At 39.0% G+C, this 60948-nt stretch overlaps 1 protein-coding gene, 1 non-coding gene and 3 pseudogenes across 2 annotated transcripts; 2 read left to right on the top strand and 3 right to left on the bottom strand.

The window, feature by feature from the left end:
- Positions 1 to 761: 761 nt before the first annotated feature.
- Positions 762 to 30419, bottom strand: THEM4 (thioesterase superfamily member 4). The gene is made up of 6 exons (XM_037825962.1): positions 30058 to 30419; positions 16018 to 16204; positions 11053 to 11212; positions 10333 to 10443; positions 6893 to 7017; positions 762 to 3578 (listed from the first exon to the last, which is right to left on the bottom strand). Exons 1-6 carry the CDS (start codon positions 30130 to 30132, stop codon positions 3523 to 3525), a joined length of 714 nt encoding a protein of 237 aa, XP_037681890.1. The 5' UTR covers positions 30133 to 30419; the 3' UTR covers positions 762 to 3522.
- LOC119528314 lies at positions 4864 to 4960 on the bottom strand (annotated as a pseudogene).
- Positions 18564 to 18671, bottom strand: LOC119528302. The gene has a single exon (XR_005215615.1). It is a non-coding gene; the product is annotated as a U6 spliceosomal RNA (small nuclear RNA).
- Positions 30420 to 44023: 13604 nt separating the features above from the next.
- Positions 44024 to 46274, top strand: LOC119513022 (annotated as a pseudogene).
- Positions 46275 to 49867: 3593 nt separating this feature from the next.
- LOC119528305 lies at positions 49868 to 49984 on the top strand (annotated as a pseudogene).
- The last annotated feature ends 10964 nt before the right edge of the window (positions 49985 to 60948 follow it).

The following is a 60948-nucleotide window of genomic DNA, read 5'->3' as shown; positions in this document are numbered from 1 at the left end:
ATCAGTTATCTATTGCTACCATGATTTCAAGTTTTAGCAGCTTAAAATAGCATTTATTATCTCACACCATTTCTGAGAGTCAAGAATCTTGGAGTTTCTTGACTGGGTAGTTCTGGCTCCAGGTCTCTCAAGAGGTTGCAGTCAGGCTGTTGGCAGGGGCTGCTGTCTCTGAAGACTTGACTGGGCCTGGAGGCTTCCTCGCTATGTGGGCCTTTCCACAGGGCTGCTCTCGATGTGAGTCCCCTACCCAGAGCAAAGTGTTGAGAAAGAGATAGCGAGAGCAAGCAAAAGAGAATGAACAACCAAGAGGGAAGTCACAGTCATTTTATAACCTAATATTGGAAATGACATCCTATCACTTCTGCTGTGTAGCCCATACTCAAAGGGATGGGATAAGCTCCACTCATTAAGGGAAGAGTTATCAAAAATTTTGTGGGCATGTCTTTAAAACCTCCCCATACTCTAACTCAGGGATGAGCAAACTACTTGCAGATAAGCCACCTGTTTTTATAAAGTTTTACTGGAATACAGCCATGCCCATTCCTTTACCTATTGTCTGTATCTGCTATGCTATGACAAAATTGTGTAGTTGTGACAGAAATTGTATGGTCTGTAAGGCTAAATTTTTTACCATCTGACCCTTTAAGATAAAATTTGCTTACCCCTGCTCCAACTGACTGATTACATTATAGAATTGAGAGACAGAGTTGTGTAAAGATGTAAACAACGACAACTACAAACAACAAACACAGTTGTTCCTATTCCTCATTTCCTTTCCTTCAGGGAAAGGGCTTAAGTTTTATTAAGAGTTTAAGGTTTGACGTCAGTGGGGAGACTTTTGTGTTTGATATTAGCTAATTAGACAATTAGATAAGAGTCATGTCATTTTACTGAAGGTTTTTGAGTTAAAGATGTGTGGGATGAGTTTGAAAAAGTTCTGCTAGAAACGGGCACAGAGGCAGGGAATGGATGTGGCGTAGGAAGAACCTGGCAGAGAAGGCAGGAATGGAAGAAAATGAAACTTTTTTAAGGTCTCTTGCTTGGGCAATTTTAATTTCTTCTAAGCAATAAAATAAACAAGACCTACAAAATAAATACTTATCACAAATCCAAGATTCATGTAATTTTTCAGCTCACTTAATTTTAAATCCACAATTAAGATGAGGAATAAACAAATTCTATAATTCTGAACAGGTCATAGTAATGCCAGACCAAGAATACTATCAAAATAAATTTTATTTACCTTTCTGAAACAAAATTTGTAACTTTTAGTGGTTTAAATTTGAAAGAGAGCCTTGCTGCCTTCACCATAGAGAATATTGTATATTTGGCACTGAGAAATATATTTTGGCTGGGGTTCCATGATGGCTGGTTATTGGGCAGAACAATAATTTGGCCTCACAATTCCATGGGACAGAGGGAAGATCAAAGGTCCCAAGAAGGTAATGGGATTGGGAACAAAGGAACATGTAGGACTTAAGCTTCTTACTAGAGAACAAAAGGTTTTTCTTAGTTTCCTTAAACGTTTCATTTTATCTTCCTTTAGAGAAAAAATACCTGATCTTATTTTACATTATTTTTTATTCCTCCAACAATGTATTTCTGTACCATGGCTATCTTTCTATTGTGCTTCTCAGACATTTATAAACCTGAGGGTAGGAACAAAAACTCCTAATCATTGACTAAATAGTTCAAAGATATTTTGACACTGACCAGCATCAGCTTCTAACCTTCACTCAAAATGTTATTTGCCACGCATTGTACAGAGGGGGAAATGGGCAATGAGGAATGGCTCCATTGGGTTATAGCCTGCCAGTGATGGGGTAGAGCTGGTGATAATTCTGATCACACCTCCCTCCTTCTTTCTGACCACCTACCTTTTTCTAATCTTACCTGTTTATCAAAATACAACCTGATGAAGGCAAGGAAGACAAAAGGCTTGGCCAAGCCTAGGAATACAGTCTGCTGCAAAGCAGGGAAACCATCTTCCATTCACTGGCTATGGGAAAACTGTGTTAACAGCTACTGAGCTTTACCTTAGTTGATCTTGTGCAGAAAGTCCCACTCATACGTTGCAATGTACCTTGGGCATAATCAAATCAGTATGAGAATTGAGATATGAGCATACTTAAAAGAAAGAAAAATTGGTCATTTAGCAATCTTTCAGTTAGGTTCTTTTGCTTCGGGTGAAGGCCTGGTGCATTTAGCAGTTTTGCAAACCTGTTCAGATAAATGATGAAAGTACCTTTTCTGTCTGAACTTCCTTTTACTAGTTAAATGAAACTGGACAGCAGAGCTGGCTCATTTCTTTTGCATCATGTTTTTTTTTTTACATGCCTAGTTTCCATGAAAAGCAAGCTGTGAGATAAAGCTGTCATAAGAATTTGCTGTCTCTGCAGTTTCACGATTAGTTGGAGAGAAGACTAGGAAGTAAGAGTGACTTGCCAGAAAGGGTGACTGCAGAGCTGTGAGCCCAGCCACCTCCAGGGCACTTTTCCAAGCTCTGTTTTCAGAGAGAAGGAGCTGCCATCCTCACCTCTGCGGTACACTTTCTGTTGGGGCCTTGCTTGCAGCTCAGGGACTACATATAGGTGGGCACTAGAGACAGAGCTTCCAGGACTTGGGTCTTCTTTGGGCTTGGCCATCACAGGGTCAGTCTGCTCTAGCTCTGGAGGACTCCCAGCTGATCTTTTGGTTGTGGAAAGATAACTGGGTAAGCCACGACAAAGGCTATCCTTAACTTATTAGTTCAAGCCAGAGAAAACTGTCAACATTTGATCTTTCTGACCTTCAAAAAATGGTGACTTCATGAGTCAACCTAAACTTCCAATAAGGGAAAAGAAAGGCAAGAAACTGAAGCCCAAACAATCTGTTTTCTGCATTTGGGAGCAGAATGCATTTTCCAGAACATTGGTCTACCAATTCATTGTTAGTCTTGTCTAAAGCTCCTTCCAGTGATGATAAGTTGTTGCTATGTTAAAAATGGTCAGTGATTTAATCCCTAGAGTCTGAGGCAACAGATTTGAGATATTCATTCATTTAGGAATTAGTTGTGTTTCCTAATCTAGCCAAAAAGATCTTTTTGTACAGATACAACAAAACAAGCTATATAGCTTATAATGCACACACACACATACACATGCACCCGTATATTTATTCCTTCCTTTGTTTTCAAGCATTTCCAAGTTTGTAGTAACAGTTTCACTATGAACTTTTTATCCAGTCTGCAATGGAGCAGATCTCAGGCTGGTGCAACCCTAATGAGTCCACTGAACTCTCAGGAGAACCATGCACTCATCCTAAGGAGATACAAAGAGTTGCTGATACTTTCACAGAGAGGGTTTCTGTGTTAAAAAGAAGGTGGAGACTGAGCTCCAGGAGCTGTATTCAGAAGACTGTCCAGGAAGGTCAGCATTAGTAGGCTTCTTCCTATGGGGGACTCAGCTGTGGGTGAGCAGAGCAGGAGTGGGGACAACAGCTTCTCGTGGAGGAGGGAGAGCCTTAAGTGGAATGGTGTGGAATTCAACAGCAGCTCTTTTGTGTCAAATTCTTATCAGGATCCAACTTTACAAATAAGCCTAAACAAACAAAATAATAGAAAATTATTTTAATGCAACTGACTTCAATCTGATGGGACTACTCAAAGTAGACAAACATGTAAAAAGAAAGGCCTATAGATTCATACTGTATCTTCAATCTGTGTGTCTGCTCACTCTCATTTTTCAGCCCAATTAAGAAATCAATTTTGACTCTCACAATACTGTATTACCTCCCCCTGGTTAATCAAGTCCTGTATCCACTTGGCCATTTCATGATTCATTACCACTTCCATTAGAGATGGCAGGGAAGTGAAAGGAGGTAAAATTACAGTTGGACCATTTGATGCCTTTATGATATTGAAAGGTTTAAAGTGAGACAGGGGGTATAAACCACAGCCTGGAATGGAGTTCTTATACTGACTGTGGATTCAAATTCTTCAGTGGTTGCCTTCCTGCTCATTTTATCCATCATTCCTGCAAACAGCTGATACTTAGGAGAAAAACGAATTTCTTAAGTAAGACAAAAAGCACTAACCATAAAGGAAAAAAAAATGCAACTACATTAATATTAAAAACTGTTCATCAAAAAGATTCCTTAAAGAAAATTAAAAAAAGACTTCTTTGACACACGGAGAGGAGATATGTGCAACTTATATATCTAACAAAAGGACTGGTTTAATATAAAAAATGTAAAGATACAACAAAATCAGTAAGAAAATCATTGCCAACAAATAGAAAAAGAGGCTGAACACACAGAAATTTCAACAGAATGGGAAACATGTATGGTCAATACACATAGGAAGGAATGCTCATGCCCACAGGTGATCATGGAAATGCAAACCAAGATCACATGTACATACATTTTTGTAACCATTTGAACAGAATCTCATATATTGCTGATGAGAGTGTAATTTAGTATAGCTATAGAAAACAATTTGGTCTTCCCCTGTAAAGCTGAACTCTCAGAAATACAGAACCTAGAAATGTCCTCCATTCCAGAAATTCCATTCCTAAACAATACTAAGCTCTTGCACTTGTGCACCAGCAGGAGACATGAACAAGAATCTTCATAGCAGCTCCATTCCTAATAGCCAGAGGCCCCATGAGAGGAGAAAAATCCATTGTGGTATAGCCACACAATGGAATATTACACAGCAGTAAAAATGAGTGAACTACATAGCTAAAACATGGATGAACCTCAGTAATGCAGAGCTGAGGGAGAAAAATCAAGTCCCAGCAAACCACATATAGCACAATATCTTTTCTATAATTTCAAAAACAAGCACAACTAAACAATATATTCTTAAGGTATCTCTATTATTTTTAAAATATGGAACACTATGAATTTGTGTGTCTTCCTTGTGCAGAGGCCATGCTAATCGTCATTCCAATTTTAGTATATATGCTGCTGGAGCAAGCACAGGTATCTATATATTTTTGGCAAGACTAAAAATTAAAATTAAAAAAATAAAAAGGTACAAGGGAATGAAAAACACAAAATTCTGGATCCTAGTAATCTCTGGGGGAAAAGCAGGAGGATCAGATGAATATCAGTAAGTAGGCAGATGATAAAATATTAAGATTCTGGTTCTTGCTTGGAGGTAGGTTCCAGAGCATTTGTTTATTATTAAATTAAAAAATACTTTAGTTTATGAATAAATAAAAGGCAACCATTAATACATCAAGGATTATGATTAAATCCAAATACGCATCTGAGGTCCATTAAAATAACAAAGAATAAAAACAAACAAAAATATGGATATCTAATGTCAAGGGCTCCTCACCTACAAGGCCCTATGAGCGCTGGGAGCTGTGAAATGCTCCAGGTGGGGAGGGGAAGTCAAGAATCAGGAAGCATTTCTATGTACATATTTCTGGTAAATTGCCTATAGATATCGCAGAAGGAAGGGACCTGAATCTCTAAGACAGCAGTAATATGCTGAGAATTCTTTTCTCATTTTAAATATTTACTTTTTTTTAACCCAATTTTGCATTCTTGTTCTTAAAATGGGGCTTCTTAAATTGTATAAACGTTAGGAGTATACAGAAGAATCTCCCTCCCTCCCGACCCAGTCCCCTTTCCAGAAGCAACCAGTGTCAACGTGTGGGACTTTGCTGAGACAGTTTATGTGCACACAACTATATATACATATACATATACACATACACATACACATACACACACACATATATATGTAGCCCCATCATTTTTTATTTTGAAATAATTTTAAGCTTACAGAAAAATTGCAAGAATATTACAAAAAATGATCCCTCTTTGAACTACTGGAAAGTAAACTGCCAAAATGTGTACAAAATGACAAAAGTTGTTCACTACAGCACTGTTTGCAAGAGCAAAAGATTGGGAAAACATAAATGTCCATTTCTCCCAATTCCAATCCAATACCATAGGGTTCATTCTAGTTTCCTCTTTCCATATCTATAACTCCATTCTCTGACAGTGAAGAGAATAATGGCCCCCATTATCCACAATATATCTACTTATTTATCAGTCCTCCTGTATATAACCAACCTCCCATCACTGCTGTCATTCCATGCAGATGCCAGCCTTGCCCTTGGATGTGGATATGGTCACCTTCCTTACCCTACCTGGACTCCAACATCATGTGATTTGAATGGCCATGCAACTAGTCCTGCTCAGGCTCTGATACCCCACAATGGGCCCCTCCCCTGTGTAGACGTCTTCCTCACTCTGTGCTGGGCTGGGCAGCCACCCCTCTCTTGTGGCCTCCCCTTCATCCCTGAGCCTACCATGCCTGACCCCACCTAATGGCTTTGGGAATAAATTATTCAGGAAGCAAGGGGTGAGAGGAAAAGAAGAAGGAAAGGGGAAGAGAATGGGAAGGACATCTCCACTTTTTCTACATGAATGAAACACTATATTCACAATCCTCCACCTAGCATTTTTCATTTAACATATATTAGAGATCACTCCATATCATATGCAAACAGTTTTTTAAATATTCCATTTTACAGATCAATGGTAGTTTTTAACCAGTCTCCTATTGATGTCTATGTTTCCCCAAACTTTTGTTATTGCAAATAACATTGCAATCAGTAATACAATTGCTAGAATCTTAGGGTAACCTTATGTGTTGTCTACTTTGCAGATGTTAATACCCTGTGGGATTTAGTCCTTGAAATGAGTCAAAGGGTAAGTGACTTTGTACTTTTGCTAGATATTGGCAAATATCCCTCTACCAGCAATGCGTAAGGATGCCTTTAACTTGTTCTTTACATGACAGGGAGTTAAACATTTCTGGGCATGTGTGGGTTATAAAAACCAAAGCACAAAATAAATAAAGAAATAAATAGAGATAATGGTAGCTTCTTACCTGTTCCCTCTGAGTATAGGGTCTTCTCATCAATACTTTGAACATTACAGGAAACAAAAACTTTCCTTCCCTCAAGTTTATCAAGCTGGCTATTTATCACAACAACAGAAGAAAGGGGGATAGGTCTGTAGAAGAAAAAACAGGGAAAATACCAGTTTTTATCAGATTCTTATAAATTGAGAGATGATCAAGTGCATGACAAGGGGTGGAAATACATGATACCTGGTATCAATGAGTGTTGTCTGCCTTGGATAAAACATTCCTTAAGGACACGGACCCCGAAAGCCTCTCATATCTTCTTTCTCCCAAGTATCGCTCTTGGATGGCTCCTGGACATATGGGACCCAGAGAGCCTTTTGGGTTAGGTTCAAGGAGAGCATCAGGGATTCCAGCTCTGTGATGGCAGAGGCTGTCCCAGCTGGAGACCCAGAGCAAACTCTGAACAGCGCTGAAATCCTTCAAAGTGAAAACGGCTATGTATGGTCTCAGTCAGCTTCTCTTACTCTCTGTCACAATAAAAATTTCTCATCCAGTCTCCTTTAGAGTAACTGTTATTAGAAAGACATCTAATAACAACAAATTGATGGCAACAGGAATAAAGGTGCTAAGCCAGTGCTGTCCAACAGAACTTTCTATGATGATAGAAATGCTCCATATCTGAACTGTCCAATATGGTAGCCAAATGAGGTTGATGTGAATGACAATCTGAATCTTTAAATTTATTTAATTTTCAAGATGAAATTTCAGTTGGCAGAAAGATAAAGTAGAGCAAGGAGACATGTTTCATGTCCCAACAGCACTACCATGCAGATGAAGAAACTATTCCAGGTGGAAAGGAAGCGATCATTTTGATTAACCCTTCTGCCCATTTTTTTTCACTCCTATGATCTTTTTTTTTTTATTTTATTTTGAAATAAATTCAAAGTTACAGGAACAGTTGCAAAAACAATACAAATCCCATACACAGCATACTCTGACCCCCCTCCTGATACCCTGATCCACCAACTTTAACTTCAGGGCTATTTCCTCACGTCTCCCCAAAGTGTGTGAGGTGCAGGTGAGCTGACCATGTGAATAAGAAACATTTATGCACATTCAGTGGCTTTGTAATCATAGACAAATGCTATTTGGGGGTTCATAGTCCTATATACTCTCCATATGAATCCCCACTAATCCATCCCCAAATAGGCAGAGAACCGTGAGGAAGCCTAACATTTCCAGAAAATGCAAGGACTGTACCCTTAACATGAAGGACTGATTACAGAAAATAACCAGGTAGAAAGAAGGCCCATCAGTGTACTGCAAGACAATGGCCCAGCCAAATGTCCCTGGCTGGGCCATTGTCTTCATGTCCAGTCTCCTGGGAGATGGAGTCTCAAGATGACTCTGCCAATTAAATGCAATGCATTTAATTGTAAGTAAGCATGTGACTAAAACAAGATGGACTTGGATACAAAAAAGAGAAAGCACCAGGTTGTAAGAAAAGGTGGAGGTTTGGAAAGTTCTTCTGATGCAGTAAGGAAAACTTGAGGGACTTGGTCTCATGAATTCAGGCTTGTTTCTGAATCACTTTTGAAGGAAAAGTCCTGTCCCATGAAGAATCACCAGGCTGACTGCCCAGAACCTACAAACTCAGCTGATCTGAGATGGTTCCTTTTGGGTTTGACACAATTAGTAGAACTCTAGGTAAACATAAAAATGAATATTCTGTTTGGAAATAGATTGTGGTGATGAATGTATAACTGTATGATAGTGCTGTGAACAGCTGATTGTACACCATGGATGATCGTATGGTATGTGAATATATTTCAATAAAACTGAATTTAATTTAAAAAAAAAAGAATATTCTTCAAACTTCAGGAAAATATAAAATGTGTTGACATCGTGAAGAAATTAATTGAACCCAATATGAAAAAATTTTAATAGGTTAGTTGTAGGTAAAACAATAAGTTTTCTAAGTATTGAGAAGATTTTGTGTCTGAGTTTATGTAGGAGAAGCTGACATATTAGCCTAGGTTTATTTATTGAAATATTTAGTACATTTGATTATGTTTTTAATCAATCCTTCAGCAGTTAAAAGAATTTACATTATATAATTTATAAGTTTTGATATATTGATGTGTTTGTGGTTGTGAGTTCCCTACCCTGAATTTTATTTGAGTAACAAGTAATTAATTAAGGGGCCACATTTACCAATCTCCCTTATTACTAATGAGATTAAATAGACGTGTTGTATAGTACTACCAGGAAGTCTCCTTAAAAGAGACAGGACAGCCTTTCCTCAATCTGGTTGCTAGGACATGTGATGGCTCTTGCTGACACTCTGAACTGTGAAAAGGTGAGCTGGAATTTCTTGGAACAGTAGAGCTGCCACACCAGCTCTGGAGGCCATCATCCAGGCTTCTTTTACCGGTAGACTTCTACCTTGCTTAAGTCATTTTTATTTTGAAGTTACTGTTATTGTGCTACAATGACAGAGTTGAGCTGTTGTGACAGAGATTGTATTGACTGCAAAGCATAAAACATTTACAGAAAAAGTTTGCCAACCCCTGAAATAAACTAAAGATATTTGCTAGGGGGAAAGAGTTCTTTTCTACAGAATTCCAGGGGAATATACCTGGCTAAGGATTACTTATAGTGAATAAACTCAGAGTCTATGAAGCATGGCTCCCTGAAGACTGTCACATAAGCCATACAATTCTCTGGGATATAAAATGGAGATATTTCATAACTTAAATGCTCCCTACTGTGTGAGGTAATGACTCACAAAAACCTCACTTAGAGACCTCCTCTATTGGGACTCTGTTCTTGGACTCTATTCTGCCTCATTGCTCTCTTTATCTATTTCTGTGCTAGTATCTGTATTTTGTTTTACTGTAGGGATATAGCTGTATGGTTGAAGAATTTAATATGATCATACTGAACTTTGGTTTTTGATGGATATCAAACTCATCTTGCTACCCTTTAATTTCTCTTTGTAAAATTATGTAAAATCCATTATAGTAGATGTTAGGGCTCCTACCTACATCCCCTCGGATCCTTTTTTACTGTTTTTTTTTTGTTGTTGTTGTTTGGTTGTTTTCTTTGGATTCTGTATTGCTCAAACATAGAAAGCCACTGGAAATTTATGGCCCCAGGATGACTGTTACCCTAAGACTGATGTATAAGAGAGTACCTGGAGCAGGGACAACTCTGAAGTAAATCTTATTCTAGAGTTCCCTTGCATGATCAGGCTGAAGCTTCCCTTTGCAGGATGTTGAGAGCTCAACCTTGGTTGGCTTCTTCCCCTTCCCCGTCCTGCTTCCCCCATTCCCTGGCTAGTTTCCTCTGGGAGCACTTCCTTAATAATCACTTGCACACAAATCTTTGTCCCAGAGTCTGTTGCCGGGGAACCCAAGCTATGATAACGAAGGAGAAGTACAGAATTCCTAAGAATTTACCTTTTAAAATTGATGTTGAGATTGGCAGTCATGACAACTCCCCCGGCTACCGATGCACACATGCCAAGAGTTGCATCAATCATGGTTGCAATGGCACCTCCGTGGAGGAATCTAGTTAACAGTAGGAAGGGAAGAAAAATGTTCCTGTAAGTTCTGAAAGCAGAGAGCCTCTCAAGAAAGAGAGAGAAATTATCTAAGCATCTCCACACATTTTACTTATGAAAGGGCCATGTAGTCCATCTTCAGTGTACTGAATTTCAAAAAATATTCATGTCCCGAAATTTATTTTGTTCATAGTATAATAGTGTAGCCTTAAGCATTTGTAATAATTCTGGAAGTTAAAGGTAATTGAATCACAAGCAAGCAAAAAGCTAAAATATAATTAAAAAACTTATGTTTTTAATAAACAACAATTCATTGTTTAAAAATTTAGGAAATGCAGATAAGTGAAAGAAAAAAGAAAAAAAGTAATTGTAAGGCCCATAATCCCACACCTAGTGACAATCAGTGTTAACATTTTAATGATGCCCTTTCAAAGTATACTCTATTGCCCATGTCTTTCCTATGCTTTTTTCCTTTAATAATATATTATAAACATCTTCCCATGCCAGTAAATATACAACTACATCATCATGTTATTGCCTTTACTACAGCTCATTGATATGGAGGGGGTGCTATAAGATAAAAATAAGATCCACATTTCTAGGCTACCATTCTCACCCAGGTGCTCCTTGCAGGTGAGGGCCTCCTTGAAACAAGCAAACTATTCTTTTCTCATCCTCATTTTGGAACATCACATATTCAAAGCCTAGGCCATCCTCAAAGTTTCTGGTGAAGAGCTGGCCCTGTGGATGTTGTTTTCCTTCCACAAGCTTTGAGTCTGTAGAGAAATGAGGTGGACAGGCAATAGTACATGAGAAACAGGTTTGGGAGAAAGGCCATGAGAGACCTAAGCATCTGCACCCTGCTAGAATCACAGGTCAATGGATGATGGATTAAAATATCACCTGGGTATCTGGGTGGGGAGGTACATTGGATTTCTATATACCGTTTCTTAGTTATGTTTTTATTAAACAAACTGTACACATTTATTGTTTAAAAATTTAGGAAATGCAGATAAGCAACTTTCCTGTAAGTTTGCAATTATTTCAAAATAAAAAGTTAAAAAAAAAAAGCCAACTGGGTTTCGTGGTTCCTCAAAAAATTAAGCATAGAATTACCACATGACCCAGCAATTCTACTCCTAGATAAATATCCAAAACAATTGAAAATGGGGACTCAGATACTTGTCACCAATATTTATAGCAGCATTATTCACAATAGTCAAAAGGTAGAAATAACCCAAATGTCTAACAACAGATGAATGGATGAACAAAACGTTGTATATACATACAATGTAGTATTACTCAGTCATACAAAGGAATTTCTGACATATTACAACATGGATGAACCTTGACAACATTATGCCAAGTGAAATAAGTCAGACACAAAAAGACCCATAATGTAAGAGTCCACTTAAGTGAAATACCTGCAATAAGCAAATTCATAGAGACATAAAGTAGTTGAGAGGTTACTGGGGGTTAGGGGAGGGGGAATGTGGAGTTATTGCTTAATGGGTAAAGAGTTTCTGTTTTGGGTGATGTAACTTTTAGTAATGGATGGTGATGATGGTAACACTACATGTTAATGTAATTAATGCCACTGAATTTTATACTTAACAATGGTTAAAATGGGAAATTTTGTGCTATATGTATGCTACCACAACTAAAAAAAAAATGTCAGGTGGGTGCAAAATTGAAGGGAATGGGAGGGTCCACAGAAAAACAGAATATAGGATCTTTGCTACTGGGGAATTCACAGTATAAATGGGGTCATAGTAAACGTAAATGAAATTGAAGTACTTACCCGCACATGACAGTCAGAAAATATATAAGTGCTGACAGTATTTTGACTAAAATAGTAAAGTACAGATAGAAACACTTCTTGGAATAAGAGTAGTTTAAATGGCACTTAAGGAAAATGAATATTGTCACAATAGGAAGAACATTTCCCTAGAAGATACAAGTTTAGCCTGAGCAGAAGACAGTTATACTGAATCAGAAAAAGGCCAGTTCAGCCCAATATACCATGTGATTGTGAGTCTAAGGCCCACACTGGGGGTAGAACCATTAGGGGTAATGAAACCAAATCAGTGGGTTGTTCCCAGAATTTTAAAAGAAACAGAATTTATCACAAATATCCAGGGTAAGTACTAGTATACTTGTTCAGATTCTTTTTTTTTTAACTTTATTTATTGAAAAATTAAAAAAAAACAAAAACAAAACACATTTCAAAGAAAACAAAGGATTAAGAAAAACAAATAACCTAAAATAACTACTTTGCTTCCAACGTGTTCCTATCGTACCCCAAGAAAATTAACAAACCATAATCAAAGGCTTAAGAAATATCAAATAACCTAAAATAACTGTATCGAAGCTAATTTTTAAAAAATGCAATAGCTTTTTTTAAACTTTATAAAAAAATTTAAAAAAGACAATTCAAACAAAACAAAACAAAGGAATAACAAAAACAAATAACCTAAAATAGCTACATTGCTTCCAACATGTCCCTTCTAAGCCCAAGAAAATGTGTAAATGATAATCATTCCTGAGCATTCCCATAACATTGAGATTACCCTCAATAGCTTACTTGTTCTTATCAGAGTATCGTTCCCCCTTCATTAGTTGCTGTATATCTCTAGGTCCCCTACATTCTACAATATAAAATATTTATTTTACGTTTTTTCACAGAGTTCATGTTAGTGGTAACATACACTCTCTCTCTTTTTGTGCCTGGCTTATTTCACTCAGCATTATGTCTTCATTTCATCCATGTCGTCATTTGTTTCATGAACTCGTTCCTTCTCACTGCCACATAGTATTTCATTGTGGGTATATACCACATTTTGTCAGATTCTTTTTTATAGTTATATAACAGGGTGAATGTTGTGTGTACTGGGTTGTGATTCAAAATGTAGGCTGCTTCAAAATAGACCAAAAGCTATTGCTCTAAAGGAAGGGCATATTTGCTCTTTCATACCTATTTTAAGATTTAATTCCTTAAATTCTTAACTCTCTTTCACAGCTCTTTGATTTGCCATGCGTAATATTGTCTAAGTTGCATTTATTGCTACAGAATTTAAATTTAAAACTTGGAAAAAGATATGGGAGACAGGCAAGGATGCCCTTTAGGCCATGAACATCTTGGGGGCAGGCATCCTACTTTTCAGACTTTGTATGCCAGCAATTGGCATAAATGTAAACATCCTATATGCACTCAAACAGTTGTGGAGTAAATGAATGATTTAGGGGGCTAGATAAAGACTTAAAAGTTTTATGGTATAGTGGGAAAAGCCTTGGCCTGGGAGTTGAGAAAATTAAGTCCTTGGCCTAGGACTGGCCTAGAATTTGCTCCTTTGCTCCATACTCTAACTATGGAATGAGGGGATAAACTGAAATGACTTCTCAGATCTCTTCCGATTCTGACATTTTGGGACTTCAGGATAAGATAAATACCCAACCATTCCAATTTTTAACTTAGAGTAGAAGGTTTAAGGAGAATGAGTAGTTTCAAAAGGTGGACAAGGCTTAAGATGTCCATGAGAGTGCGTGGCTGGGGTGGGGTGAAAGAAAAGTTCATAGAAGGCAAATGAACTGAGGAGCCAGAGTGTGGGATGCTGGAGTTGCTAAGAATGATGAACAGAATTGGGCAGAGGGGACGACAATTAACCAGTTGCTAAAATACTGAACATATGAGGGAGACGTTGGTAGACGGCAGCAATAAGGGGGGGGGAGAAGAGGAGGGTGATGAAGGAGACAGTATAACCCTCAAAGGAACAGGGTATTTTCTAAAAGGAGAGGGAAGTACTGGTTTGGAAACAACTGTGGGTAGCAAGGAGGAACTCAAACTCATCCTGATTCTGAGAGGGTGAAATTTCAGTAAAGAGGGGACGGGTAAGTTGAATGAAGGAATTATAGAACCATGTAGGATTGGAACCTGGGAAAACATTAATATTTAAGGACCAGGTAGAAGAGAGATGGAAAATTGGTCAGAGAGGTTTATGAAAGAAGAAAGTTTCAAGTAGAATGACATCAACACTGAAGTCCAGTAAGGGTTGTAATCGGCACTTAGGTAACCAGTGGCTTAAGTGAAGACATTTTAGTAGGGTTATTAGGTTAGAAACCAGACTGCACTGGATTAAGGACATTTAATTACTTACATGATAGAGCAGATTGTTAGAATGGAATTAGTAATGCAAATTACTATTTTTTTCCTTCATTTGAAAAGTAGTGTAATTCTTATTTCCCTATATTGGAGATTCTATAAAGAAATTTATGTACACTACCAGTTCTCTTGGTTAAGGTAGATATACTTTTGTTTCATTCATTCATTCACCAGATATTCGATTACCATGAGGAAAATGAGACACAGAAGGTTAGGTAACTTGCCAAAGGTCACACAGCTTGGAAAGAAAATTTGAACCGAGGTACTAAATTTCAACCATTAAATTAGGAAGTTGTCAGCTTTTGGATGGTAAGGCTCGATGAGATTACTCATGGAGTATAGAGAAGAAAGGGGTACTAAGGACTGAGATTTGGGGGCACCCTAACAGTAAGAATTTGAGAGGATGAGGCGGAACTGGCCAAAGAAACTGAAAAGGAGGGATCAGTCAAATAGGAAAATGCGGTGCCCTGGAGGCCAAGTTCAAGGAGAAAGGAGTCACTGGCTATGCCAAAATCTGAGAGGAGTTACTGGATTTAGCAAGGTGAAGGCGACTGGTGCCTTTGAAAATAGTCGTTTTGATGGGTGGTGATGAGAGTCTGACTGGAGTGGGTTCAAGAGACTAGGAGGATAAAAAAGTAGTGATGGCATACTTGCATGCTGATGGGAAAGATCTAGCAGAGTGGGATATCCTAAGAAGGACAAAAGTGATGGGATAGAGTGCACAAATGAAGGCTTGGCCTCTGCTTACAGTATGGACAGTTCATCCCTAACAGGAAAGAAGCAGAATGTCCCCTCAACAGCAGTGGCTTAATAAGGAGGTTGCCTCACTTTAGAGAGTGGGGTACCTCATCTGTTTTCTTTATCACTATACCCTCATGCCTAGCACTATGCCTGCCACACAGTAGGTGGTCAATAAATATTTGTATATGTAAGAGGGCCAGTTATTCTCAAGGGGGGGGGGAGGGGAAGAGCAGGAAGAAGCAGTGGAGACTAAGAAGCTCCCTTAAGTGATTCTGGTGGCCCCTTGCTACCAGACTAGATGATCTTCTGGGTCTCAACCCTCAGATTCTGTTTAGTTATCTTGATTTACCCAATTAAGCTATTTGTTTCAATAACTACCCATGTTTGTCAAACTCTATACTGGCAGTTCCTAACATTTTTAGGTCACTGATGCCTTTGAGAATCTTATGAAAGTCACAGATCTTTCCTTAAAAAAATGGACATCCCTTGGGGGTGAGCACTTATCTGAAAGAATGGTAAAATTTTTGCATTTTCATAATGGCAGGTTGCTACAAGTTTTGTTTTGTTTTCTTTTAATGCATAGAGCCTAATCACGCATTATAGCACTTTTTTAAATGGCAGATAAAGACAGGCATTATTATTTCTATTTAAAAGGAGATAAAACCAAAAATGAATTCCTACCAGGAAAGAAGGTTTTGACTTCTTGAACCCTTTTATGAAACAAAGAGTTATATGAAGGCAAACGTTCCCAGGAGCCGTCTTCACATTTCTTCATGAATTTGTCAAAGAGGAGCTTTATGTCCTTGCTCCAGCTAGGTTTGGGAAGAGAATGGTCCTTCCAAATGAACTCTTCAGAAGAAAATGACCTCTAAAAGAAAAGAGAAAAAGAAGAGTAATAGAAAGTGCATCCTACTTCATAACAAACCCCTCTATGTTCCAAGACTCTCTTCCTGTTTTTTTTTCCCATCAGAAGCTTATCATTTAGGAATGAAAGGAAGTTTCAGGGATCACGTGGTCCAAACTTCTTGGGAGAAAATGGGAGATTTAGAGAAGGTAAGTGATGTGCTCAATGTCATCCATCTACCTATTGGCAGAGCCAATGTTGAGCCCAGGCCTCCTGATTCCACTCTTTTTTTCAAGTGAGCCAAGCATTGGAAATAAAGAGAGATGAAGGAAAGATGTTATCCTCATGTGAAAAGTACTACCAGTGAGGCAAGCACTAGAAGATAGAGCACAGGGGCAAAGTCTTCATCTCAGATTAAGGGTTCAGGGAGGAGTTCTTTGACTTGAATCTTTTTTTGTTGTTGTTAACTATTTTTTTTTTTTTAATTAGAGAAGTTGTAGGTAGACAGAAAAGTCATGTAAAAAGTACAGAGTCCCATATACCCCCACTCTTACAGTTTTCCTTATTAAAACTTTGCATTAATGTGGCATCTTTGTTAAAACTGATGGAAGAACAGTTATAATTGTACTATTAACTATGGTGATCCATAGATTACATTAGGGCTCACTGTTTTTGTTGTACAGTTCCATGGTTTTTAAAAATTTTTATTCTTGTAACATATATACAACCTACAATTTTTCCTTTTAACCATATTCAAATAAACAATTCAATGGCATTAATTACATCCACATGATTGTGCTACCATCACCAATCCATTATCAAAACTTTTCATAACCCCAAACAGAAACTGTACCAATTAAGCATTAACTCCCCATTCTCTACAATCCCCTCGCCCCCGGGAAACCTGAGATTGTGTTGAATCTGTTAAGTGCTTTGGGTAAAACTGACATCTTAAAATATTTAGTCTTCCAATCCACGAACACAGAGCATCTCCCATTTATGTAGGTTGTCTTTCATTTCTTTCAGCAATATTTTGTAGTAGATAACTTAAATGATTTTTTCTTCAGATTGTTCATTACTAATGTGTAGAAACAATATTGATTATTGCATGTTGCTCATGTACCCTGCCACTTTGCTGAATTCATTTATTGGCTCTTACTGCTATATTGTGGATTTTTCAACATATAGGATCATGTCATCTGCAGATGGGGAAAGTTTTACCTTTTGTTTTCCAATTTGGATGCCTTTTATTTCTTTTTCTTGAGCAACTGCACTGGCTAGAACTTCCAGTACAATGTTAAATAACAATGGTGACAGTGGCCATCCTTGTCTTGTTCCTGATCTTAGGGGGAAAGCTGTCAGTCTTCCATCACTGAGTAAGATGTCAGCTGTGGGTTTTTCATATATGCCGTTTATCACATCGAGGAAGTCTCCTTCAGTTCCTAGTTTTCTGAGTGTTTTTATCAAGAAGGGGTGCTGGATTTTGTCAAATGCCTTTTCTGCATCAACTGAGATGATCATGTGTTTTTGTTTCTTCATTCTGTTAATGCCGTGTATTACATTAATTGATTTCCTTGGGTTGAACCACCCTTGCATACCTGGGATAAATCCCACTTGATCATGGTATACAATCCTTTTAATGTGCTATTGGATTCAGTTTGCTAGTATTTTGCTGAGGATTTTTGTGTCTATATTCATAAGGGATATTAGTCTGTAATTTTCTTTCTTGTGGTATCTTTATCTAGTTTTTGGTATGAGGGTGATGTTGGCTTCATAAAATGAGTTAGGAAGTTTGTCTTTCTCTTCAATTTTTTGGAGGAATGTGAACAAGATTGGTGTTAACTCTTCTTGGAATGTTTGGTAAACTTCCCTGTGAAGCTCTCTGGTCTTGGGCTCTTCCTGTTGGGAGGTTTTTGATTACTGACTCAATCTCTTTAGTTAATATTAGTCTGATGAGAGCTTCCTTTACTATCTGAGTTAGTGTAGGTCGCTTGTGTTTCTTGGAATTTGTACATTTCATTTAGGTTATCTAACTTGTACAGCTGTTGATAGTATCATCTTATAATCCTTTTTATTTCTGTGGGATTGGCAGTAATGTCCCCTTTTCATTTATGATTTTAGCTTTTTGTGTCCTCTCTCTTTATTTGTCAGTCTAGCTAAAGGTCTGCCAATTTAATTGATCTTTTCAAAGTACCAACTTCTGGTTTTGTTGGTTCTCCATTTTTTTTTTTATTCTTTATTTCATTTCATTTCTCTCCACTCTAATCTTTGTTATCTCCTTCCTTTTGCTCACTTTGGGCTTAGTTTACTCTTCTTTTCCTAGTTCCTCCAGTCATTAGGTTAGATATCTGATTTGAGATCTTTGTTCTCTCTTTTTTTTTTTTGAAATATGGAACACTTCATGAATTTGCACGGCATCCTTGTGCAAGGGGCCATGATAATATTCTCTGTAGTGTTCCAAATATAGTCTATGTGCCACTGAAGCAAGCACTTAGTTCTTTTTTAATGTAGGCATTTAGAACTATAGATTTCTCTCAGCACTGCCTTTGCTGCATCCAAGTTTTGGTATATTGTTTTCATTTTCATTTCCCTCAAGATATTCGTAACTTCCCTTGTGACTTCTTTGACCCATTGGTTGTTTAAGAGTGTGTTGTTTAATTTCCACATGTGTATGAATTTTCCAGTTCTCCCCATGTTACTGATTTCTAGCTTCATTCTTTTGTGGTTAGAGAAGATACATTATGTGATTTCAATGTTTTTAAATTTATTGAGACTTGTTTGGTGACCTAACGTGCTCTATCCTGGAGAATAATACATGTGCACTGTTAGGTCTAGCTGGTTTTAGTACTGTTAAAGTCTTCTATTTCCTTGCTGATCTTCTGTCTGTATGGTCTGTCCATTATTGACAGTAGTCTATTGAAGTTCCTATTACTCATGTAGAACCATCTATTTCTCCCTTCAAATCTGTCATATATTTTGGGGCTCTGCAGTTCGGTGCACATATATTTACAATTGTTGGTCTTCTTGCTGACTGGAGTCCTTTATCACTATATAGTCTCCTTCTTTGCCTCTTGTAACAGTTTTTGACCTAGAGTCTATTTTATCTGAAATTAATATAGCTACCCCAGCTTTCTCATGGTTACTATTTGCATGGAATATATATATTTCCCTATCCTGCCAATTTCAGCCTACTTGTGTCTTTGAATTTAAGGTGAGTCTCTTGTAAATAGCATATAGTTGGGTCATGCTTTTTTTAATCCATTCTGCTGGTCTCTGCCTTTTCATTGGAGAGTTTACTTCATTTACATTTAAAGTAACTACTGGTAATGTGGTACTTTCTTCTGCCATTGTGCTACATGGGCTTTGAAAGTCTTATACCATTATTTCCCTAAATTTTCTGTTAATACTTAGCTTCATATTTATTTGAAATTCTGGTAGTGTACCATTTCGAGTCCCTTCTTTATTCCTTCGGTATGTATTTTTCAGATAATTTCTTTGAGGTTACCATGGGGCTTACAGTTAACATCCTAAATCTTTAACAATCACATTTGATTTGATACCAGCTTAACTTCAATAGCATACATAAACACTATTCCTATGTCCCTCTGTCCACCTACCTTTTTGTCATACCTGTTACAAATTATATCTTTATGCACTGTATGTCCAAAACCATAGATTTATTACACTACCTTTTTTCCCTTTATTTATCATTATTTTTAATGCATTTGCATTTTAAAACCTGTAAGAAGTTTTTTAAAAAAGTGGAATTACATATCAATCAATACAATACTGGCATTTATAATTGCCCATATGGTTACTTTTACTGGAGAGTTATATTTCTTTATGCTGCTTTGATCCACTGTCTAGTGTCCTTTCCTTTTAGTCTGAAAAACTCCTTTTAGCACTGCATGTAGGGCAGGTCTAGTGGTGAGAAATTTCCTCAGCTTTTGTTTATCTGGGAATTTCTTAATCTCTCCCTCATTTTTGAGAGATAGTCTCGCCAGATACAAAATCTTCAGTTGGTGTGCTGGTTTGAATCTGTTACGTACCCCATAAAAAGCCACGTTTTTTAATGCAACCTTGTGGGGGCAGACCCCTTGTGGATGGGAGCTTTTGATTAGATTTTTTTTTCCATGGAGGTGTGACCCCACCCATTCAAGGTGGGTCTTAATTAGTTTACAGGCGCTCTCTATGACAGGATAAAAGGCAGAGACATTTTGAAGAAAGCTCAGATAGAAAATGCCCAGAGCCTCACAGCCGACACAGACCCAGACATTTGGAGATGCTATGCTAAGAGATGAAGTCCAGAGTTTACCCAGGAGGAGCTAAGTGAGAACTCACAGATGCTTAAGGAGAAGGCCACTGGAATCAAAAGCTGAAAACCATGCAGACCACGAGCAAAGGACCAGCAGACACCAGCCACATGCCTTCCTAGATGACAGAGGTGTTCTGGACACTATCAGCCTTTTCCTCAAAGAAGATATGTACCTCTTGATGCCTTAATTTGGACACTTTCATGGTCTTAGAACTATAAATTTGTAACTTAATAAACACCCTTCATGAAAGCCAATCCATTTCTGGGATTTTGTATTTCAGCAGCTTTAGCAACTCAGAACCGTTAGCAATTATTTTCTTTCTGCACTTTAAATATTTTGTCCTGCTGACTTCTTTCCTCCATGGTTTCTGATGAGAAATTGGCATTTAATCTTTTTTTTTTTTTTTTTTTTGGCTCCCTTGTATGTAACACATTGCTTTTCTCTTGCAGCTTTCAGAAACTCTCCCTGTCCTTGGCATCGGACAGTTGGACTACCATGTGTCTGGTTGTGGTTCCCTTCAAGTTTATCCTGTTTGGGGGTTCACTGGGATTTTTGAATATGTATATTCATCTCTTTCATTAAATGTGGGAAGTTTTCAGCCATTATTTCTTTGAATATTCCTTTTGCCCCTTTCTCTTTTTCTTTTCCTTCTGAGACTCTCATAATGTGTATAATGGTATGCCTGATGGTGTCCCACAGGACTCTTAGGCTCTATTCACTTTTTTTTTTTTAATGCAATTTTATTGAAATATATTCACATATCATACAATCATCCAAAGTGTACAACTGTTCACAGTATCATCATACAGTTGTGCATTCATCACCACAATCAATTTTTGAGCATTTTCATTACACCAAAAAAACAAAAATAAAAGTAAAAACGAATACCCAAAACATCCCATACCCATATTATTCATTTACTTTTTGTCCCCTATTTTTCTACTCATTTGTCCATACACTGTATAAATGGAGTGTGGACCATAAGGTTTTCACAATCGTAAATTCATACCATGTAACCTTTATAGTTATACAATCGCTTTCAAGACTCAAGGACACTGGATTGCATTTCAACAGTTTCAGATATTTCCTTCTAGCTATTCTAATAAATTTAAAACTAAAAACAGATATCTATATAATGCCTAAGAGTTACCTCCAGAATGACCTCTCAACTCCATTTGAAATCTATCAGCCACTGAAACTATTTTGTTTCATTTTTCTTCCCCCTTTTGGTCAAGAAGACTTTCTTGATCCCACAATACCAGGGCCAGGCTCATTCCTGGGAGTCATGTCCCACGTTGCCAGGGAGATTTATACCCCTGGGAGCCATATCCCACGTAGGGGAGAAGGCAGTGAGTTTACCTGCCAAGTTGGCTTAGAGAAAGCGAGGCCACATCTGAGAAACAAAAGAGGCTCTCTGGAGGTGACTCTCAGGCACAATTATAAGTAGGCTTAGCCTCTCCTTTGCAGTGACAAGCTACATAAGGACAAACCCCATGAACGAGGGCTTGACCTACTAAACTGGTAGTCCCCAACGTTTGCAAGAATATCAGAAATTCCACACCTGGGGAAGTTTAATATTTCCACATTTTCCCCCAGTCCCTCAAGGGGACATTGCATATATTTTTTATTCTCTGCCCAAATTGCTCTGGGATGTTTTGGGGATTCACACTAACCTGTACAAACCAACTGATCTCATTCTCTATTCAAGGTTCCATGGTAATTACGGTGTTTGAGTAAACTGACCATACTAGTTAAATTATATAGTGTATACAGAAAATATCAGTTTTGCACCAAATAAATATTTCTTCCTTTGGTCCCACACAGAGCTGAAGTTTTAAAACACAGTTAATATCAACCTCTACCCTTTACTCTGATTTACCCCAATCTCTACCAAGTCCATTTCGTTCATATCTCCAAACGAAGTCTATCATCTCCTTTTCAGCCTCTTTAACAGCTGCTGCACAGGGCAATGCCAACACTCACAGCTGCCAAACTCTGGCTCTGAGGCCCAGGTGCCACAAAGACACCTGAAGCTCCAGGGACCGACCACGTCACACACAAACAGCTTAGCATCTCAGAATTTAGACAGAACTATTACAACTCATGAATAGATGTGACTGCTGTAAAAACTTACAATCTTGGAACCTTGACAGTAAGCCTTCCCCTGATAACCTATGCTCCCAGATTCAATTATCAGAGTTTGCACATTATTGTTAGTCCATATTAGTGAGGTATTATGTTTGTCTTTTAATTCTGGGTTATTTCCCTCAACATACTGTCCTCAAGGTCCATTCACCTAGTTGCATCTGTTCACTTCTTTATTCTGCTCCTCAGCCTGAATCATTTCAATTTTCTTATCTTCAAGTTCACGGATTCTTCTGCCATCTATAATCTGTTGTTGAAACCCTCTAGGGAGGGTTTTTTTATTTTCTTTCCAAGTGCAATTTAACAAATAGTTAGAGAGCAAATTTCAAAGAATATGATAGGTTACAACTCCACAGTTTCAGTTATTTCGTTATTATGATATATATATACAAATAGGTAATATCTTTCAAAGCATGATTTAACAAGCAGATATACAGAAAATTTCCAAAGCTATTATGAGTTATAGTACCAAAGTTTCAGTTATTTCCTTACTGTGAAATGTAACATATATACAAAAAGGTATAGCTTTCAAATTGTAATTTAACAAGTAGCTATAGAACAAATTTCAAAGGATACTATGGGTTACAGTTCCACCACTTCAATTATTTCTTCTAACATTTTAAATATTCTAGCAACTAAGAAAAAGAAAATTATATAAAGATTCAGTATTCATAATCCTTTGTTAAATTCCATCTTGTCTGTTGCTACTCCTTCCTCTAGTTTAATCACTTTCCCGATCTTCAGGGATGTCTAGGCAGCGACCACCCTAACCTGTTCATGTTGAAAAGGAGTGTCAACTTTATGAGCAAAGGGTCACATCCAGTTGATGTTCTTGAAGAGGCTATTGCCTCTGGGTTTTGGGACTTAGCTAGCATAGGAGCACTCTGAAGGATTTAAGTTTCTGATGAATAAACTTAGTGAGTGAAACTTTAATAGAGTCTCAGATAGGGATCCATGTATTCTTTAAGGTTTTTGGGACTACTGTTGACTTGGGCTTAACATATTGTGGTCATTTGTCAAATCTAGGTGAAGCTTGCGTAGGAGTAACCTCCAGGACAACCTCCTGATTCTATTCGTAGGGAGTTTTCTTTAAAACTTCAGTTATTGAGGTCTTTACTTCAGTATCTCTGTCTGGTTACTTTTAAAAATTTCTACATCATTTCTGAGATTCTCATATTGTTCATTCATTGTTTCCCTGATATCCTTTAGTTCTTTCTCTGTGTTTTTCTTCATCTCTTTGCATATATTGAAGACATTTTTTTTTTTAAAAGTCTTTTGTCTGGTATGTCCAAAGTGTGGTCTTCTTCCATAATGTATTTTGACTATTCATCTTTTTTCCTTTGGATGGGCCATGATTTTCTTTGTCTTCCAGTCTTTTGCTGCATATTGTACATTTTAATAACTTAATGTGTTAACTCTGAGATTTAGTCTCTGTGCTATCTGTTCCTTAAGTTTGTGTCCAGCTGGTAATATGACAGAGATTTCCTTTAGTACCAAGAGCTAACAAAAACAAACCAGGGGGTGACATCATCAACGTGGCGACGTAAACAACTACTGACAATTTCTCTCCAGAGATTCAATGAAAAAAAGGACAATTCTGAATTGTTTGAAACTCTGGAGGAGGATATAGACTGGAGTAAGACCCTGCAAATGCCAAACTGAAGAAAGAGAAGAAATATCAGGTAAGAATTTCCTTCCCAGACCAGCTGGTCCTCTCCCCTCCCCTTCACTCGGTCTCCATGTGGGAAAGGCACAGAAATGGCAGACACGACCCCTCCCACTGGAGACACAGATTTCAAAATCTCACAGCAGTGAAAAATACCCTCACTGTTTGAAGAGCTGGAGAACAGGGGAGGATATTTCAAGGTCCAGATCAGTGAGGGACAAAGAAACTGAGAAAACGTGGACAGAGATGCATTTCCAACCCAGGGTCTGAAAGCCCCTCCCCACCCTTGAGGGAAGGAGCAGCTGGTGGTGGGCTCCAAGGCAGAGCAGCCTCTGAGGACGATTAAGTTACTGAACTGCGCCATCTGCTGGACAGTCAGCAAGTGCAAGGACCCTTTCTTAGGAACACAGAAACTGGTCTATATAGGAACCCGGCCCTATTTTGGCTGAGAAATAGGGAAGACCCAACTGTTAAAGCAGGGACCCAAAACAAACCCAGGTCCTGCTAGCTGGTGGAAAACAGAGCACCACTGGAAGCCAACAGATTTGTATTAGCACACACAGTGACCTTGCTGGGTTGCCTAGTGCCTACCTCCCATCCCCGTGGTAGGCAGGAGACTGGGGTGGGAGGGAGCCAATCTGACAACTGGCCACAGAGAGAAACAAAGGAAAGATAGAGATCAAAGTCAACCAACAAGAAAACCTTATGCAAAAGAGAGAAAACAACCTCCAGAGTAAATCAATCAAGAAAACCACACACCAAGACAGCAGAAAATCACTAGTCACATCAGGAAACGGGAAGATATGGCCCAAAGGAGGAATCCAACATTTCAACTGAGATTCAGGAACTGAAACAACTAATTATAGATGTTCAAACAAATCTTAAATCAAATCAATGAGGTGAGAGTGAATGTGACAACAGAGATAAAGGATATAAAGAAGACACTAGGCGATCATAAGGAAAAATTTGTAAGCTTGAAAAAACAAATGGCAAAACTTATGGGAATGAAGGCACAATAGAAGAGATAAAACAAAGCAAAGGGACTGTGAGGACAGTAGGTTGAGTGAAATAAGCCAGAAATGAAAAGACAAACATTATAATGTCTCACTAATATAGACTATTAATGTGAAAACTCTTTTGAGAATTGAATCTGGGAACATAGGCTATAAAGGGAAAGCTTATATAAAGGTTTCTAGATTGTAAGCTCTTATAGCAGTCACATTTATTCATGAGTTGTAACAGTTATTTCTAAATTTTGAGATTCTGAGCTGTTTGTGTGTGATGTGGTTGGTCCCTGGAGCTTCGGGTATCTGTGTGGCACCTGGGACTCAGAGCCAGAAATTGGCAGTTGTGAGTGTCAGCAATGCCCCATGACATTGCCCCATGAAGCTATAAAGGAGATCAGACTTCAATTGGAGATATAAACAAAATAGACTTGGTTTAGATCGGGGCAGATCTGACTCAAGGGTACAGGATGATACTAACCATGTTTTAAAACTTTGACTTCTGTGTGGGCCCAAAGAAAGAGATGGTTATATGGTGCAAAATCTATATTTTCTGTAATACACTATATAATTTAACTTGTATAGTTAGTTTACTCAAATGCATAATTACATGGAAACTTGACTACGGAGTGAGACCTTGTTGGTTTGAACAGCTTAGCATGAAGCCCCGATAGAACCCAGAGTAATTTGGGCAGAGAATAGAAAGTATTCACAAAGCTACCTTGAGGGACTGTGGAAAAATGTGGAAATACTAAACTTCCCCAGCTGGGGAATTTCTGATATTCTTGCAAGCAGTGGGGGCCACCAGCTTAGCAAGCTGAGACTTCATTCTTGGGACTTGCCCTTACAAAGCTTGATACTGCCAAGGAGAGGCTAATCCTACCCACAATTGTGCCTAGGAGTCACCCCCAGAGGGCCTCTTCTGTTGCTCAGATGTGGCCTCTCTAAGCCAACTTGGCAGGTAAACTCACCACCGTTCCTACGTGGGACATGACCCCCAGGGGTAAACATAGCCCCGGCAATGTGGAACGTGACTCCCGGGAATGAGCCTGGACTCTGCATCCTGTGACTGAGAAAGCCTTTTGGATCAAAATGGGGAGGAGAATTGAAACAAAATAAAGTTTCAATGGCTGAGAGATTTCAAATGGAGTCGAGAGGTCATTCTGGAGGTAACTTTTATGTGTTATATAGATATCCCTTTTTAGTTTTTAGTTTATTAGAATAGTTAGAAGGAAATATCTGAAATTGTTGAGTTGCAATCCAGTATCCCTGATTCTTGAAGGCAATCATATAACTATATAGCTTATATGGTGTGACCGTTTGATTGTGAAAACCTTATGGCTCACACTCCCTTTACCCAGTGTATGGACAAATAAGTAGGAAAAAATGGGGACAAAAAGTAAATGAATAATATGGAGGAGGGAGATATGGGACGTTTCGCATGTTCTTTTTACTTTTATTTTTATTCTTTTAATTTTTTGAAGTAATGAAAATGTTCAAAAATTGACTGGTGATGATTGCACAACTATATGATGATACTGTAAACAACTGTTTTATACTTTGGATGATTGTACAGTGTGTGAATATATCGCAATAAAATTACATTAAAAACAAAAACAAAAAAAAACAACCAATGCCCAAAACACATTTAACGGTGTTTGCAAATCGTTTTTACATTGGCGGTGCTCTCCTTCAGAGTTTAGCTCTTCTATCAAGAAGATAAGCCTCAGGTGAAAGAATATAAGGTTGTTTCAGGTCTGAGATTCTGTCTTGTCCTGGGCTTGTGTCATAGGAATTCTCCTGTTTACGGAATTGTGGCCTTTGGAAACAGAATGCCCTCTCTACGCCTTATAAAAAAACTTTTCCCATTCCTCAGTGCTCCGTTGTATGCTTTAAAGCCAGTAATCTTTACCCCAGGCCACTCTGATTTAATGGTTTCTAACACCGCTTTAATTGTCTGCAAGCTGCTTCAGTCTACAGGCCAGTTCTGGGAGGGCAAACCAGAGATGAGTGTCCTGGTTCAGTCTTTCTAGTTGCCACCCAATAGACTGGAACTGACCTACAGGCACCCCAGAAAGTGCCCTGGGCTTACTCTGCATGAATTCTGGGAGTGACCAGACACAGTTAGTCACAAATGAATAAGTACTGATCAATACATGCAAGCTGAGAGGCAGAATTGTGTGTGTGGGCTTTGGAGTTGTGAATTTGGGCTCTGCCATTCTTCCATAGGTCTCTCAGTTACAGAATCCTTTTATGGACCAGTGAAGTAGAGCTACTTGAAGACTTTTAGGAATTAGAATGACCTCTCCCAACTGTGTGCTCTCCTACCTGATTTTAACTTTCAAAATCGGGGATTCAGCTAAATCCAATAAGCCTTTCTGAACACCTACTAGATGCTTTGACTGTGCCAGGGATAGGAAGAAAAAGAGAGAAGATCCAGACCCTGCCCTCAGTGCTTGTACTCACAAAAGTGAAAAATGCTACAGCAGTAGATACAGACACAGAAGGAGTGACTTTCAGGGAATACTGCAAAAAGGTGAGGACTGGTGGAGCTGATTTCTTAAGGAGAGAATGGGGAGGGCTGCTCCAAGCAAAGGTAAGAGTGATGAAACAACCATATGACATGTTGGGGACTGCTAGGATTTCAGGCTTCATAGAGGTAAAGTACAAGAACAGCAGTAATTTGTGGATGGCAAAGTAGAAGGGAACAGGCCACAGAGACTCTATGGCCTTGATATAGGGCTTAGATTTCATCTTCTAAGTCAGTGTTTACAAAGGCCAGTGTGAAAGATGATTTTAGATGGCACAAGGACAAAGATTTTATTTTAATAGTTAAATATTTTTAATGCACATTGTCAAAGGACATAAACAGCACATCACACTTCTAATTTCACAAATGTTATTACTAATAATTAGGATGAAGCTAATTAAAGAAAGGGAGTCTTTAAAGGAAAATTGTACAGGTAGAATGCAGTTATGGCAGGAATCATGAAGGTGGAACTCAAATGATATTTAAGAAACTTTTTTTTTCAATTATGGGGAGTTTTAAGGAGTTTTACGCAAGCGAGTAACATTGACTTAGGTTGTAGAAAGTTCCTTCTAGTGTAATGGACGAAGAAAAAGTGTGAGAAACAATGGTAGGGAAACCAGTTAAAAGACTGTGGCAGATGTCCAAGTAGATATGGTCAGAAACTGAACTAGGTCAAGAGGATGAGAAGAAAAGACTAAAGAGATTTGTAGGATATAGCAACCAAAGGCTGTGGGGAGTGACTGATTGTGTGGGAAGAGAAAATAGAAGAGTCTTGGATGAATTGAGTTGTGGCTTTGAAGATTGTGGTGGAGGGAAGGAAAAGAACAAGGACGTTTTTGTTACTGTGTATGTCATGAAGGGAAGGCAGGTGGAACTATTAATTTTAGTTTGGGGCATGTTGAGTCTGAAACCCCAGACGGACACCATGATGTTGTGGGAAATAAAAATAACAAAAGTTTCAGTTTAAGGAGGTGAGAACTAAGAATACTTGAGACCTACCATAAAGGTACCTGTAAAGTCACAGGATATACTATATATAAGGTATAAACTATATATGAGGGATACAGGTTAGGGATAACCATTACCTTTTGTTGCCCCAAATAGAGGGAAGGTCTTGCTTAATCCTTATAAAGTGGGAGTTAAGCAAGATTATGACTTTTTTTGTGTCTCCTTTTAAAATTAAGTTACTAAACAGAAAGCATGACTTATAAAGCCTATAAATATGAATACTTAAACATAATCAACACATAGTACAAGGCACCAGCATATAATTAAACACTTTAACAGTTTAACAGAGATGCTATACTTGTGTAAATTACTAAAGTCCTCTTTCAGTTCCTGCTCAATACAGAGCTATTTCTTCCCCCATGTCACCTCAGTCCTTTATTATAGCACACAGTACATATTTTAAATTTGCAATTGCACGCCTTTCTCCCTAACTAGACTGTGAGTTCCTTGAGGGAAAGGGATGTTTCTTACTCATACTTCTATCATACACGACTCATAAAGTCTGGCATATTATTAGGGATTAATCAACATTAAGTGAATAAATCAATAAAGCAAAACATAGGGATAGAAAAACAGGCAATATTTAATAATATGTGCCAGGCACTGTGTTAAGCACTTTACTAGAATCTCATTTAATCTTATAATAATATTTAAAGGTAAGAAAACTGGCTTAGAAAGGGTGTGATTAATTGACAAGCATCTTGTGCTTTCTACTCAATTCCCGAGTTGGCAGTCATTCCCAGAAATAAGACAAGTCAGAGACAATCAGGATTAAACCACCGGAAGAGGTAGTGCTCTTCCGTGCGAGTTTAACGTAATGGTTATGGGCCTGGACTCTGGAGCCTACCTGGGTTCAGATCGCAGCTCTGCCGAATGCTGTTCTGTGTGGCCCTGCTTTAATCACTTAACCTCTCTGTTATCAGGAGCTGCGATCCCTTCCCTGCTGGCCACAGCCAAATATCGGCAGAAAACTTTGAAAATGACTCACATTTCTGACTGATTTCCTATGTTTTGACTCTCAGGACTGAAGGATTTCTGAGACCCCTTTTAATACCAATCCTTTTTATTCTTGGATCAGCTGGTTGAACAAATGGATAAACAAATTTATCTGTTATCGTAGGCTTGTTGCTGATTTAGATCTCGCTCCTCTTGCCTCACCCGCCACCCGGCATCCCGGCACCCATCCCCGCTCCTTCAGGGTCACTCACTGGCTGGAGCTGAACTGCCCGATTTCGGTGCAGAGTCCCGAGCGCGCGGAGGCGCGCTGCGAAGCTCCTCAGCATGGCTCCAAGTGTAGCGCGAGTTCCGGGCTTCAAGGTCGTCTTTCGCCTTCGCTGCAAAAAAAGCAAACCTGACCTACCCGCCTATTCCCTCACATAAATGCTGGCGGCTCAGCCAACCTGAGAAGGGGGAAGGGCGGAAGTGGTGAGAAACTGGCGGGTCCTCCAGGCCGCGAGAGAGGAGGGGACGGCCACCTAACTTTTCATCTCGGCTTTTTCGTTTGGGATACGCTTCCGCCCTCCAGGAGCGCTCGGAGCCATTTCCGGGATAACGCCAAAGCGCCGAGAGGGCTACGGAAGTGGGGTGAGCGGGGAGGGCGGGCGGGGGATGACGTTCCCGGGAGCGGCTTGCGGGAGGACTGGCAGGCCCAGGAAGTTCCGCACCCCACCCCAGCGAAGCCCTCTGTTGTTGCCCTGACCCTGAAGCGCCCTCCAGCCCCTGCGCCAGCGCGCCGTGGGTGGACCTTTCCTGTCCCGCGCGGGTTGAGTTTGAGGTTGTCTGGTTCCAAAGTAGTTACCTTTCCCGCAGAAGATATTAAGTCTGTGGTGCGGGTTAAAGTGCAGAAATGTAGTTTTATGAATAAAGTGTTCTTCTGAGACATGGACTCGTCCCTGGAATCGGGTTGATTGTGTTGATTTGAGCGCCTTGGTGCAAAGAACTTTTATACAATTAACATCTCCCCCTGCCCCTCAGGCGTGCACCTATTGAGAGAGGACCCTTAAGGCCCTAGGTAGAGCTTAAAGTCCTTAAGCCAAACTTTTTTTTCAAATAGAATATCATAGGAACATTTGCAAGATGCGTGGGTTCACGAATGACTTCTAAGGGACCATCCCTAGCTTTGGAATCAGACCTAGGTTCAAACACCACCCTCAAGCCCCCACCCCCACACACACTTATTAGCACCTTGTACTGTTTAATTGCTCCTGGCCTCTGGCTTCTGTTTCTTTTTCTTTCTTTCTTTCTTTTTTAACTGTCATGAATCACTGCTTTAATTGGGAATAAAATTGTACTACTGTACAGCACAACAGTGGCACTGTCACGGAAATGCATGAAATAAAGAACTGTACCATTTCTAGTCCCATTTAAAAATCATTAGGCCTGGGATAACATCAGAGATGTTCTTTACATTATATATGGTAAGAACAATGTGACCTTGTTGACTGGAACTCCAGTGAAGACATGAAATCATTTAGAAAATATAACAAGACTTTGACAAGCATAAAAGTTTATACATTCCCAAATGCCAAGAAGCTGTTTCTAAAAAGTATTAATTATATAATAGCATTTTTTTGATTACCTTTCGTTTTTACTCAGAGTTTAAGGCACTCTGAGTAAAAAAAAGCATCTCTTAAAATTGATTGTGACATTACATCTCGTGCCATTAGTTTTGTTATGAATGTACCATGAAAGAAAACAAACACAAATTTTAAAAAATGAAAAAAAGAAAAAGAAAATGTGTGAAGAGTTGACAGGGGTGAATGGAGGTAGGAGATGAGGATACAGAAGGCAGAAATGCAGAATAATGATGATCTCCAAAGCCCTTGGGAAAAAGATAAATCTAGAGAAGATCTAGTTTTTCTCAGGCTATAGAGCTATGTTATAGGGTTTGAGGGTGTCTCAGCTAGGTCTCAAGAATTAGGGAACCTCCAGCTGATATCTGGATAACATTAATTGGCTCCCTAAGTGATTCTCCCAGTATTATGCCAATTTCTTCCCCCCATCCCCACCCAAACCACCACCATACACCCAGTTTCTTAAGCCAAAACCTAGGAGACATTCTTGATTCTGCCTTTTCCCTTAACTCCCATAAACAATCCATCAGCTACTGATGCAAGGTGGTAATAATCAGGAAAAATAATGGGAAAAATGCAGCGAATGTAAACAATGTATGATAGATAAAACTATTTTAATAATCTTTCATCAAATGTAACAAAGGTAACTACTGTTAAAAAATAGTACAGTTATTGTTTAAGTGCATTGTCAATTATAACAAGGATTATCAACTATTTACCACACTTGTTTAATGTATCCCTTTCTCCCTTTAAAAATTATTACTCTCTTCCTTTAAAGCATATCCCAAATATCTCATCATTTCACCCACCCCTAAATACTTTTATATATATATTTAAAAAACAAGAATATTTTCTTACATAATCACAGTGCCATTATCACTCTTAATGAAATTAATAATCCCTTAATGTAAAAAAAAAAAACAAAAACAATCCATCAGCAATTTCTAGAGTTCTAGTTCCAAAATAAAATTGGAAACTATTTACTTGTCTCCTTATCTGCTACTACTCCTGGTCCCAAGACACTGTCATTTCCTTCCTGGCTATTTGCAAGAGAATTCCAATCTCCATTCTAATCACCCCTTTCCCGTTTTTACTCCTCTATGCTCCTTTCTCCCACAGCAGAGTGATACTTTAAAACAGTAAATCAATTAAGTCTCTTCTTTGTTTAAAATCCTCCAATGGCTTCCCATAATTCTTGGGATAAAATACAAACCCCTGCAGTGCTGGAGGGAACCTGGCCCCTCATCCCATCTCCCCCACTCTCAATAGGCTCCAGCGGCCCTGCCCACCTTGTTCCTTGAGGGTGTCAGGCTTTCTCCTGCCTTAGGACTTCTGTTCTTGTTTCCTCGACTCCTCTTTCTCCCTCTCACCCCCATCCCCATTTTCTCATCCTTCCCATGTCAGCTCAAATGTCACTCCTTATGGAGATCTTCCCTTCCATCCTTTCAAAAGGAGTCCCCATTTCCCACATTCCTTCCTTTCTTTCCTTCACAACACTCGTATGATCTATAACTTTTTTCCTATTCCTACCAGAGGCAGGAACCTGTGGCCTCTGTTTCTTCTATGTAATAGTAGGGTTGTTGTGAGTACTAAAAAGAATGTATATGTGCCAGTTTAAATGTCCCCCCAAACGCCATTATCTTTGATGTAGTCTTGTGTGGGCAGATGTTATCGGTGTTGATTAGACTGTAATTCTTTGAGTGTTTCTGTGGAGATGCGCCCCACCCAGCTGTGGGTGATGACTCTGATTGGATGATTTCCATGGAGATGTTGCTCTACCCATTCGGGGTGGGTCTGAGTTGAGTCACTGGAGCCATATAAATGAGCTGAGGGACAGGGGAAACTCAGTGCAGCTGAGAGTGACATTTTGAAGAGGAGACACAGCCAAGAGGGACACTCTGAAGAATGCCCAGAAGCTGAGAGAGGAACTGCAGTTTGAAGACGGCTGTTGAAAGGAGACCCTTGCTCCAGAGAGGCTGAGAGAGGACAAATACCCCAAGTGCAACTAAGAGTGACATTTTTGAGGAACTGCAGCCTAGAGAGGAACGTCCTGGAAGAAAGCCATTTTGAAACCAGAACTTTGGAGCAGACACCAGCCACGTGCCTTCCCAGCTAACAGAGGTTTTCTGGACACCATTGGCCATCCTCCAGTGAAGTACCCGATTGCTGATGTGTTACCTTGGACACTTTATGGCCTTAAGACTGTAACTGTATAACCAAATAGACCCCCTTTTATAAAAGCCAATCCATTTCTGGTGTTTTGCATTCTGCCAGTATTAGCAAACGAGAACAGTATATAAAATTTTCCTATTGCTAGGACCTTCTAACAATAGAAGTCATGAAGTTAGAAGTTACCTGAGAAATGTCATCCCCTTACAAGGAAAGTGCTCCCAAGTCAGTGGTATGTTGAATGTGGCTTTAAATACTCACGGGTGGACCCTTTAGCACAAAATTCAGCAAAGAGTCAATATTTTGAACAAGACTTACTATTGAAATTATGTAGGATAACAATGGAAAAGGGTGGAATGACATGGGTATGCTGAATGATGAATTTTGTAAGAAGTAATATGAAGTGAAATTAATTCAATAGATCAATACCTGCATATATGTAAGCAACAAAGCAAACAATTTTTGCTGAAAATCTAGTTATGTTGGCCACATTCTAGTTTTTTTTCAGGCAGTTCTAAACACAAAGATTTGAATCAATCAGAAATTAACTTTGAATGTTAACGCAAACATCTAGAACACAAAATTATGATTCTTAACTATTATTATCAGAATATATATGTTCATGGCAAGGATGAACACTAACATGGATAAATAAAAACATTTTAGAAGTAGGATCTTATGATACATAAATACTCTTCTTTTAAAATACCATTTAATATTTTCACCAAAATTTAGAAAGGAATTAAAAAGAAAACTACTTAACACAAAACACGTTGTGTTGGTCTGAATCTGCTATGTACCCCAGAAAAGACCATGATCTTTTAATCCATTTTTGTGGAGGCAGACCTATTGTCTGGGTGGGACCTTTTGGTTAGGGTATTGCAATTGAGATAAGACCTAGCCTGTGGGAAACCGAGTCTTCCGTGTTGCCCGAGGCATGTCTAGGGTGGTGGCTTGGAACGCTAAGCCGCAGGCCTGCATGGAACGCCATGCGGGCCCGCCCTGTAAAGATATGTGTCTTGTGACTATGATGACAACGTTTACCATTGTCCTAAACCTAGATTGTTCCTTCTGATATGCAACAGGATGTAAACATAGGTATCTGGTGGGCTCTCCCATGCCTGAGGACATTTAGCATATACTCCCTGATCTTCTGAAATAAATAACTGGAGCAAAGGTGCATTATTGTCCACTTAGCACGAGATGCAGTGGGCCCCCTGCTCCCTTAATTCTTAACTTTGTGTCTGTGTCTCATTCCTGCGCCACCCTGTCAGCAACACTAGCCCGTTCAAGGTGAGTCTCAATCCTTTACTATATTCCTTTGTGAAGAAGACAAAAGAGAGTAAAAGCCCAGAGAGTTTAAAGAGAAACTCCCCCAGGAGAAATAAGCAAGGACCCACAGGAGCTGAGAAAGCCATTGAAACCAGAACCCTGGAGAGAAGGACCAGCAGAGTCTCTATGTGCCTTCCCATGTGACAGAGGATCCCCAGATGCCAGCTGCCTTTCCTTAGAGAGGGTATCTTTCTCTTGCTGCCTTAATTTGGATGTTTTTGTGGCCATAGAACTGTAAATTTATAACCTAATCTCACTGACAAAGCCAAACAAAACAAAAAAAGACTCACGGGAGCTGATTGTTAAAACTTCAGGAATATTGTAAGACATTTCTTAAACACTGTCATTATTCAAAATTAAGTTATGTAAACTTATAGTTTAATTATATTAAAACATCTGTAATAATTATAAATGTATTTCCTAATTATTTTACTGCACTTTACTATTATCTGTGCTCTTATAACCAAGAATTAAGAATTAACAAATGATTTTGATTACTGTATCTTTATATAGATGCCTTTTTCTTACTTTCTAGTATATTGTAGAACAGCCTAAAGGAAATATCTGAAATTACTGAAACCCACTCAATCGCAAATTGTAAAAACCTCCTGACTGGCCCTGCCTTCTACCCCCTTATCCTGTTTTACAACTTTAGAGCTTTATAATCACAAAGACAACCCCCTAATGTTAATAGAGGAACTTGAGTCAACCCAGAACATTGACTTGTTATTGTAAAGGTTCTTCTAGCTTGGTTCTAGCCTAGCTCCACTTCTTTACATTTGTAAATTGTGCTTGTACTTGTTATTGTAATGGCAACAACTCCATTTCCCCTTGTTTGAATCCATAAAAAACTCTAAAGTCCTGAGATTCAGGGAGACAGATTGTTATGCTGAGAGGCCATCTGATCACCTGCTTCGTTCTTAGCAGTAAACTCTTTCTCCTTTAGAAACCCTGGTGTCTGAGGAATTGGTCATTTGAGTACATTGGGCAGAGAACCCTATGTTTGTTTGGTATCAGTTTGGTGACTGGTGGGATCAAGGGTCCCTAAGGAATGAGGAGCCTGACTGCCTGAAGTTCTGGAGCCCTAACAGGACAGGTAAGCACCATAACTGAGCTGTTTGCAGCCGCTAGAACCTGCTAGTCTAGAAGCTTGGCAATCCGGTTTTCCCCTGCCCTGTTGGCACTTCAGCCTGTTTGGTGCTTTAGAGCTTCAAAGGGAGAAACAGTTTCCAGTTCTAGGTCTGGAAATCTGACTAGGCAAGTGAAGAAGTGGATTGGAAAGTTCTTATGGGGGTTTGAGTCCCCCGGACCTGGGTTTGAGGCCCTAGGTCCCAGCTCCCAGCTTCCAGAATGATCCTCCTTACTCTCACCTTTACATCTTTCTGTTTTCTGAATACATTCTGTATGTGGTTCAAAGCCCTGACCCGAGTCTGTCTGTTGAGTATACACCTGAAATATACTGTAAGATAAGTAATCCAACAATTAATTAGGATTTAATGAAACTAAGTATTTAATGTCTGTTTAATTGTTAATTGGTATGTTAAATATAGTAAGTATTAAGTTTCTGTTTAAATTGTTAGTTGGTGTGTTACTGCATTTATTTTGTTTGGGTATTCCTAACTGGTTACTAATTACTAAACTCTTTAAAATGGAAAATTCTAATTCTAATAACATTTCTGAATGCAGCCCTTTGAGCTGTATTTTGAAAAATTGGAAAGGTTTTAGCTGTGAGCCTATGAAAAAACAAAAAATAGTTTATTTCTGTGATATAGTCTGGCTTCAATATGATTTAGAATCAAGAGAGAAATGGCCTGAAAATGGTTCTCTAGGAAAAAAACCTCACTGTATTACAATTAGATTTGTTCTGCAAAAGAAAGCAAAATGGGATGTGATAATGTATATTCGATCCTTTATTTGTCTCTCTCAAAAGTCAATGTTAACGAGTAAATATAAAATTTTACCTGCAATATTAAAGGAGAAAAGAAATTTTCCTCACTGTTTCAAGTCTGGAAGATCCAATAGAGCCTTTATTAACTCTTCCTTTGTATACCTCTTTACTGGAGATAAAAGAGCCAAATTGAATGGTCTCCCCCACCCATTCCCGGCAGGGTCCTCAGTGTGCCCAGGGCTGTTCTCTAAAACTAGCAGTTGAGCTACTGGCAAAATTTCTACCCCTCTGGCAAGTGGTTACAGTAATAGATGAACAGGGAGGCCCAAGAGCCCTTGTATATACGCATATTCTGTTCTCCACACAAGATTTGTATAACTAGGAAAATAATACCCCTCTCAACAGAGAAGACCCAAAGATAATAGAAAACTTAGTTACTTCAATATTAGCAACCTATAATCAAATTGGGCTAATAGTCAAGCATACCAGAAAAGAATGAAAAAGTAGGGTTCAAATTACTGAGTTTTATATTTCTACGTTTCTGTTTTTTTATATGTCTAACTTTGTATCTGTCTGCCTGTTCATTGTATATTTTCATACCTCCAGGTGATAATAGCAAATTAACAAAAATTAACAAAGTATTCAAATTGCTTAAAAAATAAATAAGTGCTTATATATATATATAAATTTATATATAAATTAGTATATATGTATATTATAAATTAGTGCTCCTGGAGTCCCGGAAATTAGGAAAAGTGAGCTTCTACTGCTCATTTAAATTTATAAGCCAGAATACTCAGACCTTTACTAATTAATTTACAGAACTGCTGGTGAAGGTCAGGCCAAAATCTAGATAGATAAAACTATTTGGGAGGGTAAAAAAAAAACCTGAAAAGAAAGAGAAATCCTTCCTACCTAAAACAGCAGCCAAATAAGCCCAATAAACCCTCTAGTCACCCAGGTTCAAGGCTTTAGTACTGGTAATTACTGTAACAAAAAGAAATCTCTGCCTGGATTTTCATGAAGGCAGCAGAGGGTTTCCTTGGGAAACGGCAAAGACTTTTCCGATTGTCTGGGTCACATCTTAGGCGAAATAAATCTAATAACTGGAAACAAGTAAAAGAAGGGCATAGGAACTCTTATCAATACTAAGGCTACCTTATTGGTCTTAAATCCCACAGACGTCATTTAAAACTTTTAAAACCCAGATCAACAGACCAGACCTCATTCTTTCTGTCTCACCTATCCATGTCCCCAGGGCCTCTTAAACCTAGGCCAAATATGAATGAACCAGTTAAGGCAGCCATGGGGGACGGGTTGGGTGCAGAAAGATGAGGGAGATGTAGGCTTGCTTTAGAATTCTTTCTATTGGGCCTGGAGATTAGAAATGGTAGGCACAGGGAAAATGTTGGGGGGTAGGCCATGTTCTGAGGGAATTCCCCAATTTAAAATTATTTGTTTCCAGTAATACTTTTGCAATGGTAGCCATTGTTAACAAATCATTATTAAAACATTTACAGCCTTGGGATGGGGGTAATTAAGTAAAATCTAATTGCCAGATTTCAGTAGGTAAAGGAAAATGTCCTCTAGAGCTATGGGAAAATTTTCCTGGATTTATGCTTGAGACAAATTAAATAACTGTAGTATATTTTCCAGAATTTGATGCTTTTGAGGTTGTTCATAATTTTAGGATATTAGGAAAACAAAGAGATTTTTTTAAACCTCTAAAAGGAAATAAGCAAATACAGGTGCAAAAATGCAGTGACAAAGTCTAGTCCTATTCTTGTTTTTATGATAACTTTTTGAACCAAACATACAATTTTATTCTACTTGGGTATGTTCTCCCTACATTTATACAAGTTTACTGATAAAATAAAATGACATTATAAATGTTAGATTTTTAAGATGGTGTGCCGGTTTGAATGTATTATGTCCCCCAGAAAAAGCCATATTCTTTGATGCAATCTTGTGGGGCAGACATAATAGTGGGGATTAAGTTGGAATGTTTGGATTAGGTTGTTTGCATGGAGATGCACCCCACCCAACTATGGATGATAACTGATGGGATATTTCCATGGAGGCGTGGCCCCACCCATTGAGGGTGGGCCTTGATCAGTGGAGCCATATAAACGTGCTGACTCAGAGATGGAACTCAGTGCAGCTGTGAGTGACGTTTTGAAGAGGAGCAAGCTTGCTAGAGAGGAATGTCCTGGGAGAAAGCCATTTTGAAACCAGAACTTTGGAGCAGACGCCAGCCACGTGCCTTCCCAGCTAACAGAGGTTTTCCGGACGCCATTGGCCATCCTCCAGTGAAGGTACCCGATTACTGCTGTGTTACCTTGGACACTTTATGGCCTTAAGACTGTAACTGTGTAGCCAAATAAACCCCCTTTTTATAAAAGCCAATCCATCTCTGGTGTTTTGCATTCTGCAGCATTAGCAAACTAGAACAGATTTTGGTATTGGAAGTGGGGTGCTTTTGCTGCTGAGTTTGCAAATACCAAACATGTTGGAACGGCTTTTTAAATGGATAATGGGGAGTTTCTGGAAGAGTTGTGAGGAGCTTGATAGAAAAGGCCAAAACTGCTTTAAAGAGACTGTTTGTGGAAATATGGACTCTAAAGATACTTCTGACGAGGCCTTGAACAGAGATGATCAATGTGTTGTTGTGAACTGGAAGAAAGGTGATCCTTGTTTTAAAGTGGCAGAGAATTTGGCAAAATTGAGTCCTGGTGTCAGATGGAAGGAAGAATCTGGAAGCAACAGCCTGGAATACTTAGCTGAGGAGATCTCCAGACTACGTGTGGAGGATGTATCCTGGCTTCTCCTTGCAGCTTATAGTAAAATGCGAGCAGAGAGAGATAAACTTAGAACTGAACTCTTTGGTTCAAAGAAACCAGAAGTTGATGGCTTGGAAAATTACGGGCTTCCAGTGGGTGGAATCCCAGAATCTACAGCCCAATGTGAGGATGTAACCAAACATGGAACCCAGCTGCCATTTCAGTACAAGCCAAGATTGGAGATGGAATTATCCAGAAAGGATTTGTGGAAAGTCCTATTGTCTGACGGCTTTGACCCCTGTATGCTTCATGCAAAGCCAACAGAATTTTTGCGAGATCTTTACAGACAGAGCCATTGCCAGTCTGGACTGGAGGTGACAGACAAGGAACAAACTGAAGGAAAAATTTCTTCAAAGACAGAGCCATGGAGGTTGAGGTCTGGAGTCAAGAGGCCTTGGGCTGGGAGAGTGGAGTGGCCCACACGCATGGAAAGGGTGAGTTTGCCCCGGAGGTCGAGGGTGGGCATTCCACCTCGATGCTCTGGAAGAGTTTTGCCACCCGAGGTCCCAAAGAGGGTGGAGCACATTCCCAGGGAATTGGGGAGAGCCTGGCTGCCACCACACTGTTCTGAAGGGGTTGAGCGTGTGCCCCGGAGATGGAAGGGAATCCGGGAGCTTCCCCGAGGTTTGAGGAAGGTGGGGCCGAGAAGGTGGTCTCCCCAATGTGTGGATATGTTGGAGCGCTCACCCAAGCATTTGGAGAGAAAACAGCTGCCAAAAAGGCCCTTGGGAAGGGTTAGGCTCCCACTCTCTCAAGCCCCAAGAATGCAATGTTGTTCTGTTAATGACTCTCAGGCTTTGAAATCTAATGGAGTTTGTCCTGCGGGTTTTAGGAACTGTTTTAGTCCTGTTAACCCTGTTTTCCTTACTGTTTCTCCTTATGGCAATGGAAATGTTTATCCTATGAATGTCCCTCCTTTGTATACTGGAAGCATATAACTTGTTGTAAGTCCACAGATCCAAAGCTAAAGGAAAAGTATGCCTTAGGACTGACCACGCCTATATTTGATTTTGATGGGATCTTGTACTTAACTATTGTTACTGAAATGATTTAAGTTTCTATGGTATTGTGGGATGAATGTATTTTGTATTTGGAAAGAATATGTTTTTCTGGGGTCCAGGGGGTGGAATGTGCCGGTTTGAATGTATTATGTCCCCCAGAAAAAGCCATATTCTTTGATGCAATCTTGTGGGGCAGACATAATAGTGGGGATTAAGTTGGAATGTTTGGATTAGGTTGTTTGCACGGAGATGCGCCCCACCCAACTATGGATGATAACTGATGGGATATTTCCATGGAGGCGTGGCCCCACCCATTGAGGGTGGGCCTTGATCAGTGGAGCCATATAAACGTGCTGACTCAGAGATGGAACTCAGTGCAGCTGTGAGTGACGTTTTGAAGAGGAGCAAGCTTGCTAGAGAGGAATGTCCTGGGAGAAAGCCATTTTGAAACCAGAACTTTGGAGCAGACGCCAGCCACGTGCCTTCCCAGCTAACAGAGGTTTTCCGGACGCCATTGGCCATCCTCCAGTGAAGGTACCCAATTGCTGATGTGTTACCTTGGACACTTCATGGCCTTAAGACTGTAACTGTGTAGCCAAATAAACCCCCTTTTTATAAAAGCCAATCCATCTCTGGTGTTTTGCATTCTGCAGCATTAACAAACTAGAACAGATGGTGAAAAATGTAAGCTCGTGTTTAATGGAATTCAGTTGTTATTTTGACAAACTTTCTTCTAAGATTATTATGTTTTGTGGGATGTTTAAAGAAAGTATCAAAGATCTTTTAGTGACTTAAGGTTTGTGGTTATGTAAAGTGTACAGAATGTGCTTTGTTAAGGAAAGGAGCTTAGTATTGTTCTCAAGAATGTGTAGGACAAAGCCTGGGTGCATATGGAAATTGTGGAAGTTTATGAAAGTGGATTTTGTTTGTCATAGTAATTGCTGACTAAAATTTTATAAGCTTGTGTAAGGTAGCATGGTTTTGTCCTAAGGTAAAATGGCTAATTTTAATATGTAAGACGAGACCTGAATGGGTATGGAAAGTTGTAGAAGCTTTGTAAAAGTGAATTTTGTTTGTTGTAGTTAATGCTGACCAAAAATCTGATAGGCTTGTGTGCTGGTTTGGATGTATTATGTCCCCCAAAATGCCATGTTCTTTGATGCAATCTTGTGGGGGCAGATGTATTTAGTGTTGACTAGATTGGATGAATGTTCATATGAATGTTCATAGCAGCTTTAGTTACAACAGGCAAAAGCTGGAAACAACCCAAATGGTCATAAACAGGTGAATGGGTAAATAAATTGTGGTCTAGCCATACAGTGGAATACTACCCAGCAATAAAAAGCAATGACCTATTGATACAAGCAACAACATAGTTAAATCTCAAAATAATTATACTGAATGAAAGAAGTCCTGATGATAAAACTGAGTACAAACTACATGATTCCATTTATATAAAATTCTAGAAAATGCAAACTAACCTATAGTGACAGAAGCAGATTTTTGGCTACCCCGGGGTAGGAGGGAGAGTTTATAAAAGGCCACAGGAAATTTTTGTGGGTAACAGATATGATCGTTATCTGGATTGTGGTGAGTGTTTCACAGAATACATGTATCAAACTTATCAAATTGTACATTTTAAATATGTGTAATTTATTATGTCAATTATACCTCAATAAAGCTGTTTACAAAATTAGAGGAGAATGGTGAGGACACTATTAAGTGTCGGATAGCCCACCCCCCCCATCACACCCTCCCAACTTGGGCCAGACTTTTCAAACATGCTGTCAATACAAATACCCCCAGAGAAATGCCTAATAAAGAAGGCCAGGTCAGAGTGTGAGTAACTCAGCCAAGTGTAATACACTGCTTGATAAATTTTAAAGTTATACTGAATTTAATTGACCTATAATTGTCCTAAAAGCAAGGTGTTTTGAAAGACTGATTTACAGTCTGATATCAGATTGTTGAAATTTATAGTATGGACACTCAGTGTATTTATGGGGTTTGATCAACTCTGACTACATTGCAAAACTCTAATTATAGACAATGTAGAGTGATCTATATAAACTATTTTCTATTCATTAACATGTCATCTTGACTTTATGGGGCTTTTTACACTTGTATTTTATATTTTTTTTGTTTATTTTTTGTACTTGTACTTGTGCCTTTATCTGCACCACGTGGTAAGACAATAGACACCAAAGATACTTTGAGCTTTTTCTGCTAAACAATTATTTAAGCACTGTGTATGAGTTATTAAGGAAACACTACCATTAATAGGATGACTTGGCACTGTCCCTGTCCTCAGGTAAGTGTAATACTGCTATTCTTTATGCCTGATGATCTTCAGTCCTAGCTGCTCTGGGATTCTGTGCACCCTTCTTGAATGGATTGTCTAATCTCTCAAACTCCCTTTGTCTGAGAATGCTATACCTTTCCCCCAGTTAACACTATTGGTTTGAAATACATCTAGGTATTCTGGTTTGCTCATGTTGTCATTTTGCAAAATGCCAGAAATGGATTGGCTTTTATAAGAGGGTTTATTTGGTTTCAAAGTTACAGTCTTAAGGCCATAAAGTGTCCAAGGTAAGGCATCAACAATAGGGTACCTTCACTGAAGGATGGCCATTGGTGTCTGGAAAACCTCTGTTAGCTCAGAAGGCATGTAGCTGGTGTCTGCTTGCTTCCAGGTCCAGGATGTGTTTCAAAATGGTGTTCTCCAAAATGTTGCTTTTGGGGTGATTTGTCCTCTCTTAGCTGCAGCTCCTCTTCAAAATGTCACTCTCAGTTGCTCTGAGATCCCTCTGTTTGTGAGCTCTTCTTATAGGACTCCAGTGAACTAATCAAGACGCACCCTGAATGGGCCACATCTCCATGGGAACTTTCAATCAAGAGGTCACACCCTAATCAAAGGTGTCACTCACAGTTGGGTGGGTCACATCTCCATGGAAACAATCAGAAAGTTCCAACCCAATCAACACTAATACGTCTGCCCTCAAAGATTGCATTAAAGAATATGGCTTTTTCTGGGGGATATAATATATACAAACCAGCACAATGGGCATGTAGCTATGATAGTTTGTCTTTACTGCTCCTAGAGAGGAGAATCATAGGATGTCTGACTAAATAAAGACTTGAAAAATTCGAAGAAAAAAGTGTAAAATTGCCCATATAGGGATGGGTGTCAAGGCAGGAAATGAGGGAATAGGAAATAAAGGGGCCTCATGAATAGGAATGACCAAATATCAGGACTGGAGATCATGGATGAAGAAAGGTTAATTGGAGACATCTGGGATACGTTTGTTCATTGTCATGAGCAAACATATGAAGAATTTCTGAAATGAGGGAATAGGAAATAAAGGGGCTGCATGAATAGGAATGACCAAATATCAGGACTGGAGATCATGGATGAAGAAAGGTTAATTGGAGACGTCTGGGATACGTTTGTTCATTGTCATGAGCAAACATATGAAGAATTTCTGAGCACTTTTACTCATCTCTAAACAGGGTAACGTGATCAAAAGGGGAGCATTTGGAACCAATTCTTCAGAAAACATTTAGCTCAGTAAAATTTACTCAAAAACAAATGAACTAAATGACCACCATCTTAGAAATAAAACCATCTTTCTTTATGTGAATGGAAGCCAAAAACTTGGCAGTTCCTTTCAAGGTGATGAGAATCGAGCAGGAAAGATGATGGTGGACAATTTCCTAAATTCAAAGCTTTGGGCATGCGAGGGTAGAGGTTGAAACTAACTGTGTGTTAAAACTTAAACTTTCATGTGAGACCAAGGGAAGAAATGTTTATTTGGTGTAGGATCTATATTTTCTAAACAATATAACTTCTACAGTCAGTTTGTTCAAACACCACAATTACATGGAACTTTGAACAGGAAGTAAGATGTGGCATACTTCTTTAGAGTGAAATAGCAACCCTTCCCAAAGTAATTTGGGCAGAGAATAAAAATATATATGCAGGGCCCCCTGAGGAGCTGGGGGAGGATGCAGAGGTGTTGGACTTCCTCACCTGGATTTTTGCTGATGTTCGCACAAACACTGGGGACTGATGGCTTGACATGATGAGCCCTCTGTCTTGGGCCTGGCCCCTATGAAGCTTATTACTGCAAAGGAGAGGCTAAACCTGCTTATAATTGTGCCTTAGAGTCTCCCCTGAGTGCCTCTTTGTTGCTCAGATGTGGCCCTCTCTCTCTAACTAAGCCACCTGGGCAGGTGACCTCATTGCCCTCCCCACTATGTGGGACCTGACTCCCAGGGGTGTAAATCTCCCTGGCAATGCAGGATGTGACTCCTGGGGATGAATCTGGACCTGGCATTGTGGGATTGAGAACATCTTCTTGACCAAAAGGGGGATGTGAAATGAAACGAAATAAAGCTTCAGTGGCTGAGAGATTTCAAATGGAATTGAGAGGTCATTCTGGTGGACATTCTTATGCACTATATAGATAATACTTTTTAGGTTTTAATGTATTGGAATAGCTAGAAGTAAATACCTGAAACTGTCGAATTGCAACCCAGTGGCCTTGACTCTTGAAGACGATTGTATAACAATGTAGATTACAAGGGGTGACAGTGTGATTGTGAAAACCTTGTGGATCGCACTCACTTTTCCAATGCATGGATGGATGAGTAGATAAATGGGGAAAAAAACTAAATGAAAAATAGGGTGGGATGGGGGGGGGTGATTTGGGTGTTCTTTTTTATTTTTATTTTTTATTCTTGTTCTGATTCTTTGTAGTATAAGGAAAATGTTCAGAGATGGATTGGGGTGATGAATGCACAACCATATAATGGTACTGTGAACTGTACACCATGACTGTACACCATGGATGATTGTATGGTATGTGAATGTATCTCAATAAAACTGAATTAAAAAAAAAAAAAGATTAGGGCATGGATGAAGAGCTTAAGCTCCAAATGAGCAAAGATTTGCTGCTACTTCCAGGAGACATGGCACAGGACATAAGCATTAGTATTTCTTCTTAAATTCCTTCCACAGACCAACTTCTTATCCCTGAAGTAAAGCCAAGGGCCACAGTAAAAAGGAGCAAACAGATGGAAGAAATCCTCAGAGATGATGTTCAGTCCTTCTCCCCTGATGAAGGATTTGATCATGACAGTGTGATGCTAACCCTCAAATTCATTCCTGCTGCAGAGATGGATACCATCAAAGAACTATCCAAGCAAAAAAGAGACAACACCAACACAAACATAAAGAATACTGTGACTGATGTGCTAAGACATTTTTGCATTTATTTTTATTTTGTTCTTATTCAAGCAGTATTAGAATAAAAGTTAAACCTACAATTATTTGTATATTCTTTCCTGCTGACACACTGATGGAGAAATTTGTAGGAAAGGAATCAAGGCCAAAATATCTAATACATCCAAGTTCTTGGAGTTTCACAGATACTAAGACCTCACAAAAAGGTAGAAGGGGGCTCTCAGAACTTAAGAGCCAAGCAGCAATGCCAAGCTTATTTATCTCTGATAAATCTCTCCTGATAATGGCTCCTCCATCCACACCCTCAGTCCCACCTTTACTTTGCACCCGGATGCATGTGTTGGTGGAAAAACGTGAGTAATGATGTGCTGGGGTAACCGATCTAGTAGCCCATTAGTTCTTAAATCTTCACCTCAAGATGGACTAGCATGGTGGTATTCAGGTAAATGTTTAATAAAGGGGAAGGGAGGTTGGCCTTGACTTGTAGCATCTGAGTGGTGTGATATTCCACATGGCTGACTTCAAGCTATCACTGTGATGTGACTAAATGCAGAGTTGCAAAGAGATGTGAGGCAGCACACAGGTGGTAGCATTTCCACCATACAAATACAACAGCCATAAATAACCTCAAGAATGATACCGAGATTATGAGGGGTTCTCTGCCTGATGTGTTCAAATGACCAATTCCTCAGACACTGGAGTTTCAAAAGGAGAAAGAGTTTATTGTTAAGCACAAAGCAAGTGATCAGATGGCTTCTTGGCCTAAAAGTCTATCTCTGAGTCTAAGGAGTTTAGGGTTTTTTATGGATTCAAACAAGGGAAAATGGAGTTGTTACCATTACAAAAACAAGTACAAGCAACTACAATTTACAAATATAAAGGAGTGGAGCTAGGACAGAACTGAGCCAGCCATTGCCATAACAAGTCAATGTTTAGTTCTGGGCTGACTCAAGTTCCTCCAGCAACATTAGGGGGTTGTCTTTGTGATTATAAGACTCTAAAGTTGTAAAACAGGGTAAGGAGGTACAACACAGGGCCAGTCTTGAGGTTTTTACAATTTGTAATTGAGTGGGTTTAAGTAATTTCAGTTATTTCCTTTTGGCAATTCTAAAATATACTAGAAAGTAAGAAAAAGGCATCTATATAATGATTCAGTAATCAAAATCATTGTTAATTCTTAACTTGGTTACAACTCCTCCCTCTTGTTTGTCCATTTCTTCAATCTTGAGGGATATCTGGGCAATGATCATTCTAATTTCTTCATGCTGTAAAGGGGTGTCAACATTATGAGGTAGAGGAGTGAAACTGGTTGTCATTCTTAGAGAGATGGGTACCTCTGAGTTTCAGGGCTCAACTGATTTATGAACAATCTGGAGGCCTTAAGTCTCTGAAAAATAAACTTAGTAAGTAAACTGAAGATTATAGGTTTAAGTAAAAGGAGTTAGAAGGATTATGATTAGGTGACTTATGTTACATTGGGGAAATAACTTTTTCTAGATTTTAGATAGAACCCAGAATGCTCCTTAGGTTTTCAGGAATAGTGTTGGCAATATCTGGCTGAGACTTGCAAAAGAGTAACCTCTGGAATGACCTCCTGACTCTATTTGAAATCTCTTAGCTATTGAAACTTTATTTCCACCCCCACCCCCCCACCCCCCCGCTGATCATGAATCTATTGCTAATCCCACAGTGTCAGGGAAACTTACTACCCTGGAAGTCATGTCCCATGTTGGGGAGAAGGTACTGAGTTTATTTGCAGAGTTAGTTTCTAGGGTATTAGAACAGCTAGAAGGAAATAACTGAAATGGTAGAAATGTAACCCATAACATTCTTTGAAATGTGCTCTATTTGCCAGTTTGAAACTGTTATGGACCCCAGAAAACCATGTTCTTATATTCCAATCTTGTGAGATGTGACCTTTGATTAGATTATTTCCATGGAGATGTGACCTCGCCCATTAATGGTGGGTCTTAATTAGATCACTGGAGTCTTTAAGAGAGCTGATAGCCCACCCATACCCAGTCGCTTGGAGAGATGCTAGGAGATGCAGACAGAAGGATGTTTGGAGATGCTAAGCTAAGAGATGAAGCCCAGAGTTTGCTCCAGAGAAGCTAAGAGAGGACCCCCAGATACTTGGAGAGAAATGCGATAGAAGAACAAGCAAGGATGAGCAGAGGCTGAGAGAGAGAAGCTAAGAGAGACGGAAGCCCAGAGACATTTGGAGGAAGTCATTTTGAAACCAGAACTCAAGAGTAAAGGACCAAGAGATGCCAACCAGTGCCTTCCCAGCTGACAGAGGTATTCTGGTTGCCTTCAGCATTTCTTCAGTGAAGGTACCCTTTTGTTGATGCTTTAGTTTGGACACTTTTGTGACCTTAGAACTGTAAATTTGTAACCTAATATTCCCCTTTATAAAAGCCAATCCAATTATAGTATTTTGCATAACAACAGCTTTAGCAAACTGGAACACTCCATGACTACTTGTTAAATCATACTTTGAAAGTTATCACTTTTCTGTATATATGTTTCACAATAAGAAAATAACTGAAAAGGTGGAACTGTAACCCATAACATTCTTTGAAATTTTTTCTATGACTACTTGTTAAATCATACTTTGAAAATTATCACTCTTCTGTTTATATGTTATATTTCACAGTAAAAAATGTTAAAAAAAAAAAAAGGATCGAGGGCTTGGATTGTTAAATTGGGAGTCCTTATTGCTTGAGAGACTGGCAGGAATTCCCCAGGTGGGGAAGTTTAATAGTTCCATGCTTTCTTTCCCCAGTCCCTCAAGGGATCTTGCAAATACATTTCATTTTATGCCCCAAAACACTGAAATTCATCAACTTGTATGGAATATTAAGAACTCATTTCCTATTCTAGGTTTCATGTCAAATAAATCTGAATTAGGTTGCCCAGATAAATTGACCAGACAGGTTAAATCAGATAGTGTGCCAAAGAAAATTTAAATTTTGGAGGAAATAAATCTCTTCTCCTTTGGTCTCACACAGAAATTAAAGTCCTAAAATACAGACAATATCATCTTTTACCCTGTAATCTTATTCACCTTAGTCTTAACCAGATCAACTGTATTCACATTCTCAATTGAAGTCTGATCCCTTTCTCAGCTTCTTTAATCATTGTTACATGGAGCAAATCTGCTCCTTCAATACCCTTTAGAGCTGGAGAACTCTAACTCTGAGTCTTAGGTGTCACACAGATACCCAAAGTTCTTAGGAGTTACCAGGTAATGCACTCAGGGAGCAAACTGCCTCAAAATTTAGAAATAACTAAAGCCAGGAACAAATGTGACTGCTGCAAGAGCTTACAATCTAGGCCCTAATGTTCATGAGCTTTTTCTAAATAAAACTGTTTCCAGAAATAAAAACATTTAAAAATTAATTTATATTGAGATCAGCAATCATTGACTATAGCGCTATAGCAGAAATTTTTTTCTGTCTCACCTTTACACTTTTACAAGGGTTATGCTAATTAACAGGTAGAATGTAATTTATAGACTTGCCTTGCTTATCTTTTAAAGTCCCTTTTTGTTGAAGATGAAGCTCTGATCTGTAGCTGACTACATGTATTTTAGAGAGGCATCAGAGCATAACAGTGTAACTGGCAAGGAAATTTGGCTGTTTACATGACAGGTAACATATTTCTAAGGATAACTAAAACCCTGATCAACATTATCACATTGTTGACTAACACTGTATAGATCAGTATCAGAACATAACATGGACAGGAAGAACATTGTCAAGTTTTTGAGGATTTTATACAGTCTCTAAATATATGAATAACATATCACCCATACAAATTTAACCAAAGGTTAGAAAAATCCCTTTTAATTATTGTAACACTTCCAAAACACTTCCTATGTAATATATTAGACTCTTTTTAGCACCTGACTTTCACAAGGTGAAAGAACAAATATTTTGTAAAAATTTGAAATAAAAAGATATCCTGTGTTTGCTTCAGCAGCACATATACTTAAAAAACAATTGGAATGATACAAAGAAGATTAGCATTAGCATGGTCCCTGCTCAAGGATGACAAACAAATTTGTGAAGTGTTCCATTAAAAAAAAAAAGATATCCTTTAGGGGTCAATTTGGGGAGAGCAAAATGTTTCAGGTTAAACAAGAAAATGGGTTATTGTGAAAAAATATTTGGTTCCTTATTTAACCAAAGTGATAACAGAAAGTAAAATACAAGTTAATATGATTGTAAGAAAAAGAGTTAATTCCTTTAAAAGTGAGAAGACTTGTCTTCTAAAATAAAGGATGATAAGGTCACATAAACTTCAACAAGGATATTATTCTGATATGACATGACAGAATCTTTGTCTTCTAAACAGAATACTAAGATAGTTAAGAAAAACTTACTTTTATAACTTTTCATTAAGAGCAGACCAACAGAGGCGGGGCAAGATGGCAGACTGGTGAGCTGTAAGTTTTAGTTACTCCTCCAGGAAAGTAGGTAGAAAGCCAGGAACTGCGAGGACTGGACACCACAGAGCAATCTGACTTTGGGCATACTTCATACAACACTCATGAAAATGTCGAACTGCTGAGATCAGCGAAATCTGTAAGCTTTGCGGCCAGGGGACCCGCGTCCCTCCCTGCCAGGCTCAGTCCCGTGGGAGGAGGGGCTGTCAGCTCCGGGAAGGAGAAGGGAGAACTGCAGTGGCAGCCCTTATCGGAATCTCATTCTACTGATCCAGACTCCAACCATAGATAGACTGAGACCAGACACCAGAGAATCTGAGAGCTGCCAGCCAGGCAGAGAGGAGACAGGCATAGAAAAAAAAAAAACAACACGAAAAACTCCAAAATAAAAGCAGAGGATTTTTGGAGTTCTGGTGAACACAGAAAGGGGAAGGGCGGAGCACAGGCCTTGAGGCGCATATGCAAATCCCGAAGAAAAGCTGATCTCTCTGCCCTGTGGACCTTTCCTTAATGGCCCTGGTTGCTTTGTCTATTAGCATTTCAATAACCCATTAGATCTCTGAGGAGGGCCCTTTTTTTTTTTTTTTTTTTAAATCCTTTTTTCTTTTTCTAAAACAATTACTCTAAGAAGCCCAATACAGAAAGCTTCAAAGAATTGCAATTTGGGCACGTCAGCCAAGAGCAGAACTAGGAGAGCTCTGAGACAAAACGCAATAATCCAGTGGCTGAGAAAATTCACTAAACACCACAACTTCCCAAGAAAAGGGGGGTGTCCGCTCACAGCCACCATCCTGGTGGACAGGAAACACTCCTGCCCATCGCCAGCCCCATAGCCCAGAACTGCCCCAGACAACCCAGTGTGACGGAAGTGCTTCAAATAACAGGCACACACCACAAAACTGGGCGTGGACATTAGCCTTCCCTGCAACCTCAGCTGATTGTCCCGGAGTTGGGAAGGTAGAGCAGTGTGAATTAACAAAGCCCCATTCAGCCATCATTTGAGCAGACTGGGAGCCTCCCTACACAGCCCAGCAGCCCAGAACTGCCCTGGGGGGACGGCACTCACCTGTGACATAGCACAGTCATCCCTCAACAGAGGACCCGGGGTGCACGGCCTGGAAGAGGGGCCCACTTGCAAGTCTCAGGAGCCATACGCCAATACCAAGGACTTGTGGGTCAGTGGCAGAGACAAACTGTGGCAGGACTGAACTGAAGGATTAGACTATTGAAGCAGCTTCAAAACTCTAGGATCATCAGGGAGATTTGATTGTTAGGACCACCCCCCCTCCCCAACTGCCCAGAAACACGCCCCACATACAGGGCAGGCAACACCAACTACACACGCAAGCTTGGTACACCAATTGGGCCCCACAAGACTCACTCCCCCACTCACCAAAAAGGCTAAGCAAGGGAGAACTGGCTTGTGCAGAACAGGTGGCTCGTGGACGCCACCTGCTGGTTAGTTAGAGAAAGTGTACTACACGAAGCTGTAGATCTGATAAATTAGAGATAAGGACTTCAATAGGTCTACAAACCCTAAAAGAACCCTATCAAGTTCCGCAAATGCCACGAGGCCAAAAACAACAGAAAATTATAAAGCATATGAAAAAACCAGACGATATGGATAACCCAAGCCCAAGCACCCAAATCAAAAGACCAGAAGAGACACAGCACCTAGAGCAGCTACTCAAAGAACTAAAGATGAACAATGAGACCATAGGATGGGATACAAAGGATATCAAGAAGACCCTAGAAGAGCATAAAGAAGACATTGCAAGACTAAATAAAAAAATGGATGATCTTATGGAAATTAAAGAAACTGTTGACCAAATTAAAAAGATTTTGGACACTCATAGTACAAGACTAGAGGAAGTTGAACAACGAATCAGTGACCTGGAAGATGACAGAATGGAAAATGAAAGCATAAAAGAAAGAATGGGGAAAAAAATTGAAAAAATCGAAATGGACCTCAGGGATATGATAGATAATATGAAACGTCCAAATGTAAGACTCATTGGTGTCCCAGAAGGGGAAGAAAAGGGTAAAGGTCTAGGAAGAGTATTCAAAGAAATTGTTGGGGAAAACTTCCCAAATCTTCTAAACAACATAAATACACAAATCATAAATGCTCAGCGAACTCCAAATAGAATAAATCCAAATAAACCCACTCCGAGACATATACTGATCACACTGTGAAACACAGAAGAGAAGGAGCAAGTTCTGAAAGCAGCAAGAGAAAAGCAATTCACCACATACAAAGGAAACAGCATAAGACTAAGTAGTGACTACTCAGCAGCCACCATGGAGGCAAGAAGGCAGTGGCACGATATATTTAAAATTCTGAGTGAGAAAAATTTCCAGCCAAGAATACTTTATCCAGCAAAGCTCTCCTTCAAATTTGAGGGAGAGCTTAAATTTTTCACAGACAAACAAATGCTGAGAGAATTTGCTAACAAGAGACCTGCCCTACTGGAGATACTCAAGGGAGCCCTACAGACAGAGAAACAAAGAAAGGACAGAGAGACTTGGAGAAAGGTTCAGTACTAAAGAGATTCGGTATGGGTACAATAAAGGATATTAATAGAGAGAGGGAAAAATATGGCAAACATAAACCAAAATATGTTTTTTTGGCCGATTCAAGAAATGCCTTCACGGTTATAACGTTGAATGTAAATGGATTAAACTCCCCAATTAAAAGATATAGATTCGCAGAATGGATCAAAAAAAATGAACCATCAATATGTTGCATACAAGAGACTCATCTTAGACACAGGGACACAAAGAAACTGAAAGTGAAAGGATGGAAAAAAATATTTCATGCAAGCTACAGCCAAAAGAAAGCAGGTGTAGCAATATTAATCTCAGATAAAATAGACTTCAAATGCAGGGATGTTTTGAGAGACAAAGAAGGCCACTATGTACTAATAAAAGGGGCAATTCAGCAAGAAGAAATAACAATCGTAAATGTCTATGCACCCAACCAAGGTGCCACAAAATACATGAGAGAAACACTGGCAAAACTAAAGGAAGCAATTGATGTTTCCACAATAATTGTGGGAGACTTCAACACATCACTCTCTCCTATAGATAGATCAACCAGACAGAAGACCAATAAGGAAATGTAAAACCTAAACAATCTGATAAATGAATTAGATTTAACAGACATCTACAGGACATTACATCCCAAATCACCAGGATACACATACTTTTCTAGTGCTCACGGAACTTTCTCCAGAATAGATCATATGCTGGGACATAAAACAAGCCTCAATAAATTTAAAAAGATTGAAATTATTCAAAGCACATTCTCTGACCACAATGGAATACAATTAGAAGTCAATAACCATCAGAGACTTAGAAAATTCACAAATACCTGGAGGTTAAACAACACACTCCTAAACAATCAGTGGGTTAAAGAAGAAATAGCAAGAGAAATTGCTAAATATATAGAGACGAATGAAAATGAGAACACAACATACCAAAACCTATGGGATGCAGCAAAAGCAGTGCTAAGGGGGAAATTTATAGCACTAAACGCATATATTAAAAAGGAAGAAAGAGCCAAAATCAAAGAACTAATGGATCAACTGAAGAAGCTAGAAAATGAACAGCAAACCAATCCTAAACCAAGTAGAAGAAAAGAAATAACAAGGATTAAAGCAGAAATAAATGACATAGAGAACAAAAAAACAATAGAGATGACAAATATCACCAAAAGTTGGTTCTTTGAGAAGATCAACAAGATTAAGAAGCCCCTAGCTAGACTGACAAAATCAAAAAGAGAGAAGACCCATATAAACAAAATAATGAATGAAAAAAGGTGACATAACTGCAGATCCTGAAGAAATTAAAAAAATTATAAGAGGATACTATGAACAACTGTATGGCAACAAACTGGAGAATGTAGAGGAAATGGACAATTTCCTGGAAACATATGAACAACCTAGACTGACCAGAGAAGAAATAGAAGACCTCAACCAACTCATCACAAGCAAAGAGATCCAATCAGTCATCAAAAATCTTCCCACAAATAAATGCCCAGGGCCAGATGGCTTCACAGGGGAATTCTACCAAACTTTCCAGAAAGAACTGACACCAATGTTACTCAAACTCTTTCAAAACATTGAAGAAAATGGAACACTACCTAACTCATTTTATGAAGCTAACATCAATCTAATACCAAAACCAGGCAAAGATGCTACAAAAAAGGAAAACTACCGGCCAATCTCCCTAATGAATATAGATGCAAAAATCCTCAACAAAATACTTGCAAATCGAATCCAAAGACACATTAAAAAAATCATACACCATGACCAAGTGGGGTTCATTCCAGGCATGCAAGGATGGTTCAACATAAGAAAAACAATCAATGTATTACAACACATTAAAAACTCGAAAGGGAAAAATCAATTGATCATCTCAATAGATGCTGAAAAAGCATTTGACAAAATCCAACATCCCTTTTTGATAAAAACACTTCAAAAAGTAGGAATTGAAGGAAACTTCCTCAACATGATAAAGAGCATATATGAAAAACCCACAGCCAGCATAGTACTCAATGGTGAGAGACTGAAAGCCTTCCCTCTAAGATCAGGAACAAGACAAGGATGCCCACTGTCACCACTGTTATTCAACATTGTGCTGGAAGTGCTAGCCAGGGCAATCCGGCAAGACAAAGAAATAAAAGGCATCCAAATTGGAAAAGAAGAAGTAAAACTGTCATTGTTTGCAGATGATATGATCTTATATCTAGAAAACCCTGAGAAATCGACGATACTGCTACTAGAGCTAATAAACAAATTTAGCAAAGTAGCGGGATACAAGGTTAATGCACATAAGTCAGTAATGTTTCTATATGCTAGAAATGAACAAACTGAAGAGACACTCAAGAAAAAGATACCATTTTCAATAGCAACTAGAAAAATCAAGTACCTAGGAATAAACTTAACCAAAGATGTAAAAGACCTATACGAAGAAAACTACATAACTCTACTAAAAGAAATAGAAGGGGACCTTAAAAGATGGAAAAATATTCCATGTTCATGGATAGGAAGGCTAAATGTCATTAAGATGTCAATTCTACCCAAACTCATCTACAGATTCAATGCAATCCCAATCAAAATTCCAACAACCTACTTTGCAGACTTGGAAAAGCTAGTTATCAAATTTATTTGGAAAGGGAAGATACCTCTAATTGCTAAAGACACTCTAAAAAAGAAAAACGAAGTGGGAGGACTTACATTCCCTGACTTTGAAGCTTATTATAAAGCCACAGTGGCCAAAACAGCATGGTACTGGCACAAAGATAGACATATAGATCAATGGAATCGAATTGAGAAATCAGAGATAGACCCTCAGATCTATGGCCGAGTGATCTTTGATAAGGCCCCCAAAGTCACTGAACTGAGCCATAATGGTCTTTTCAACAAATGGGGCTGGGAGAGTTGGATATCCATATCCAAAAGAATGAAAGAGGACCCCTACCTCACCCCCTACACAAAAATTAACTCAAAATGGACCAAAGATCTCAATATAAAAGAAAGTACCATAAAACTCCTAGAAGATAATGTAGGAAAACATCTTCAAGACCTTGTATTAGGCGGCCACTTCCTAGACTTTACACCCGAAGCACAAGCAACAAAAGAGAAAATAGATAAATGGGAACTCCTCAAGCTTACAAGTTTCTGCACCTCAAAGGAATTTCTCAAAAAGGTAAAGAGGCAGCCAACTCAATGGGAAAAAATTTTTGGAAACCATGTATCTGACAAAAGACTGATATCTTGCATATACAAAGAAATCCTACAACTCAATGACAATAGTACAGACAGCCCAATTATAAAATGGGCAAAAGATATGAAAAGACAGTTCTCTGAATAGGATATACAAATGGCCAAGAAACACATGAAAAAATGTTCAGCTTCACTAGCTATTAGAGAGATACAAATTAAGACCACAATGAGATACCATCTAACACCGGTTAGAATGGCTGCCATTAAACAAACAGGAAACTACAAATGCTGGAGGGGATGTGGAGAAATTGGAACTCTTATTCATTGTTGGTGGGACTGTATAATGGTTCAGCCACTCTGGAAGTCAGTCTGGCAGTTCCTTAGAAAACTAGATATAGAGTTACCATTCGATCCAGCGATTGCACTTCTCGGTATATACCCGGAAGATCGGAAAGCAGTGACACGAACAGATATCTGCACGCCAATGTTCATAGCAGCATTATTCACAATTGCCAAGAGATGGAAGCAACCCAAATGTCCTTCAACAGATGAGTGGATAAATAAAATGTGGTATATACACACGATGGAATACTACGCGGCAGTAAGAAGGAACGATCTCGTGAAACATATGACAACATGGATGAACCTTGAAGACATAATGCTGAGCGAAATAAGCCAGACACAAAAAGAGAAATATTATATGCTACCACTAATGTGAACTTTGAAAATGTAAAACAAATGGTTTATAATGTAGAATGTAGGGGAACTAGCAGTAGAGAGCAATTAAGGAAGGGGGAACAATAATCCAAGAAGAACAGATAAGCTATTTAACGTTCTGGGGATGCCCAGAAATGACTATGGTCTGTTAATTTCTGATGGATGTAGTAGGAACAAGTTCACTGAAATGTTGCTATATTATGTAACTTTCTTGGGGTAAAGTAGGAACATGTTGGAAGTTAAGCAGTTATCTTAGGTTGGTTGTCTTTTTCTTACTCCATTGTTATGGTCTCTTTGAAATGTTCTTTTATTGTATGTTTGTTTTCTTTTTAACCTTTTTTTTCATACAGTTGATTTAAAAAAGAAGGGAAAGTTAAAAAAAAAAAAAAAAAAGAAAAACAAGGAAAAAAAAAAAGATGTAGTGCCCCCTTGAGGAGCCTGTGGAGAATGCAGGGGTATTCGCCTGCCCCACCTCCATGGTTGCTGACATGACCACAGACATAGAGGACTGGTGGTTTGATGGGTTGAGCCCTCTACCATAAGTTTTACCCTTGGGAAGACAGTTGCTGCAAAGGAGAGGCTAGGCCTCCCTATATTTGTGCCTAAGAGTCTCCTCCTGAATGCCTCTTTGTTGCTCAGATGTGGCCCTCTCTCTCTGGCTAAGCCAACTTGAAAGGTGAAATCACTGCCCTCCCCCCTACGTGGGATCAGACACCCAGGGGAGTGAATCTCCCTGGCAACGTGGAATATGACTCCCGGGGAGGAATGTAGACCTGGCATCGTGGGACGGAGAACATCTTCTTGACCAAAAGGGGGATGTGAAAGAAATGAAATAAGCTTCAGTGGCAGAGAGATTCCAAAAGGAGCCGAGAGGTCACTCTGGTGGGCACTCTTACGCACACTTTAGACAACCCTTTTTAGGTTCTAAAGAACTGGGGTAGCTGATGGTGGATACCTGAAACTATCAAACTACAACCCAGAACCCATGAATCTCGAAGACAGTTGTATAAAAATGTAGCTTATGAGGGGTGACAATGGGATTGGGAAAGCCATAAGGACCACACTCCACTTTGTCTAGTTTATGGATGGATGAGTAGAAAAATAGGGGAAGGAAACAAACAGACAAAGGTACCCAGTGTTCTTTTTTACTTCAATTGCTCTTTTTCACTCTAATTATTATTCTTGTTATTCTTGTGTGTGTGCTAATGAAGGTGTCAGGGATTGATTTAGGTGATGAATGTACAACTATGTAATGGTACTGTAAACAATCGAAAGTACAATTTGCTTTGTATGACTGCGTGGTATGTGAATATATCTCAATAAAATGATGATTAAAAAAAAAATATTATAAACAAGCTGTTCCAGTTTGCTAATGCTGCTGGAATACAAAACACCAGAAATTGGATTGGCTTTTATAAAAGGGGGTTTATTTGGTTACACAGTTACACTGTTAAGGCCATAAAGTGTCCACGGTAACACATCAACAATTGGGTACTGGAGGATGACCAATGGCATCCAGAAAACCTGTGTTAGCTGGGAAGGCACATGGATGGCATCTGCTTGAGTTCTGGTTTCAAAATGGCTTTCTCCCAGAACATTCCTCTCTAGGCTGCAGCTCCTCAAAACTGTCACTCTTAGTTGCTCTTGTGGAGTTTGTCTTCTCTTAGCTTGTCCAGAGCAAAAGTCTGCTTTCAAAGGCCATCTCCAAAATGTCTCTCTAACTGAAGCTCCTCTCTCAGCTCCTGTATGTTGCTCAGAGTGTCCCTCTTGGCTGTAGTAAGCGTCTGGGTCTGTGTGGCTCTTTTTCAAGTACTCCAGTGATCCAGTTAACACCCACCCTGAATGAGTGGGGTAACACCTCCATGGAAATTATCCAATCACTCACAGTTGATTGAGTCACATCTCCATGGAAACACTCAATGAAATATATTTTATATATTTTATATTTTTATTGTTGTTTCAGGCAGGAGGGTAATTGCAGTCCCTGTTACTGCATGTTCGCTACAAGCAGGTCCTTTAACTTTTAACTTTGAACTAGGTGCCAATTTCCTGTTAAACTTTTACATTATATTTTAAAAAATTGTGTACTTAGGCTTGATATTTAAAAATGTCAGAATGAACATGAACACAAACATAGGCTACCCTAGACTTTCTTGAAAGTTAAGTTTCAAGACTTTACAAATCTCCAAATTTTCAATATTACCATAACATACTATTTCCCCCCAAATGCAGTCAAGTATAACTAAAGAATTTAAATGGTACCCTACAAAAACTGAACTGTGAATATACATGAATTGTAAGTAGATTCCATTCTAAACTTACATTTTCAAAGCCAGTCCTCACTGAAAAAATAGACAAATTGGACTTACTTTCTGTTAGGAAAGTATTTTTTCAATTCAAATATGGTATTGTTAGGTATCCCTGTGATAACCGTTTTACTTTCTGAATTCAGTTAAATCTGAACCTTGCATTTATATGTAACCTGTATGACAATAAGATGCTGCCCCCTTTTAACACCTTACTGAATCTCTCTTGTATTTGTTGTCATGGGACTCTCCCTCAGGAAGGATGCATTCTGGAATTGTGATATCCAGGTCAATGCCCCAAAGTGAGAATCTGGTTGGGTAAGGGGTCCACCTTTCCTTTGAGTAGTGAGAGAAGATGACTATGAAAAGGAAGGTGGGAAAGAGGATCTGCAGACTGCCAGTCCATTTGCAAGCAGATGTGATTTATTTGTATCATTACTATGATTTTGATATAGTATCTAGAGCTATTGTGTGGTTCTTACTGACATTTTAATCACATGGGGAAGAAGGACATTTCTACCTTGGGTGGCCATGCATATGGTGCTGTCATTTACTAACTCATATGCTCTAGACACTCAGGTCCCCTTTCAGCTTCTGGAATACACTAGACTGTTTCCTGCCTCAAGGCCTTCTTGTGTGTTGCTTCTCTGCTTGGAGTGCCTCCTGCCTTCCCTATGCCCCACACACTTTACCTGGCTAACTCCTGCTAATCCTTTGGTGCCAGCATAATTGTCACTTTCTTAGTGAGGCCTTGCCTGACCAATGTGTTTACTATGTGTCAGGCGCGATGCTAAGTGCTTTACATATATTATCTCATTTAATCTGAATTAGATCCTCATTAAGTTCTCCCATGGCACCTGGTGCTTTTCATTTAAAGCATTTATCATAGTTTGTAATTAAATATATATTTGTGTGCTGTCTGTCTCCCTTTGTAGACTATAAACTTTCTCCTCGAGAACAGTAGCTATGTTTCTTTGGCTTACTCCTACAGTCCTTGTGCCTAGCACAGTAATGGGCAGATCATAGGCATTCAAAAAATATTTGTTAAATGAAAAAATGAATAGGAATCACTTGGAAGGAGGGCTGGGGCCTTCTTTTCTCTTTCAACCCTCCCTCTCTAGGTTATCTCATCAATTCCCATGGATTTAAATATACCATAAATCTGTATGCCGATGACGTCCAACTTTTTATCTCCAGTTCAAAGTTCTCTTCATTTAGTCATCAGAGTAATTGTCTGAGATAACCATCATTATTCCTATTTTACAGATGAAACACCAGGAGAAAATTATATGTTCCAGTGGCATCAGCAAATGTAGGGTTTCTTGGATATTACAGTGCATTCCTAAGAAGGTACTGCTGTATGGCCCTTATTGCAGAGTGCTGGCTTGATCATTTTAAACACTGCTTTAGTTGAGTTCAGAGTTAAAGACCCCTGTAGGAATTGTTATATAAAGACACCTGGATTGACGGACCCAACCAAGCTGATAGATGAAGATTCTGGTAATGAATGGGATGGGCTGAACTGGATAAGCAGCACTCTTTACCGAATTCTGATTTAAGAAGGCTTATTTTTGTCTCGGTATGCCCATGTATAATAAAAAGCACCATTTATAAATACTTACAAATGCTCAATTCAGATTTTAAGGCACTAACATGTGACTAAAGTAACAAATCCACTTCTGTCATTGTGAGATTACAGTAGGCTTTACTTCCTATGCTACTGTGTAAAACCATTTAATAATGGACACTAATCCAAATGCCTTAAGAGTCTTGAAATGAAAAGCTACAATTGGTTAATAATGAAACTGTCCCTTTGTGAATAACTAATCCTCTTATCAGGTGAAGTCAG

The sequence above is a fragment of the Choloepus didactylus genome, chromosome 2, assembly GCF_015220235.1.
Source record: "Choloepus didactylus isolate mChoDid1 chromosome 2, mChoDid1.pri, whole genome shotgun sequence".
Classification (NCBI taxonomy): Eukaryota; Metazoa; Chordata; class Mammalia; order Pilosa; family Megalonychidae; genus Choloepus; species Choloepus didactylus.
The sequence above is the reverse complement of the archived record's forward strand: the minus strand, read 5'-3'. Positions and strand labels throughout refer to the sequence as shown.

Coding starts and splice junctions, on each gene's coding strand:
- THEM4 (XM_037825962.1), bottom strand. CDS start 30,132: ATGCTGAGGAGCTTCGCAGCGCGCCTCCGCGCGCTCGGGACTCTGCAC. Junction 7,018..10,332: donor CTCAACATCAATTTTAAAAG/GTAAATTCTTAG, acceptor TTTCTTCTACAG/ACCTATCCCCCTTTCTTCTG. Junction 3,579..6,892: donor CCTATACTCAGAGGGAACAG/GTAAGAAGCTAC, acceptor TTGTTTGTTTAG/GCTTATTTGTAAAGTTGGAT.